General features: G+C 40.1%; 1 pseudogene across 1 annotated transcript; it reads left to right on the top strand.

The window, feature by feature from the left end:
- The first annotated feature begins 33,573 nt into the window (after positions 1 to 33,573).
- Positions 33,574 to 53,654, top strand: LOC146318498 (patatin-like phospholipase domain-containing protein 2; annotated as a pseudogene). Its single transcript, XR_014771587.1, has 7 exons — positions 33,574 to 33,648; positions 35,031 to 35,240; positions 43,751 to 43,861; positions 51,160 to 51,220; positions 51,339 to 51,515; positions 51,658 to 51,790; positions 53,169 to 53,654. The product of XR_014771587.1 is annotated as a patatin-like phospholipase domain-containing protein 2 (transcript).
- Positions 53,655 to 72,089: the final 18,435 nt, after the last annotated feature.

The raw sequence follows: 72,089 nt of genomic DNA, 5'->3' as shown, positions 1-72,089 counted from the left end.
TCTGTGGCAACATAAGTTCAATACAAATTATTACTTCAACTCAAAATGACTGACGCAAACACTAAAGCTTGTAAATATTCAAATAATTTACCTCTACAGCTAGTTGTTGCACCATCAGATCCTTTTACAGGTTGCCTTTTTGGTCTTTTGCTGCCATAATTACAGTTTATAGTTTAATGGCAAGGGTGTATATCAGTATGTTAAAATGAAATATTTAGTACTTATCAGAATCAAGTGGTATTATTTTTTCCATCTTACTGATAGTCAAGATAAATGGGAAAAGGGGGAGAGAGAGGGAAAGACATTAAGTGAATGACTTGAGGTCAGAATCAAACCCAAGCATCTACAGTAACATGGTACGCGTGACAGTTGTTCTAATACCAGTATCGGAAATACCTCCAATAATTCCAAAACTGCTGGTATTGGTATCGGCGAGTACACGAGTCTATGCACCAGTCTGATACCACATAATCTATTAGCCCTGAAACTGGACCCTTCACAGCAGCATCATGTACACCTGTATGCATCTTAACAGATTTTTGCTGCACAAGTGTCCAATATCAATAAACAATCAAGCAATCAATTTGTCTATACAGAGAAGTATGATCAATAATTGTAGTAACAACATTAGACAAAATAACAGATTAGCATTTCATATTATATGTATTATTATTATTATTATTATTATTATTATTATTATTATTATTATTATTACATTAAGTAATGCAAATAAAAAAACATATCTATGTGGATTACTTTTCTAAGTGGATTATTATCTTGACTTCTGAGACACATTAATTAGTTTAATTCTTAAAGATCATTCCCTATAGTTTTTTGATGAAGGGATCAAACCAGGTCAGAAGAATATTGGGAAGGTTTTACTTTTCATTATGACATGAATGATTTGTAAGAAAAAAGTTAATAAGTCTCCATAATGAGCATCTACCTGTTTTGAGTGTCTTTGATTCTCCTCTTCCACAGTCTCCATCCACCTGCTGTTGGGCTTTATCTTCCTCTTGATTGTTTTTTTCCAGATGTCTTCACCATTTATAAATTCCTCCCTCTTTTTGAGGTCAGTGTAGTTGTCTATGTGAAAAGAAAGTTTTGGTACAATGAGCAAATTATGAGTTCATAATAGGTCAGTTGGGAAAAGTTACACAATGCATGCTTCCATTCAAACATAACATTTGACATGCTAGAAAAGTCCGGCCATCTCCATAACCTTGATAAACAGACTGATAAGTTCTGCTGACACATAATGTTAAGTTAACTTAGGTCAGTCATTCCCAAAGTCTAGGTCAGAACCCACATATGGGTCACAGGAGATTTTATATGGGTCAATTATAAATTATTTAATGTGTGTATTGTTTCACTGATAAGAGGAAATAAACACAATGATATACCCTGTTAAAAGTATTTAACGTGTTTGCATATTCTCAATGACGTGCATAAACGTATATTTCTAGGAAATGTCTGCTCTACTTATTAAGGTAATATAGGCTAATGTGATGTGGAATAGGATTGTCAACGAATAAAAGAAACAACAGATTCAATTATGAAAAATAATACTAATTGTGGGAAAAAAGGTGAACTAATGGCACGTTAAACCTGCACCACTGTACCAAACACACTCCATGGAGGACAGAAGTCCCACATTTCTATGAATGAAAATGAAATGTCAAAAAGTGAATGATTTAGCACTCCTGTGGTTTATTACTGCAGAGCTGACAACTCATCACACCGCACAACCACGGTTCAGAGACAGGTAAAAAGAGAGAGCAACGTGCATGGTTGAGAGACGTAGACAGTGAATGCAGAGAGCAAGCAGCGGTGACAAAAAAAAGGCAGTAAATCAGCAAAATAAAAATAAAAATTGTTCTGATTGTTTCAGCGGTTACTTAACAACTAACATTGATTCCACATTAGTAATGTGACACATGAGGTCAGTGCTAGCTAACATGTAGTTAATGTCAGGCTGACTTACCACCAAGCATTAAAACCTTGGCAGGAAAAAACGCTGGTCCACCCTTTTTCTTTTTGCCTCTCCCACTTTACGTTGATCCAGCCATCTTTGTCTTCCAGACTGGGACACTGTGAGATATCTTTAGAAGACATTTCTTTCTGGTCTTTACCACTCATCCAGTTAATCTTACCAACTTCGACCGTATCATATGGTGGTGAGCCTTTCTCCTCTTCTATGCTCTGCCTTCATTGAAAGGCATACTCCCTGCCAGATTTTGGAATCATCTGTTCCTTTTGGTATTCAGCATATACACATTACTACAGGATAAGTTCAAGACTAGAAGCATCTTGATGGCAGAACTGGCTCATAAAAAATGTGTAATTGAGTTTCAAAGACTTTATAGGAAGGACAACATGACTTTCAACGTACATATAACATATAATACCTTCTAAAGGCCTCATTAATTTCAGTGGGATTATAAATTATAACCTTGGAGGGTCCTTCTATAGCATTAATTGTTCATTTGCTTTTCTTCAGTTTTAAGTTGCCACGCTAGCACTTTATGTGCTTTCCCCCCCAAGTTCATAGAATTGTTGTTTTGACCTAGTTATTGCCCTCTCTGCTTGATATGTGTTCATAGTGTTGTATTTTAATTTTAGATTCACCAATTCTCTGTAAATATCCATAGTTGGGGCATTTTGGTATGCTTTCTCAAGTGCATGAATTTGTAGTTCCAGAGTATTAAGCTCAGCACTGTGTTTCTTCTTTAGCCCGTTCGTATAAGATGGCCCCCGCAGAAATGCTTTTAATGTGTCCAGAAAATGAAAATAGTAGGAGCAGATGATCTATTTGTTAATGTGAAAAAGTCAACGTGTTCTCTGATGAAAGTACAGAATTCAGGTTGTTTTAAAAGTGTAGGGTTAAGCCTCCATCTGTAAGTTTCAGTTACCTTATCAGGAATGGATATGGACAGCACCAAAGGAGAACGATTGCTAATCAGTCTCGGAAGGTATTCAATATCTATCACTCTATGAAGTATTTGACTAGAGATCAGAAAATTATCTATACGGGTATGACAGTTGTGAGGGTGCAAATAAAATGAATAGTCTCTATCATGTGTATGCGTCTGCCTCCAGACATCAATCAAATTTAAGTCTCTCATAAAAGCTATTGTGGTTTTAGCTGATTTGGTGAGAGGGCAGGGTCTATCGGATGATCTCTCAAGCACTGTATCTAAACAAAAGTTTAAATCTCCTCCTACCAAATGAAACCCAGATGCTTGGGAAACCTGAAGAAAAACCTCCTGCATAAATACATGATCATCAAACTTAGGTGCATAAATATTCATCAAAGTCCAGGATTCTGAATACATCTGCCCTTGTACCATGATATATCTACCTGATGGGTCAGATAAAGTTTTAGTAGCAATAAAGGGGACATTTTTATGCAGCAAGATCACTGTTCCTCTCGACTTTGAACTGAATGACAAGAAAAAAACTTAACCTACCCAGTCTCTTTTCAGCTTTCTATGCTCGCTGTCTGTTAGGTGTGTTTCTTGTAGGTAAACAATATCTGGTTTTTATTTTTTAAGGTAAGTATAGACTCTCTTTCTTTTGATAGGGCTATTCAATCCTTTAATATTAAAAGTTACAAATTTCAATGGACTTAACATTGTAGTAACCAATCGATGCTATTATGGAGAAAAAATGTTCTGAAGCGTATGTCTCCCTGATAAGTAAGAAGTGAAGAAACATTAACAAAACACAAAAACAACAAAAAAAAAACATATAACATATACACCACTCTTCTCGCTTGCCAGTCAACCGTTCTGACAATCAAACATGAACCTAGTATGAAGAATCTAAGTTCACCTTCCCTTCTTCCTAAACTCAGATTTGAACTGAACCTGTGAGCTCTTATAACATTTCTAAAGATGTGAAAACAAATGCTATCATATCCCACCTGGAGAAGACATTTCAGCCCATTTAGATGCATTCCCTGACCGCCCAGATGGATGGATGACTATATATTATAATAAAATAATAAAACAAACTATAAGTAATAACATGCTCAGTTATTAACTAATCAATCACCCTTACACATTATAGTTGTACTCACTGGGACCCTGATACAAAATCAAAACAAAAGAGGCAAATAAAATATGAAAATTAAATTATAGTCAATATGAAGGACCAATCCGGGTTATACTAATCCTAGGGGATTAGAGGCTAACGTCCATCCAATTCACTTGTCCCAGGGGCAGTAACTCTGAGCAGGTAACATCAATAATTATGTCAGGCACAATCAGCTCTGCTCCAGTATAAACCATCAAAAGAGGCCAGTGTAGCGATCTCATAAGTATTATGGACAGGTCTTCATTCATCAGGACTCGATGGCGAATGTAAAGGCATCCCCTGCACTGTCAAAAAAGTGGTTCCTTTCGGCGTCTAGCTGGACCTTCAGGCATGCAGGATAGATGAGGTAGCAGGTGATTTTCCTCGCTTTAATCGCTTGTAGGGCAGGGATGAGCTGCTTACGGCATTTGGCCAATTCCGGGCCACCACTGTTGAGTCTAAGCTGTCTGCCCCCAGAACCTCCGGTATCCAGTCTGTGAAGAATTTCACAGGGTCCGTGCCCTCGGTACCTTCTTTTAGTCCCAATACGCGAACATTATTCCTTCTGCTGTGATTTTCGAGCTGGTCGACTTTTCTTTTGAGGAATTCGTTGTCTCATGTTAACTGCTTCGGCTGCTGTTTAATCTCATTCACTGCGTCCTCGGTGCCACTGATACGAGTCTCAGCCTCCATCACCCACATTAGCACGTTATCCAGAGTAGCCTTCACTCCGTTGATAGAAGTTTGGAGTTGTGCTGAATTCAAGTCAGATTTTTCAGAGAGACTTGTTTAACTCACGAATTTCCCTGAGCACAACGGGAAGCACCCCCATGGATTGAGAGTGCTCAGATTCACACAGTGTTGAATTCACATTGACCGCAGACACGCTTGTCTCGCTTCGGCTAGTGTTACTTTTAGCCACAACTTCTTTGCTAGCAGCAGTTTTGTTGTCTTTCTTATCTTTCTTTCGGTCTTTGTTTTTTGAAGTCAAGCATCCATTCCATACCATACATGTGGAGGATTGAGGCTTTTTTTTTAATTCAAGAGACTGACTGTTGCAGTGTGCATCAAAACATTAGTGTTTTCACATTTTCTGCCTGCATCAATCTTCCAATTTTTTTCCTGTGACAAGAGGATCTCACCCATGAGTGCGCCGGACAGGTCTGCAGTCCTCTCGAGTCGATCTTCAGAGTAGTTGGTGTGTTTCGAGATATATCTGTGTGTGATTTAAGACCCTCCAGGCGCTTTGTTATATCAGCTATCAGTGTGTAAAGATGAACATTAACACACACACCTACATGCTTTATGCTTGCAGCTACATTCACACAGTGGCGCAAAAAGTGGGTATGCACTATACGCGGTGCATAGGGGCTAGAGGGGGCGCCAAAGCGATGGGGGAAAAATTATTCAGAGTCGGCATTTTCTGTATTTAACAGCTGTTTATGCACGTGTAAATGATATGATCAATAACAGAGGGGCATGTCACTAATTAGGCGCCCCTCCGCTCCCCTCCTCTCGCCCCCTCCCACACACACTATAGGCGTTCCAGTGCGCGCCCTCTCGAGCACGCGCTGGAGCTGTTTTTTTTTTTTTTTCATTTGCTTCGTGTTGTCACATCAAATGACAGGGAGCTAAAGATGGAGCGGCAGAAAAGAAAGCTCTCGGGGACACAAAATAGAAAACGGAAGAGTGAGAAGAAGAAACTTTCGAAGGGATGAAAAAAAGTTTTTCAAAGTGGTTGAAAGACAGTGGGTAAGTTATGTCAGTGTATCAAGATGAGGCTTGTAAATATTCAGGTTAGCTAAAGCAACTACTAGTAAAACGACAGGTCTTGCGACTGTGGGAGGAAGGATCTGATACTTAAACGCGTTCTTCATTCTTTCAAAACGTCACTTAGTATTTAGATGTCAGGAATGTGATTTCATTTAGTGACGTTTTAGATTTGTTTCCAATGAGATATTATTGAGTTTATTTAAAAAATGATTTCTCCAAAGGATTTCCAAACTAATCCAATACGAATACAATTTAAAATTAAAATTTCATGTTTTTTATATGTGGTTTGACTGCTGTATTTTTTAAACCTCCTTAACACAAAGTTCATGTGATTCAGGTGTGAGAATGGAGAGAAGAGAAGAAAAGAGAGAGAGAATCAGGAGAGACAGGACAAGACGACAGGTTGGTCTAATATTAGGTGGAAGTGTAGGAACAGTCGCTTGATATCAAGTTATTAATTTTTAAATTATTAGAATTATTACTTAATTATTAATTAATTAATTATTAATTATTACTATATTATTTATATTGAAAAATTGCATTAGCAAGATGTGTAATTTATTCAAAGCTATTAAACAATGCTTTGACCATATGAATTAGCGGAGAAGAACACAGGCAAGGGGTGAAGGAGACAGATATGAGGTCAGTGACGGCATCTGCTATAGAGGAGACCAGTGATGACATCAGGTAGGAATAATTAAACTAGGGAGGCCACCCAGATAGCAAAATTCTTTTGGCCCATATCTGGCCCACACCTGACATGTTCAACTGGCCCACATACCGCATGGAATGATGGCAATTAGGAGGTCTGTGCCTGTTTGCCAAAAGTGGGCCACAACCAAGCCATCACAATGCCAGATGTCAACCAAAAACTGGCCAAATAAACCAACACTCAACCGAATGTGGGCCACTGTACACGTTTATTCTGGCCCAAGTACGACATGGGATGATGGCACATGGGTGGTCCACAGCTGTTTGCCAGAAGTGGGCCACAACCAAACCAACACAGTGCCAAATGTCAGCCAAAAATAGACCAAATAAACCAGCACTCACCCAAATTTGGGCCACTATGCATTTTTATTCTGGCCCATATACCACTTGGGATGACACGAGTGGTCCACAGTTGTTTCTCACATATGACCCACAGCCTAGTCATAATGCTACATATCAACCAAGAGCTGAATACATTAGAACTCACTCAAACGGGAGCCACAGTTAGCTCTCAGACTTACCCAGAACTGGTTTACAGTCTATGATCTTGTCTAGCCTGCACACTTTGGAGTCACAACCAAACCATGACAAAATTCTATGTCAAATATGAACACATCATATAAATAAACCAGAACTGGTCTGAATTTGTGGCTACATGTCATTATGGTACCTGCAGATACTGTGTTAAATGGTGGCATGCAGTGGTCCAGTCTTGTTGGGACTCATCTCAGGGTCAAAGATGAAGATACCTACTGAAGAATTGAAGAAATAACCAGACAGGAGAAACAACTTGTGAACAGTAGAGAACTATGATTCTTTATTTTTTTAACCTGTGCCACAAAACAGGCAAAACAAAACAAACATGAACAAAATTCAGACCAAATGCGGAACACTGTTGTTGACCTCCAACGCTCACTCAAAAAAAATCATGGCCCCAACATCGTCTCGTCTTCATCTGGCCCTTTAAGAAATGCACAAAAGAGCATATTTTGTTGACTTAGTAAAGCAGTACTGTGGTTACTGTATATGGTTGCAGTGAAGTGCAAAACACAAAACCTTATCAGGAGACCAAACAAAAAAGGCCCTGTAAAATGATATAAAGTTATACAATATTGTGTTGATGTCTTTCAATACTTAAATCCATAGTCTGTTTTTAATTAGAATTAATCTGAAGCTATAGTTGATATTGTGTCTGATCACTGACCCAATATCTGCTTGCTCAACCTCATTCTGTTCAGACAACAATGAAAGATGGTACTGATAACAAGCAAAGTGAACTGCAGTAAAGCAGCTTCATCAAACACTGACAAATTTCACATTTAACCTGAAGTTACAGTAATAAAACATAATGTATATTTGAGTTTGTCTTCATGTTAAAGGGGAATAGTGCACAGCCATTTGATTTTTTGCTATTTTGCTAACCTTTCCTCAGCATTTGTTGTTTCAACGAAGCCAGCCAGAATGCAATTAATGGAGCATATCATATACATGTTATAATGTGTGTATTTGTATGGTTCTATCTGTCATAAAAAGATAATGGATACAGGGTGTTTTGGTGTGTCATGGTGCTGCCAGCACAAGAGCTGGGACACTGGGTCAGAGGGTCTGATCTTACAAGTTTGGTTTTCAGCCAAGAGACGCTAGGTGGAAGGCAGAGAGCCTCCATTCTCCCTGGAACAAGCCAGCAACATTACTCTGAAGCTGTTTCATTAAGTAAAAAGTAGGTAAAAAATCTTGAATATTTCCTCTTTAAATGACTCTCCATGGGGACCCCCATGATAGCTGTCAGTCTGGTGGTGCATAATAGGTATCCACAAAACTGGACATTTACTGGACCAGAGGTGTGTGTGCTATGGCACGGTGCTCTGACGGAACACTGGGGCCATACTTGGATCTAAAAGCCCTCACAAGAGGAGAGAGTTGGGATAAAAGTAGAGGTGTGGTCTCTCTGTCCTGGTTCTGGAGGTGAGCATCAGGTACTGGGGAGCAGAGCACCAGTGGACATGCACAACCTGCGTGGCTTATAGGCCTTTTAACACATCTGAAAAACTGCTGCAGTAGCTAGCAGGTATTAAAGCAATTCTTACCTTTCTGGAACTTTTACACATTTTTTTTTGTTTAAGTTAAAATGCAATTAATAATCTAATGACTCACTAAAATGTAAGAGAAATTCATCAGGGATAAAAACTCATCATTATTGCATTTTCATATAATTCTGAGAAAAGTCTGACCAATCCAAAAATTCGGTCTGAATAATACAATCGGACGGGCGACCTGAACGTGCTTAATATGTAAGCAGCGCACTCCTCTCTACCCCGACCAGGAAGAAAAATTGTTTTTTAAACTTTATTGACACTAGTGACTCAGAGCAGTAGCAGGGAGCATCTATCATTTTTCCAACCCAGTTTAGCCCACTTCTGCAGTACGGAAGCTGAAACACGGTCGTTCATGCCCCCTGTGAAAAACCTTTTAAAACAGCAGCTAAAACTAAGATTTCTTCTCAGACATGTTACTTTGATTATGCACGGTGAAAAACAATAATCTAGATGTAGTGTTGGGCAAATTATTCTGGTTAAGTATTTTTAAAAGGAGTGATTACTCCTTTTAAAAATAGTCTAATCAGGTTACTGGTGTGTGTGTGTGAGAGAGGAGAGAATGGAGCATTCAGCTGCAGTTCGTAGCTGATCCCAGCCACAGCTGCCCGCTGCAGACTGGGCGTCTCGGTCTCACTTCCCTCCACGGTCCTGCTGCGCCATAGGTCAGGGAGACCAAGACACCCAGTCTGTCGGCCCTCCACCCTTCATGTTCAGCCACAAGCTGCAAAAACCCAGCAGAGCGGCTGGTTTACACTCCAGCCCAGTCTCTCGATCCTCACCCACTCTGGGCTACAGATCGGCTCGCAATGCCAGTCTGCTGTCCTGTTATTTTTAAAAGTAGCCTAATAAATACTGTTCTGATCATTCTAAAAAAAAAAAAAAAAAAAGGGCCGAGCTGAGCCGACAGCCCAGGATGGGTGCTGAAGCGTGAGGTGAGAGGAGTGGAAAGACTGGGCTGGAGCAACCAAGCACTCTGCTTGACTTGCAGGATTTTGGCCAAACAAGAGCAGCCTCTAGGTGTCTTGGTCTCGCTGCTCTCTGTGGTCCTGCTGTGGCACAGGTCAGTGAGAGGCAAGCCTGTCTACCTTGGCCAGCGGACGGTGTTTCCCAAGACCTGAAGATCAGGCAGTCTCCACTATTCTCACACTCACACACTAACTTGATTAGGCTACTGGAGTAATCAGTCATTTTAAAAAATACTTTTCCAGAATAATTTGCCCAACACTGCTTCTAGATTCCTGTTTTTCACCATGCGTTCACCATGTGTTTATACAGTAACCTCTGAATCAGAATCAGAAACGTCTTGTTCCAGTGTCACTCGCTTTCCCCTTCTGTTTACCGTTACCATGCCAACGCATGCACGGGTGAGGGAGGGGGGGCGTGGATGTGAGGCAGGAGGAAGAGGTGGGTGGGACTTGTGTGAAATGCCAGAAAGGTAAGAATAGCTTTAACTAACTCATTCATGTGAGTGGCTCCACATCAGCATTTACTTCATCCAGCAGCTCCAACATGGCCTGTTTTATAATGTCTAAATCTTTTTTTTTTCTTTTCTGTCGTTCCCAAAATATAAACACGAGTGAGGAACAGATTGTTTGTTCTACAGGGGGAGATGGTGTTTATTTTTTATATATTATGCCAAGGTAAGTATTATATTCCATTGCAACATGGCTGAGGCTCTCAGTTGGAAGCAACTCCATCCTACATATTAAACCTGCCACATATCAAGTCTGAGCTGACAGTGAGTCAGCTAGCCTCACTCACACAATTGGTGTGTAGTTACACCAGTCGACCACATGGTGGAGCTGAAGACCATGAATGCAGCAGTAAAGTTAAAAGTTTGAGGTTAGATAGACCGCATCTTAAGACATAAAACTTCATCCACTCATGTTAACATTAGAAGTATGTTTTTGTGTTTGATAGGGGGCTCTTTCATTCCAGCTCAATTTAGCAGGGAGATGGCATGTAATATTAATATATGTAAAAATGTATTTCAGCTGTTGCTTCATATTCATGAATTTATTTTGTTGATAGAATATTACACTAAAGCCAAATACAGTTTTCATTAAAGATGTGTTTCTAACTGAAATGTGATTTCCCTGCTTTTCAGACCCATGTACTGGCTTTTAAGAAAGGCAATGGGTGACAATTCCAGTTACAGTTTACATTACTGTCCCATCACTGCCAGAGAAGTCTTTACACCTACAGGAATATCTCTCTATGCTTGCTGCATGGTGACTGAACAAGCTTCTAATTCCTATCCTGAGTGACCATAGCGGAAAAAATGGCAAAAATCACAACACTACCTTTTTTGATTGTATTTGTTCATTTAGAATTGTGGAGATTTGTTCTGTACTTTGCCCTCATTTTTTTTGCATCTGCTGACAGCTTCATCTTGATTTCTGCTGTAGAACAGTATCACACATATATTGCAAAATAGGTATTGTAGCTGACTTACGTGTGAGCTGTCTGGCACGCCTTTTCTCCTCCCTCTCTATCCTCCCACCATCCCTGTCTCCGGCGAGATGAAGCCACCTTTTTATATAAGCCTCCACCTCCTGGTCTGTTGCAGTGGCCATCAACTGATTGTTTCTGACTGTTCCTAAAAATTGAGAAAACTGTAAAACTTTGGATAGATTGCACACAATGGTGAGAAATGGCTAGCTGCATGGCATGCTATATCCTGCCCAGAGTTGGGCAGCAATGAATGTAGTTTGAAAACAGTCTAGCCATGACCAGCCCATTACTAAAATTGTAGGAGGAAAACTCTCCCCTTCAGCTGACGAACTGATTGCAGACCGGTGCATCTTAGAGCAGGAGACAAATAAACAGCTGGAGAAGATGGTGGAGCACATAGTTTTAGAAATTTTTATTACAGTGCAGGTTGCTGATGTTTCGGCACAAAGTATGTCTTCTTCAGGGCAAACAGAGCATTTTAAGAATGACAGCTTTAAACTGGTGCCTCGTGAAATGTTTTCTGATTGATTGGGTGTATATATTGTTGTATTATAAGTGTTAATAACAAGTATTAGACTGTCATAATTTTTAATTAATTATATTACTTAAGTGTTGTGTCATGACATATGAGCTGTTTTATATGATGCAGCTTACCTGCTCCTCCAATCAGACATGCTTCACTGAGCAGCCACCCTAGTTAATATGCCCTGAAGAAGACTTACTCGTGCAGAAATGTCAGCAACCTGCACTGTAATAAAAACTTCTAAAACTGACCGTGTGCTCCAGTATCTTCTCCCTGCCAGCCATTACTAAAACTCATGTAGTCATGCACTTAAACAAATTTGAACACATGGAACATGATCAAACAGCCTTCACTAATTGCCTGTCACTGTGAGACTTGGTTTTGTAGCTGCAGCAAAAAAATCAACAAGCAATGGCATTCTATTAGAATAGAATAGAATATTGTCTGCTACCACACTGATGCATAATCATCCACATCTGCATCTTGATGAATTGATTATATGATTAATTTCAGCACCCCTATCTACTCACAAGCATGAAAGACAAGGAAAACCAATTCATAAGACACATCACTAAGAAATATGACCCACAATTAACACTTACCAGTAATTACATCTTTTACTGGAGGCTGTGGAATGCCGTTTTCCCATTCACGCCACGCCAGTTTAGTTGTTTGGCCAGGGAGTTGGTGAATATGTTCTTCATGATCCGCCACACGGTGTCCTTGATATCGACCCCACCGATGACACTCAAAGCAGTAATCTCGGCAAAAAAAGAACATACATGATCTATACGCAGTATTAAACCAGGCATAAAATGTACGAATGAACATCATTTCTGTCATCATCATCACAACTTAATCCACCATCTCCACTGTCTATGTCAGAGTTTGGTGGTGAATCAGCGATTGCTTCCGAGGTTGAAGCAATCGCTTCATCCTGAAAACTGCACTCCTCTTCAGTGTCAACCTCAAGCTCATGCTTGTCATTTAAAGAGTCAAAGAACTGGTTAACTCTTTTGACAGCTCTTTTCCTTAAATTACTGTGTGTGGTATTCCACTGTTCTTTATCCATGGCACTACAGTATCACTAACCTTTTTGGTGTTTGGCAACTTGTGCAGCTCAGCAGCAGACTGTTACTCTTAAGTAACATATTAATTTGTGCACAAATTAATATGTTACTTAAAATAAAAGTCTGTAATAAAAGTCTTATATTTTATAAGTCCATGAATAAATAAGATTTATACACGTAAACATTGAAGAAAAGGGGGGAAAAAAAAGGGGGGGGGGGGCGCCTGTAATGTCTCTGCATACCACTCAGAAAGTAGGCAGTTGCACCCCTGCATTCACATAAACTGTATGTATCATAGAGTCAGCCTGGAGTACAGAAGAAAAAATACGTGGAATATCTCCTAAAAGAAAACATAGATTATGTTCAATTGTTCTACATTATGAACCCCGTTATAAATAAAACATATGTGACCAAAAGAAGTATAAAGAATATTTAACATTTTAGTTTATTTGGAGTCCTGCTGTCACAACGGCTCCCTAAAGCATCAAATGTGGAGTTATCCACCACTGAAAATAGCCCTAATAATTGAACTATTCCTCCTGTTCTTGTAATTTTTCTTAAAAACTATGGTGACCATCTGATGAAGGAAATGTCCAAGCCTTTTTTAACTGTTTATAAGTGAGGTGTTTTAAAGATTTGCATCTTCAGTAGGGAGCAGCAGTTTTGGAGCTGAAAGCCACAGACAGAAGGCAGGAACATTTCCACAAAGCAAAACTGTATATTTTGATATTTCCACAGATGAAGTAACCCGAGATTACACATACGGAGAGACAGACCCCCTGGTGAGGTGATGCCATCTGTTACCATGGATACCCGCTGATCTAGAAGGGGTCAGCAGTGACACCGCTGAACCCTCAGACTTGTACTACGAGGTGAGGACTACCATTATGGTTTTGTTGTGACAGTAGTCTCAGAAAATAGGCCAGTATGGTCCGGGCTTAAGGCCACAACACTTTGTCAAAACTTTCAGAAAAGATCAATCAGTCAAAAATGATGGCAAAAGAAAGCTCACTGGAGATGGAGCAACTTCTGCTATATAGAGTTTATTAGCCTTTCTGGTGCAGCAAAACCAACAAACTCGAGCTGATCCTGGGATCAGATTGAAGAAAGAGACTCAACACACCCTCCTTTATACTGTTTGGAGACTTTGGAGAGCCTGGTTTCAATGCTGCATTTGCTGATGGGGATACATCTCTCAGGGGAGTGGTTTGCTGCAGACTCTCAGACAACGGTGTTGTGCATTGGGGAGATAATATGCCTCAGAACTCTGACATTTCAGCTGCAACATGCGCCATTGCATCTCTAACAATTCTTTCCACACTTCTGGGTGCCAATTTACATCGTTTGAGTACAATTACATCACTCTCTTCATCACTGGGTCTTCCCCTGGCACCAGTCTTTTGGCCTGTTACTCCACTAACCAATTCAGGGGTTCTGCTGTTGGCTGGGTCAGGATGTAGGCTGCTATGCAGTTATCTGGATTGTTTGACGCCAACTCTTTGAGGTAGGTCCCAGGTTGGGGTTGTTCCATGGTAGTCGTCTCCAGGGCAGTTGCAGTTGTAGCGGCCTGCTGTTCATCATGGTACTTGTATAAATCTGTGGGCATTGGGTCTCTGGTGGAGAGGTTGGCAGTTGGCCAGGTGTGTGTGTGTGTGTCTCTGGTGGGACGCTGGACAGTAGAATGCGCTTGCTATGGCGCCGCATGATTAAACCACTTCCCATCTGCATTCTTCTGCTCATGTCTGTGCTTTAGTTACCAGTTGTTCAGCTGATGTTGTAGCATCCGGGCTCCCCTTTCACCTTTACCACCGTGGGTGTGGTCAGGACGACTTTGTGGTTCATCCCACCTTCTCCTGTAGATGCATAGGTACACCCAGTACCCCAGGTGTATCAGGTTCTTCACTTCCTCCTCCTGCTGGTTCTTGTTGGTCTCTTTAACCTGCGCACATAAAACTTCATGTATGCAAGTTAATCTTTGTACAAAGCTGTGTAAATCTTTTATGAGCATGTCAAGTGGTTTTGTAAAGAGTAGAAAGTAGAGATATTTGTGTTTAAATGTAGGGAGTAAAAGTAAAAAGTTGTTTCAAAATAAATACTCAAGCATATCTTTCAGATTTCTGTACTTTACTTAAGTACAGTAACAAAGTATTTGTACTTAATTACTTCCTACCTCTCTGTATTTGGGATTGTAACCTGCATCAAACCAAAGTCACTCCCTTTCTCTTTTCTCTCCCTTTCCTCTTGGTTCTCATGAAAGCTTCAGCAGAATCCAGTGGTTATTTTAAAGAAAAGAGTTAATTAGTTAGTTAATATATTTAAAAACACAACAACAGACTGAAATCTACTTTTAGTCCTGTTAGGATGTATTTCTGTGACCGGTGTGGTATGTTTTACGCTCCTACATAACGTGTATGGTAACAGATATATGGCTGGCAAGGTGCCAGAAAGTCTGGTGGACAAGACTCTGTCCATCGTTGGCATATTTGCATGGTCCAAAAATAAACCGGTTATGTCTAGTCAGACAACCCTATATAAGCTGTAACTGTTGGAGTGTTCTTGGTTCATTCCTTCTTACTCTGCATGCTGTATGATGTTGAAGAACCCGAGCTCGTATTAAACATTGTTTTCAGGTACACCTGTGTCATCTCTTCTTTTGGGATCCCACAATAATCATCATCGTAACAAGTCCCCAAAATAAGATTCTTATATCATAAATAAGTCCTTTACTGGCCTAACATTGATCTAAAGTTTCATTCTAGTGTCATTTTATAAGAATATATTACACATTTCTTTGCACAAAAATGCAACCACACATGCACACATGAGACAGTGGTTTTGTTGTTGTTGCTGCTCTCTGCACAGCTTTCCTGTCACACTCATGCAGCTAGTTAGAGGAGCCTATATGCAGCCTGAGTGGCTGTGAGCACACTGTAAACATTCAGTGTGTCTGTTTTCTTTCTATTTCTACTCGCATTCCTCTTGAAAAACATCTGTATCCAATAAGAGTCCATTTGTAATTTGTAAATAATTACGCAAAGCAGATGATGATGTTGTTTTCTGTACCTAGATATACTAATTGATATTTTTTGACATTCTGAGTGGAACCAGTGTTTACCTCAAAAGAAAAGCGGAATTTAAAATGTGACATTCAACAGCATGCACTGCTCAACAGTCATCAGGAATATAAAATATAGATGAACATTGGTATGTTTATTTTAACATCAAAAACTACAACAAGAACAGATTGAAATATACTTTTAGTCCCCCAAATAAGATTCTTGTATCATAATCATGTCCTTTACTGCCCTAGCACTGATTTTAAGTTTCATGCTAGTGTCATTTTATAACACATAAATATTACACATTTCTTTGCACAAAAATGCAGCCACACATGAGACAGTGGTTTTGTTGTTGTTGCTGCTCTCTGCACAGCTTTCCTGTCACACTCATGCAGCTGGTTAGAGGAGCCTGTATGCAGCCTGAGAAGTTCCATGACAGGAGTTTGTCTTTTAGTGCTCATAATAAGAGAAATGGAGATAGTGTTTGTATGCTTTTAATTCACTGATTGACACAACTATAAATTCTTATTTTACAAATAGATAGATTAAAGAGATATGAAAATAAAGTTTCCAAGAAGAAATTTATATTTACATGACTTTAAAAGTCCAAATACTTACAAAAAATGACTTAAGTACAAGATAACGTTTAAGAAACTTTCTCAAGAAACAGTTAAAAAGTACCTGCTTAATAAATTACTCAAAGTAGAGCTGAAGTAGCTATAATGTTTACCATCTTCACCATCCTAGTTTAGTGTGTTATCATGCTAACATTTGCTAAGTAGCACTACCCTTAGCAAAAAGTAGTATACTTGAAGTTCATTTTATTAAGTATGCTTGAGTATAAGTATAAGTATAGCAAGTATACTACGGACCATGTACTTGTAGTGTACTAGAAAGTATACTAATTTAACACTTCTTTGGACTAAATTGGAACATTTTTAGTTTATAAAAGTATACTTTAAGTATACATTATAAGCTCATTTTAAGTTTCCAAAAGTATACTTTCAAGTATACCACAAGTACACTCTTCTATATACTGACATTGTACTAGTTATATACTTCTAGTCCACATTTTAGTTTATTGAAGAATACTTTAAGTATACTTTTATGAACTTAGAATTACTAAAACTAAAAAATACTATTTTTGCTATTTTACTAGTTTACTTGTTGTTATACTTTAAGTATACTTGTAAGTTTGCTTAGCATATTACTTGTAGCATACTATTTATATACTTGAAATATTTCCTAAAGTATTCTTAAAGTTAACACATACTGTATGTACACTAGACTGCAATGTATTTACAAAATCACAAGACAGAATGTTGAGAACAAGTCTGATATATTTATATTTATATTTATTTTAAAAACATACCAGATGTGCTTTTCAAAAACAAAGAACCTCTATGAAATCAAGTCCTTCTTTGCTGAAAAAATGAAAGGAAAAAGTGCACATTTGCATGTAAAAATGTAAACATAATAGTCTCTCCAAGATCAAGTCCTTCTTTGTCAAAAATGGCAAAGGAAAAAGTGTGCATTTGCTTGTAAATATGTAAACAAAATAGTGTCTCCAACTGAGAACTGAAGTCCTTCCTTGTCAAAAAAAAAGGCTAAAGAAAAGTGCACATCTTTGGAACCAAAAATAAATAACAAAACATAGAAACAAAAACGCTACTTTTATGACTTCTTTTCAGTTACTTGCTTGGCGTAGCTTATATTGTTGCATTTCTTTCTTATGATTCATCTCACATCTTGCATGGTGGTGTCGGGGAACTTTCCCTGGGCATGGACTGTGAGTGAAAAAACACACATACAAAACATTACTTCAATGTTATTTTTATTCACCATCCACTATTAACACACATGTCAAACAGGTATGAAGGATGGTTTATCAGGTACATTTCTGAACTTAAATGCAATTAGCAAAAACTGCTATAGAGGGATTGCACATACATCACACCCCAATCAGCTAGACTGAATACGACAGAGTGGCAACTGAGTGGCAAAACAATGGGCAGCATGCTGGCGGTGACATCACGTGCAAACCCTCTATAAGCATTAGTTTAGTAATTTGTTGTTTTTTAGAATTATTTTATTTGTAGTACTAATAGTGAGTGAGTGAGTGAGTGTCATTATAACTGTATGTCTTTCCATATTAAAAGTGACAGCAATTGAATCAATATCATCTCCAACATTACAGTACATGGAACATTACAAACTTGAATTGGAGAGTGTTTCTCTACCGTAGATGAGCACTGCAAGATCCCCAATGTACAATGCTGAACTTGCAGTCCGCAGAGACTTCAGCTTTCGTCTTGGGACTTTTACATCATAGTCTGGCACAAGAGGCACCTGGAAAACATTTGAATGTTACTCACCAAATAATGAATAAACAATTTCATACAGTATTGTTTGGAAATCTACTGTATCTATTCATCTGTGCAGTGAATATGCATAGGCCTACAGTCTATAGACTAACTCCATAACATGAGAAATCTGGGGGCATCATCATACAATTTCCTAATCCATCATTAACGGTAAATGTCCAGCACATGGTTGATGAATATGCTTTCTTTCTAGCTTGTGTTAGCCTGTGTACAATCAAAAGATGTAGAGGGAAATTGTATAGCAAACCTTTCCCGACATGGATAAATAACATACAGTATCCATGCATTTTGAGGTATTTACTGTATCATCAGGGTCAGACAACACTTGAGGAGAGGTAGGTGCAGAAACAGGTGGGTCTAAAGATGGTGTGGGTGTTGACCATGTGGATGCCAGAGTTGAGATCTGAACTGTGATTTTTTTCGATGACATCTTTCAGCTGGGTCACTACTGCTGGAAGCTCTGAAAAGGGAATGAAAACAAGGGGGAACAAAAGCTTTGTGTCATTACTGTGTTTTGAGACCATTTTAAAACATTACATTAGTCATTTGTGTTATGAAGAGCATGGCTGGAGGTGGAGCTGATTAAGGAGGAAGAGGAAGAAGGTGGTCATTTCTTTGTATTTGGGAAGATTTTTCAGTAATTATATTTATCTGTTTCTATTTAGATGAAACCAGCTTTGGTTGTTGTCAGCCTACCACCTTCTCACATTGACAAAGACAAAAAAACAAATAAATGTTCTGGATTTCTGGATCTCGTGCAGTTCATTGTGCCTGACCGCACACCCACAGTGTTTGTCTGACTTCAGGAATCAGTATAGACATACCACCACAGTATTTAAAAGCCGGTGTTTTATAGTTTGCTTTACTTGAATTTAATTAACAGAAATTACCTCTCATGGCATCTAGTATCGCTTTCACATGGTCTTCTTTCAGGCTCTTGATTTCTCTCTGAAGCGCTTTCAGTTTCTGCTGTGCCACACTCCAGTTTCTGGGCAGCTGCTCCTCATCTGGTGACTCCTCTTTTGAGTTAGTTAACTACACCAAAACACATGAAATCAAAGAATGAGCCTTCTCTGTGGCAGCAAAATTCACACTATAATTATTGCATCAACTAAAAGTACCACAATTAAAATATAGTCAAATATTTTACCTCTAAAGATGCTTTGTTTGCCAGCTGCTTCTTCAGCTCTTCTATCATTTGGTTTGCTGACTCTTTTTCTGAACAGGTTGCTCTTTTTCTCCTCTGTCAAAATTATAATTCAGTTTTGTATTTTTATACAGCCATATGTAATAACATCCATGTTAATGATGATTTAGTACTAGTTACAGAATCAACTGCACCACTGATGGATCATACCTAGATTCAGAAATGTGTAAAAAATCAAAACAAAACTCATTTAACTATGGACCTGGCCAATTATTAAATGCATTTAATTATCTGCTGATACTAATCAGGCTTAAAGAGACTCAGAGAGTCTTAGCATTTTGCCAAATTTATGTAAGTGATAACAAGACAATATTCTTTAATGAAGGATTTACAAAAAAAGGAATAACTAAGATTCACACATTTATCTAACAGTGGGTAAAACAGGAGAGGCACTACTGTTTTAAACAAGTGCATTTCTATACAAGTTTTATGCACATCAGAAATGATAAAGAAATGTCACTTCTGTTCTGAGTTACAATCGACCGGTGTCATACAGTGTTATTTATCCAGGCAACTACCTTTTTTGGTGGAACTTCATGATCCTCCTCTTCCACATCTTTCCACTTGCTGTTTGCCTTACTCTTCCTCTTGGGTGCTTCTTGCCAGATGTCTTCACCCTTTATGAATTCCTGTCTCTTCTTGCAGAGATAAAAGCCTATTAAAACATGGAAAAACCTGGAGAGAAACTACCACAGGCTAAGCATGTAGGTCAGCTATTATTGAAATGGGGTTTAAGAGTGCTAAATTAAATTTACACTTATATGCTGAATTACTTATCTATATTTATTCTGCCAATTTTACTACCTATTTTGCCTATTTTACTATCTATTTTGCCATGGACTAACCTCCTTTTGAATAAAGCAGACAGTCAAACTTGCAACAAAATTGCAATGTGTTGTGAGCTTGTAGATTAGCTATTTCAAATATATAGTGTATAGATGTATATCTCCAGGCCCCACTTTGAGAACAACTGGGCTATGACAAAGTGACAGATTAAATCAATGCTATCAAGGTAACTGGAAAGCAATAAAACTCAATAACTTACCACCAAACATTAAAACATTTGCTGGGAAAAAGGCTGGACCATCTGACTTTTTTCTGCCTTTAATGTCCCACTTTACCTCCATCCATCCATCTTCATCTTCCAGATTGGGGCACTGCGTAATTAATTTTGGACATTGTTGTTGGTCTTCAGTACTCATCCAGGAAATCTTCCCAACCTCCACAGTCTTGTCCTTGAAATAAGAAATGGCAAATGCCATTGTGGTATCTTAATGCTGAAAATTACGTTAAAGTATGTTTTTTTCTCCTCCTCCTTTCCACATTGAGAATAAACTGACGCGGTGGGCGCCAATTTCAAATATTTTCACACGTGCATCCATTAAGTGATATACGAAGTCTCGCGAGATCGCCTCCATGTTTACATGGTACCTGCTACATGCTACACTTGATATTTTGGCTAAAAACATGGTGTAAATGGCGTCTTTTCTGGTTAAACTTTAATGTCGCGACTCACGAACACTGAGATTACACCACACGAACAGGATGGAGACATTTTGTGTTTGTTTTGTGTTCTTTTTTTTTTTTTTTTTTTGAATTTATGTTTGATCTCCATTCACTGCCATTAGCTGCAACCCTGTTTTCTGCTGAAACTCCTAGATTGTTTTGTGAACTGAAGATCGTCACCCATCCTCACATCAGCATAGGGGTGAGTACATATTGAGTGGATTATGATTCTGGGTGTGGAGTGTCCTTTCACAATGAAGTAGAGCTTTATTTTCTATCCAGTTGGCAGAATATTACATTACATTACTTTCCGCAGGCTGCTGGAGATGTGAGGTTAGCGTTCCAAGATTTTCATGTGTCTAGCTTTACATTAAATGGCTGTTTCCAGTTGCATATTTATGTTGTGGACTGGTTTGATATCTTTACAAAAACAGTGGTTAAGATAAAATATCATTGGTTGAAAATGTCAGACTAAAATGCAATGTTTTATATTTTGTTTATTTGGGGACTATATGAATTAGTAGTGGCATTAATTTATAATACATTTAGTTGAGCAAGTTTGGCTTAATTCATCAAGTTGTAGCCTACTTTTAAATATATATAAATTGTCTGTAATTTGCTTTTACAAATATTTATTGTAAAATTTTGCAGTGTGCCACCAATTTAAGGAGAAATGTTGAATCTGGTTTTGTTTTCAAAGGCAGTTGCTACCCATGCACTACGTACAGTCTCATTTGGAGGCAACTTCCCAAAAAATGTTGTGATGATTTTATGTTATAAATGCACTCAGTACACCCATGAAATGACTTGAGTAATAATTGACATTTATATTTGAACACCCCACCTTTCCAGGACAGGGCAGAACTACAGGACATCACACAAGATCACATGACTCGGTCTATTGCTTCCCACAGAGAAGTTAGAGATGATGTCAACAGTAGGAGCTCCTCCACACCTAGGCTTTTGGATACTGCCTTTCAACAGGTAAATACGCAATGACACAGTTTTAGTCTAAGTGGAATTGTTTTATGTCCAAGTTATTACAGGCAATATCTTGAAATATGCAAGGACATCTGCCAGGATACATTCCCCCATGTATCTGGGTAACTTTCTTATCCTGCTTGATTCAGTTTTAAGAATCTTCCCTAAACTGTGCTGTCAGCTCCCCAAGTAGGTATAATCATTAGCACATGTCATATGCCACGTCACTGATTTATTTTTCTCCCATAACACTACAAGCAGTTGAGGTCTAAAGCACTTTTAAGTTGTCTGAAAATGAAAGTGTACACCTACTCTGTTTATAATTTGGTGATTGGACTTGACAGAAAGAGAGTTAATTCATTCAGTTGTTCATTGTTTTTCTCTTGTTAATCTGTAGAATACCAATCATGATGATGACATCAACACAGATGGTCACATGAGTAACACTTCAACCAATGCAGAGGAAGAACTCAACAATTACAGCAGTGAAGATGAACTCAATAATGAAAACTCTTCCACAACCAGCCTGTTGGATATGGACATTCAAGAGGTATACTTGTAATAACAGTTTTAGTCTCATTGGCATGTTTTGTTTTGGGTGGGGGGGTACACTAAGCCAACTTTGTTAGCATAGTAATACTTATCAGAGGGTTTCCAGTGACACCCTCAGCAAAATGTCAACAGTGCACACATTTTACAGTACATGTAGTTAGAGGTTTGCTGTAATAGTTGAGTGCATTCATACCACCTAACTACATTTTTCATTCTCTTTCCTTTGTTCACATGTAGAATGATAATAAAGATAACCAAATCAACACAGGAGAACACTGGAGTAACACTTCCAACAGTGAAGATGAATTCAACACTGAGAACCCTACCACAAGCCAATTGGATGTGGACATTTCAGAGGTAAATGCACCATTTTATGTGGTAGTTTATATACGTTTTGTTTGTATAAATGTCTACTCTTTTAATTAATTACTTCAAGTAATCTTTTTCCCTTGTCAACCTGTAGAATGAGGAAGCCCTGTCACATTATGAAGAGGACTAGATTGATGCTGCCAGTAATGAAGGTGAAAACCATGCTGACTATGAAGACGTGATGGAGGGGAATAGCACTAGAGAAAAGACACCTGAATTTCCAGTGGTATGTATACAGTGGTTCAATAACACATTGCTAGTAGTTACTGTAAGCCCATTACATAAAATTAGAGCATTTGGAGACAATACTACATACTAATGATAATAATAAGAATAAGAATAAGAATAAGAATAAGAATAATAATACATATTCTGTATGTGCTAACTGTAGCTGTTGTTCTCATCCAGTCAGCAGATATATTTCTACTGTGCCTAGATCACCTGGGGAAGCTGCAGTGTGTTGCCTAACAATGTTAGTTTATGTCAAGGCATGCCATTTTATAATTGCATGATGTGGAGTTGAGGAAGCACATAGTGAGGCAGCCTGAAGTCAGGCTGTTTCAAAATAACAGCATCTGTAGAAGTAAAAAATAGACAATCAAGCTATTTAGACCTGAAGCTGATTCTAAAAACGCTTTCTAGATCCTAATGCCTGGTTTATACTTAACTGTGCGACACATCTTATAGCAAGTCTGCAAGCTCACAGCACATCTCATTCGAAACATCCTGTGAGCTTGCAGATTTGCTGTTTTCACCATCCATCTCCATGATGGTGAAGTATAAATGGGGCACAAGATTTTCAGGAATGAACAGACACGTTCCAGGATTGAAAGGTAGAACAGCGTGTAGGTTACAAGTCTAAATGGGATAAACGTTACAAGTATCATGGATTAATAATAATAATAATAATAATAACTTTATTTGTATAGCACTTTTCATACAAAAGGAATTGTAGCACAAAGTGCTTTACAATCATAGCTAAGAGAATACCCCCCCACCCCCAACCCCGCCCACACACCCACACACAGGATCACACAAACCCATACGATCAGCACTCATGTTACATCATGATAATGAGGAAATTAGATAGAAATTAGATGAGGAAACACAGGAGATAAATTTGAAATATTAAAACAATGAAAGTATGAATAATAAAAACAGAAATAAATAAATAAATACATAAGATAAAAGAATATAAAATATTTGACAATTATTAAATGGAATAGAATGAATAAAATACCTACAAATTGATACAATTAGAAATTTAGTTAAAAGCCAGACTAAAAAGGTGGGTTTTAAGTTTGCCTTTAAAAATATCAATATTGCATGTCGCCCTCAGATCTTCAGGCAGGCTATTCCATAGATGGGGGGCATAGTAATAAAAAGATGCCTCACCGTATGTTTTAGTTTTAACTTTGGGCACTGTTAAAAGGCCACTTCCAGAAGACCTGAGGGCTCTGCTGGGTTCATAGGGTAAAAGCAAGTTCGATAAATAAGAAGGGGCAAGACCGTTAAGAGCTTTATAAACCAATAAAAGAATTTTAAAATCAATTCTAAAAGGTACAGGAAGCCAATGCAGAGACTTTAAAATCGGTGTAATGTGAGCTCTCTTTCTGGTCTTTGTCAGCATCCGAGCGGCTGAGTTTTGGAGTAATTGTAGTTGTAAAATATTCTTTTTAGGGAGACCAGAAAGAAGAGCATTGCAGTAATCAATCCTGCAAGTGATAAAAGCATGAATAAGTGTCTCTGCATTGGCCTGAGAGAGAAACTGTCTTATTTTGGCAATGTTCTTTAAATGATAAAATGCCTTTCTTGTGACATCTTTTATATGAGCCTCAAAATTCAGTTCTGCATCAAATATTACACCAAGATTTTTGACTTGCTGACACGGGCTAAAAGAGAGGGCCTGTAGCTTGCTAGCCAGCTTCTCTCTCTGGTCCCCTGTACCAATAACTAAAACCTGAGTTTTGTCCTGGTTGAGCTGAAGAAAGTTCTCTGCCATCCAGGATTTAATGTCTGAAATACATTTAAAAAGGACATCAAGTGGTCCTGTGTCATCGGACGTGTCATGACACGGCAATATAAAGTTGTATGTCATCTGCATAACTGTGAAAGTTGATATCGTGCCTCCTGATGACATTTCCAAGTGGTAACATGTATAGGTTAAAAAGAGCTGGACCTAAAATTGACCCCTGGGGAACACCATATTTCATTTGATAAAAACTAGATGTGTGTTCACCCATGCTGACAAAGAATTTCCTGTCTGTGAGATATGATTTGAACCAGTTAAAAACAGTGCCAGAGATGCCAATTAAATTATGGAGTCTGTTTAAAAGAATGGTATGATCTACTGTGTCAAATGCTGCACTCAGATCTAAAAGCACTAAGACAGACGGCATTTTTGTGTCCATGTTTGACCTTATGTCATTGACAATTTTCACTAATGCTGTCTCTGTGCTATGATATTTTCTAAAACCAGATTGATATATTTCAGCAGTGTTTGTCGATGTCATAAAATCATTTAACTGGTTAAAAACAAGTTTTTCTAAAATCTTACTTAAAAATGACAAATTGGAAACAGGTCGATAGTTCTCTGGTAATGATGTGTCCAAATTGTTCCTCTTCAAGAGTGGCTTAACTACGGCTGTCTTAAAAGCAGTGGGGAAAACGCCAGTCTCAAGTGAATGATTTATGATGGTCAGCAGATCATTTCTTAAAAAGCTATAAACGTCTTTAAAAAATGATGTTGGAATGGGGTCTAAAAGGCAGGTTGCTGAACTTAACTGGGAGATAACTTTCTCAAGCATTTCAGCGTCCACAGGACAAACCTCTCCAGTGTTTCCTCATTTAAGGGCGAACATTTTGAAACATTACAATGTGTAGACTGACAATGTAAAATATTAGTTCTAATAGTATCTATTTTGCTTCTGAAGTGGGCTGCAAGATCTTCACATGAAAAGTCTGGTTCAAGACTTCGGTTAAAAACAGGGTTAATTAAATGGTCAATGGTTGAAAAAAGGACTCTTGGATTTTTGTGGTTATAACTGATTAATTTTGAAAAATGTTCTCTTCTTGCATTTTTGACTGCTTTGTTGTAGATAGTCAGCTGTTCCTGAAACATTTGAAAATGAATTGTTAGTTTGTTTTTCCGCCATTTTCTTTCAGCTATTCTGCAATTTCTCTTCAGTTTTATTATGTTACTGTTTCTCCAGGGAGGTTTTGATTTTGTTTTAATCTTTCTAAGATTTACTGGTGCAACTATGTCCAGTGCTGACTTGAGTTTACTGTTAAAATTATCAACAATAAAATCACAAGAAGAAGGTAAAATCTCTGGAGGAATATCACGTAAAATATCAATACAACTTGCAGCCACATCAGATGTCAGATAGCGTTTCCTTACAGTATGTTCTGGAATTTCTTGTTGCTTAAAACTGTTCACTTTAAAAAAGACACAGAAATGATCTGATAGGCCCACATCCACAACAGAGGAAACCTGTATTGACAGGCCATAGGTTATGACCAGGTCTAATACATGTCCTCTGTTGTGGGTGGGCTGTGTAACATGTTGCATGAAATTCATACAGTTAATTAGGTTTAAAAAATCTAGACTAAAGGAGTCTGATTTATTGTCCACATGTATATTAAGATCACCTAAAATAATAATCCTGTTATATTTAGCGTGGATAATTGAGAGGAGTTCTGAGAATTCTGTGATAAAAGAGGTGCATCGTTTGGGTGGTCTGTATATTGTCAGACATAGTGTGGGAGGGCTGCTAAAAAGAAAAGAGTGATATTCAAAAGACATGTATTCACCAAATAAAATGTTTTTAAAACCATGTGCTGCTAAAAAAGATTGTGGCTGTCCCCCCTCCTCTTCTACCATTTCTAATAGAATATGAAAAGTCATAATGGGGGGGTGAGGCTTCAATGAGGGTTGCAGGTCCATCAGGGCCGAGCCATGTTTCAGTTAAAAACATACGGTCAAGATTGTTCTCTAAAATCAGGTCATTTATAAGGAAGGTCTTATTTGAAAGAGATCTCACATTTAAAAGTGCCATGTTTAGTGACCTCTGCGATGTTTGGGGAGGAACAGCAGGGGGGTCACGTATGTTTAGAAATTTCAAGTTATTGAGATTAGGGCCTGAGGATATTTCTTTGTTGTGGTATTTTAAATGTTCTCTGGTGGTAATAATGACAGGGATAGATGAACTGTTAGAGAAGTCTGAGTGTCCCAGTCCCGTAATGCAGCTCTCACCGTTAAAAGTGGAACTAAAATAATAGTGACTTGGACCCGGGGGACATCAATCACTGATGGGCTGGTCAGCAGGTGTGGACTTGTAGCAGGGAGAGGTGGACGATGTGTGTGCATGCTTGATACCGTACGCCAGATTAGCGGACAACAGACGGCTGCCGGATCTGTTCAGGTGCAGTCTATCTGCCCCGAAAAGGTGCCTCCTCTCCCAGAATGCATCAAAGTTGTTTATGAAGCCCATCTTGTGGTATCTACAGGCAGTGGACAGCCAGGTGTTCAGACTGAGCAGCCTGCTGAAACTGCCGATTCCTCGGCCACAGGTGGGGGTGGGGCCAGAGATAAAAACTCCTGACTGAAACTGTTTGACCACGTTGAAAAGGTGATTGAAGTCCCGCTTCAGGAGTTCGGACTGCTGTTTGCAGATATCATTTGTACCTGCATGAATAATGATTCTGTCGGCCTCCGGATAAGGTGGAGTGAAGCCAGCGGACGGACCAGTAGCAGCGGGCTGAGTGGAGCCGCGGGGCCGAAAAGGCCCTGTGGCCGGAGCAGCAGGGGCGTCAGGCAAATACGGAGCAGTGGCCTCCAGTTCCTCACTGTTGACTGAGCCTTGTGTGGGGCCGAAGAGGATAGTATCCAAGTGTCTCTCAGCTTCTTGGATTTTATACAGCGTGGATATCCTCTGCTCCAACTCAGCGACCTTTTTGCCGAGGTCGAAACAGCTCTTGCAGCTGGATGGCGAGGTAAGTGGGGCCATGGCCACTTAGCTTGTGTGTACAGCTTGATCCTCTGTTAGTTTAAGATCAATGTGCCCGATTGCTAAAAGCCTTACACCGATTTATAAATATAATTAAAAGCGTTCAGGGCATTAAAAGTGTAACGTGAAATATGGCTGAAACTACACATAAAAGTCAGTTTATGATAGACCCGTTCAGCGGAGGGACAAAACGCTCATTGAAAATTGCATTTTTAGTAAATTACAATATTTGGTGTAACCCTTAGGAAAGTTATTTTCTAGGGTATGAACCAGTTGTTGTGAATTTTGTTATAAGGGTAAAAATACTTTATGCTAGACTGATATTACTGCTTAAAGTTTGCTGCTACTCATTCTCATTTATACATGCTTTTTCTATCTTTTTTCCTATATCTATAGGGCAGTGAAGACCAAGCAGATGGTGACAAGCCCCTGTATCCTGGTGCACCTGTTTCAAAGGGAGAAAGTTTATTGATGCTGATGTCCTATGTGCTGCGGAACAATTTAACAGGCAAAGCACTTACTCATTTACTGGAACTGTTCAACCTAATGTTTCCAGGTCTGATTCCACCCTCACATTACCTTTTCCACAAAGAATTTGGAAGTTCATCACAGTCTGAAGTTCGCTTTTATTGTGAAAAAAGTGCAACTTTGTGCAAAAAAGTATTAAACTGTCGTGTAGGCTTGCCATTGCAAATTTGTGTGGAAATGTAAGCAACTGTTTCTGGTCTTACAACCGTTTTTTGGTCAACCGTTTTTTGGTCAACTGTATCACAGTCAAAACTATGACAGACTAAAGAAGAGATACAGCAGTGCTGTATGCTTGAAAGATGGTACATTTTGTTTAATTAATGACTTGGTTATTTGTAAACAAACGTGTTCACATCAAATTTCTGCTTTTTGTTCATGTGCCAAACTATGTTGTGTTTTAGTTGAGGTACTTACTAAATCAGACATGATACATGACATTATGTAAAGATTCACAGATCAGTGTACAAAGTACTTTCATATATGAGGTTAAAAGAACTGAAACTGTTAATGCTGTCTGGCCTGACATGATTAAAACAAATTGTGTTCTTGTTGAAACAGATGACGCTGTGTACATAACACCATTGCCAAACCCTTATGAAAGGGACTAGAACTTGATCAATAAAGTCAAGTCAAATGTTTCTCTGTTTTTGTGTGTTTTTAAGGTACATAAAGATAATGCAGTTGAGCACACATACTATTTACTGTAAACTTTTAAACTCCAGCACTATATAACCTTGAACATGTAAGTTTATAATAGGGGTAATACCTCAAAGCAAAAGTGTGTAGTGAAAAACATTTTTGTTCTGCTAAATTAAATGTAAGCATGAGTCAATGACTTGATCTTATTCTGTACTTGGATCAAGATATACTAAGTATTAGTAATTTGTGGCAGAAAAGAGTAAAAAGTATACTAAACTACATGTATAAGTTTTAGTATTAAAGTATAAGTGTAAGTATTAATGTACTTAGTCTTAGACTTTTCTTTATACTTATCAGTATTAGTCAAGTATACTTCACTATACTATTCTTAAGTACATAAAATATAGTATATAAAAAGTAAACTTCAAGTATACTGCCTCAGTTTTAGTATAAAATAAGTATACTTGTAGTACACTTGAATAAACTACTTTTTGCTAAGGGTAAACACAAAGTAAAAATGTCTTGCAGGTATTTGGTCATAGACAAAAGTATTAGACTAACTGTAATTTCAATTTATAATTTAAATTTCATTTTATATGTTATTTTGTCACAGTGTGTCAAATAAAACAAGTTGGAGATTTTGGTCCCAAAAATGCAGACAGCAGCAGAGTATAAGAAGTTCAAAAGTATTTTAGTAACAGACTTACACACGGGACTGCATTTTCTAAACTAAAGATGAATCCAAAAAGGCAAACAAGTCCAATGTAGGCAAAGAGTGGAGCACAACAATCCATAAAGCAAATGCAAAGTCCAAAAATGAAGCACAAATCTAAAGCACGGATGATTGACACATAAGGGTGACAGAGAACTGACACCGAAACAGAGAAAAATGTGGATTGAGACGAGGAGCTAATCCAGTGCTAATCCAACAACAGGTGAAAGTGTCAGAATACATACTTTATACTCAATGTCCACACTGAATGATACTGACCTCCTTTTCCACAGTGATCTACATTCTGTCAGGCAGGCAGATCCTAGCACAGAGGCTAATTTTTTTGCCCGGTTAGTTGTCTGCAGCTTCTCTGCCAAGATGGATTTTACAACTGGCACCTCAAATAAGGTTAATTCCTTCTCCATGACATTTACACAAGCTCTTAATGAGCGAGTCCTCCTTTCACTTTCCAGAGGCTGAATCTGAAAGGGTACCAGAGCTTTTCATTAAATAAATAAATAAATAAATGGGTAAAGTCACCAAAAATTGTGTCACTCGTGTACAAAGATGTCAGTGTTGAAGAGATGTGGGTGTTGTTTTGGTACAGAGTATGTCTGCTGATGAGCAGTCACAGGCTGTGTTCAAATTATGTGACTAAAATTTATCATAAGCATAAATAAGCCTTTGTCTGGAGTCTGGCCCCGTTGTCATGGAGCAGCAGCCAAGATCAGTATCCCATATGTTTCAGTGAGACCTGGTCTGTCAGGGATGATGCAGTTTGGCATGTGGAGTGGGTTACTTGGCTACTTGCCAACAAAGTTCAAACTACACTCTTAGAATTAAAGGTCATAACTAGAACCGTTAAGGGTTCTTCTGCTTGTCCCCATAGGAGAACTCTCTTTGGTTCCTGTTAGAACCATTAGTAAGATTCTACTTGGAGCCCTTTTACAGGACTCCATGTGGGACCCTATAGTTTATACCTAGAGCTATCTGTAATGTATTCATCAAGAACCTCCTGTGAGGAGTTAAAGTTAAAGGAGAACCCCTCTGTGGTTTACTGGTTCCACACAGAACCCCATCTGGATGTTCAATCCATAATCTTTCCACCTTCTTAAGGTGCTTGCAAGAACCCACCCAGAGAGTTCTACCAAGAATGCTTTTAAATTCTAAGGGTTTTATCTCACACCCACCCAGGGAGTTCTACAAAGAAAGCTTTTATAATCAAAGGGTTTTGTCTAGAACTCACCTACAGTGTAATGGTTCCACACAGAACCCTCTCTGGGGTTCTATTCACATTCTTTTCACCTTCTTCAGGTGCTAAAAAGAACCCACCCAAGGAGCCCTACCAAGAATGCTGTTAAATTCCAAAGGTTTTATCTAGAACCAACCCAGGGGGCCCTATCTTACGCCTGGCGCAAAGCCAATGCGCCGCCAGCGCAAGTGATTTTGCTATCTTACGCCAGCGCAAGTGCCATTTTTGCCATGTGGGTAAGATAGCAAACGCACTTGCGCTGGGTCTGTACCGCTGTGGGCGGGAGGTCTAAACATGAAGGCAAAACGAAGGCGTGGCCGGGCGCGTTTGCTATCTTGTGCTCAGCGCATTGGGGTAAAATGTGCTTGTGGCTTAGGGTCATGTATTAGGCTGATCGAAAGCAAGCAGGAGGCGCAATGGATTTAATTTATTCAAGGCGTGTCCAAATCCATCTTTGCCGTCTTGTGCCAGGGGCAGGAGTGATATTTTGCCCTGCCCCGCCCTTTGCGCCACCAGCGCAAAGCAGGATACACCTATCAGATGTGCCCAAGTGCCTTCATTAATTCACAGGCGAGTTTAGGCCGAATTTGCAATAAACCAATCAGAAAGTCAGCTCTCATCACCTCTTAAAAGGCAGGTGCCCAGCAGCACAAGCAGAGGCAGCATGACGGCGGATTTACCAGGAGGAAACAAAGAGAAAAGATTTGAGGAAGTGAGGAGACAGATCTCCTGGTACGAGAAGTGAAAACGCAATATATGGAGACAGCAGGACGTCTCCAAAACAGCTTCACGCTGAAATAGTTTACAGTAACGCCTGCAAAAACCAATACAATAAATATGAACTGCAAATGTCATGCAGATATGTAACTGGTAATGTTTTACACCGAATCACCTTGAAATTGTGTTGTATTTTATAATTAATTATTAGCATCATCATCATTATTAATTTTACTGGCTGAGGAGCGGGGAGAGAGATGGTGCAGTAGAGAGGAGAGGCGAACAGATCCAGTCCAGCCGCGAAGCTTCCCGGTTCCGCTGACCCACCTGAGCCAGGTGGAGGAGCAGTTAAGCGGAGGTCTGTGCTCCTCCTTCTTCTCCTCTCCCACCTAATCCTCATCTCCTCCTCTCATCCTCCCTCCTCTGTCCCGCTGCGAAACAAGTTGTTCTGTTCTGAAGTTTGGAGTGTGCAAAATTACGCACGGATCTATCCAACCAGCTCTGGTAGAAGCACACATAACTTTTTTCTCTGTTGGGCTGGAGTCCTGTGGTCAAATATAGTGTCTTGTATATTTTGTATGTTATAGATCACAACTGTTCAATCCTTGTTTTCTGGATCATAACAAACAGGCAGACACAAACTCTACAGCTGCTCCAGCTGTCATGCTGACTCATCCAATAAAGACGATCAGACAGGTGTGATCGCGGCCGTGCTCCCTTCGCAGGTCTATTTAGATTTATTAGGCTTTAAAATTAAAATTATTTTCCTCTTTAGTGAGTTTATCTTTAATGACACACACGGCTGTTTAACATTGATGAAAAGTGTTCTGTGATTGTGGAGACGTGTGTGCGCCTTAGCCAAGCGCGAGACACGCGAACGCTTTTAATTTCAATATTTACATTTTATTGCTGATAAAAAAAAAATATGTTCGAATAACACTGAACTAATCCACACTCACGTGGGAGGAAGAGAATGACCATAAATGACTGTGTTTTGTGATTGTAAAGACCTGTGTGTGTTTCGGTCAAGCCCGCCGGGTGCTATCTTGTGCTGAAAGACCACAGACTTTGCGCTTCGACCGGGTTTTGGCTGGTCTAAAGCGCAAGCGCGTTTTACTCCAATGCGCTGAGCACAAGATAGCAAACGCGCCCGGCCACGCCTTTGTTTTGCCTTCATGTTTAGACCTCCCGCCCACAGCGGCACAGACCCAGCGCAAACGCGTTTGCTATCTTACCCACATGGCAAAAATGGTACTTGCGCTGGCGTAAGATAGCAAAATCACTTGCGCTGGCGGCGCAATGGCTCTACAATCACCAAACACCTTAATTTACATGAGTCTTTATTCTCCACAGGAGTGTCGATTAGTGAAGTGTCCTTTGAACATATCCACCAGCAATAAAGTGTAAATATTGAAGTTAATAGTGCAGGTATGTGTGTGTCTTGCCCTTGGCTGAGGTGCGCACACTCATCTCTACAATCACCAAACACCTTTCATTTATGTTTAAAAGTTGTGCACGCGCGTGTGTCTTTGAAGTTAATCTCACTAATAACTACAACAGTACTATTATTATAATTATAAAGCCCAATAAATCTCAGCAGACCTGCAAACAGGATCACAGCTGATCGTCTTTATCAGATGAGTCAGCATGACAGGTGGAGCAGCTGTAGTGTTTATGTCTGCGTGTTTGTTATGATCCAGAAAAACAATGTTTAAACAATTATGATCTCTAACATATAAAATATACAAGACACTATATTTGACCGCACGAGTCCGGCCCAACCTGAGAGAAAAAGCTCTGTGTGCTTCTATCAGAGCTGGTTGGATATATCTGTGCGTAATTTTGCGCACTTCAAACTTAAGAAACTCTCTCTGATTATTTCGCAGCGGGTCAGAGGAGCGAGGATGGGAGGAGAGAGATGAGGATTAGGTGGGAGAGGAGAAGAAGGAGGAATATGGACAGCTGCGTATCTGCTCCTCCACCTGGCTCAGGAGGGCCAGCGAAAACCGGGAAGCTTCGCGGCTGGACTGTTCGCCTCCCTTCTCTGCTGCACCATCTCTCTCCCCGCTCCTCAGCCAGCAGAGTTAATGATGATCATGATGAAAATAATTAATTATAAAATACAACATACTTTCAACGTGCTTCAAGGTTAAAATATAAGTAGTTACATATCTGCATGACATTTGCGGTTCATTTATTGTATTGTTTTTTGCTGGCGTTAATGTAAAATAAATTATTTAAGCTGTTTTGGAGACGTCCTGCTGTCTCCATATATCACGTTTTCACTCCTCGAACTAGGAGATCTGTCTCCTGGCTTTGAAAATCTTTTCTCTTTGTTTCTTCCTGGTAAATCTGCCGTCATGCTGCCCCTGCTTGCGCTGCTGGCGCACCTCCCTCTCAAAGGTGATGAGAGCTGACTTTCTGATTGGTTTATTGCATGTTCGGCCTAAACTCGCCTGTGAATTAATGAGGGCACTTGGGCACACTGATAGGTGTATTCCGCTTTGCGCTGTAGGCGCAAAGGGCGGGGCAGGGCGAAATATCACTCCCGCCCCTGGCAAAGGTGGATTTGGACACGCCTTGAATAAATTAAATCCATTGCGCCTTGCGCTTTCCACTTGCGCTTTCGATCAGCGTAAGATAGGGCCCTGGGAGTTCTACCAAGAACCCTTTTATATTCAAAGGGTTTTATTTAGAACTCACCTACAATGTAATGGTTCCACACAGAACCCTCCCTGGGGGTTCTATCCAGAATCTTTCCACCTTCTCAAGGTGCTAACAAGAACCCACTCAGGGACTTCTACCGAGAAGCCTTTTATATTCAAAGGTTTTTTTTCTAGAACTCACCTACAGTATAATGGTTCCACACAGTAACCTCTTTGGGGGTTCTGTCCAGAATCTTTCCACCTTCTTAGAGCGCTAACAAGATCCACCAAAAACACTTTGATATGCGACTGCTTTAACCTAGAACTCACCCAGGGAGTTCTACTGAGAACAGTTTTATATTATGAGGGTTTTATCCAGAGCCCACCGATAGTGTGCTGGTTCCACATAGAGCTCTCTCTGGGGGTTCTAACCAAATGTTTTCCACATTCTTAAGGTGCTAACAAGAACCCACCCAGGATATTCTACGAGAACTGTTCTATAATCCAATGGTTTCATCTAGAACCCATCTACGGGTTTCTACCAAGGCTGCTATATTCCAAGGGTATTATTTAGAACCCACCAGGGGCGTTCTACCGAGAGCCCGTTTGTATTCTAATAGTTTCATCTAGAACCCACCCAGGGTTTGTAGAGAGAACCATATTATGCTGCAAAGAACCCTTTTCCCTTTGTGTACTTTGAACAACCTTTGAATGAAAGTAGGTACTTTAATACATTACTTCTGTCTGCATGTTTCTGTGTTGTCAGCATTATGTGGATGGTGGGATCAGCGACAACCTGCCACAGTCGGAGCTAAAGAACACCATCACCATCTCGCCCTTCTCCTGACAGAGCAACATCTGTCCCCATGACAACTCCACCAGCTTCCACGAGCTGCGCTTCACCAACACCAGCATCCAGATGAACCTGGGCAACATGTCCCGCCTCAGCAGGGTGCTATTTCCACCAGAGCCCAAGGTAGGTCACGCTTCAGCTATAGCAGAGGGACGTTCTGCTGCTTCAGACGGTGGAGAAGCTGTAGAGGAGAACACAAAAATCTAAATTCTGCACGTTGCTGTGCCCCAAAAGGCAAGTGAGGAAAAATATTCTGGCATTACCAGTTTCATTTGTTTGAGTTACTTTTTTCACCTGTGAAAACAAATGTACTTTAATCTGAGCTAATCTGCTGTTAGCATTTCCAGCCAAACGAGCTTGTCCTCATAGGAGATGGGGTTTCTGTCCAGAATCTTTCCACCCTCTTAGGGTACTAACAAGAACCTATCCAGACAGTTCTACAAAGAACACTTTGATATGCCACTGGTTTTATCTAGAACCCACCCAGTGGGATCTACTGAGAACAAGGATGTCATCTAGACACCACCCAGGGGGTTTTATCTAAAACCCTTTTATATTCCAAGGGTTTTAGCTTGAACTCACTCAGGGGGTTCCACTAAAACCCTTTTTTATATTTCCAGGGGTTTAACTAGAATCCGTCAAGGGCTTCCACCAAGAACCTTTTTATATCATGGCACAAAGAACCTTTGAAAACCCTTGACAAAAGAGTTCTTCAATGATTTCAACAATCTTCAAAGAACTTTTTTTCTTTGGATGAAAAGGGTTCTTAATGGAGCCTTTAGCCTTACAAAGAATCCTTGACAAACCCTGCTTCAAAAATGGTTGCAAATTCAGAAATATATTGTATTGGGTAGAACCTCAGTCCTTCAGGAAGAACCCTTTTGGAACCCTTATTTCAAGAGTGCAGTTCTGTGACATACTTTATGTTTAGAGTGAAATAAGAAATTAAAACTGGAAGAAAACAGGAAAGCTTTTTGTTCTATTTAGAACATGGGATAGAAGTGCACTCCAGCATTACAACAACAAACACCTGAAAAAAAAAAAAAATCACTTGTCAAAACTTTTTTCCAACCTGTTTCACAGTTGAAAAAAATCAAGGTACTGTTGTTTCTCAACATTGCTGATGTGTGGATGATGAAAAAACGTCCACTGACACCGACTTGATTATATTATAAAAAGTTTATTGCAAAAAAGTTCAGCATCATCAGGCACCATGGTTTGCCTGTGAGAGGATTCGAAGCCAATATGAATCTCTGTACCCACAGGTCATGTAACTTGGCTTATATACATTTGGATGTCCACTAGTTCACAAAAACAACCCCACACATATAGTATTCATCAAGGGGATCTCCCACATAAGTTATGTCATAAGGGAGAACATCACTTCCTCAAACGTACAGAGGGCCTCCCAAAACTGAGAGGTACCACATTCTTAACACTCCCTTAAGAGTTGAACTAGAGACCTTTTTCACCTTAACAAAACAGAATCATATGAAGTAGAACTTCAGATACTACAGTACTTAGAAAGATTATCCTGGCAAAACCGTTTTTCACTTGTTCCTAATTCATGAAAACTATTAGATCAAAATGGATCACCAGAACCTTTTTTCTTCTCTTGCCACTCAGGATGTGTAACACATAGCTGCTAAATAGCCAGATAATATAGAACTTCATAAAATGACATTTTTTAACCTTTGTGTGCAGCGTTAAATGCAGCATTTAATGCAGCATTAAAGTGAAACAATGGAACACTTAAGAGAAGAAATAATATTTATTTATGATTACTCTGCATTACAACTTGTTGCCACAGTGGTCATTGTTCTTCAAAAGTAGGGCTGCCCCGTGTGGTGTATGAAAGCAGTGTGGAAGAGGTTTAAGTGCCAGTTCTAGTGCTATCACTTCATTCAGTGTGGTTCTGGCTGACAACAGTAAATCATTTTCTTGTCAGGAATAAACTTGCCTCCTGTCTGTACCTTACGCTACTATATTTTAACGTTGGTCATAATTGAGGTACTCCGAGAGCCTCATATATTCAGAAGTGGCATATGGTGTAAAAAGTTTGAGAAACCCTGCCATAGAACATGACTTTACCATCATGGGAAAATACTGCTGCTGGGAAGTATCAGGGTTTAAATTGTGTGGTATCAGATCAGTGCAGAGACGCGTACTCAGTGAAACTGATACAAGTATTTTGGGTAGCGCCTGAGGCACTTTCCAATACTGGTACTGGAACAAACCTAATATATATTTTATTGTTTTTAACTCACCGGTAACACACATCAGCTATCAGTATCAGCTGATATATAAAGTTAGGTATTGGAATCAGTATCAGGATGAAAATAATGGGTATTAGAACATCTTTAGTTTCTACTGTCTAATGAAATGCTGTCCCAGACTGCGCAATAGGGACTTGTATAGTCACTTTTTAATTTATTCCTAACTTTGACCTACAAACATCTGCTTAAGTAACATCATCCGAAGCACAGACCCAAATTCTCAGAGGCTGGCAGATGAGGTGAGCTTTGACTCTGTAGGGGAGCTGTTTGCCATGTTGTTGTTACACAGTCTGACTCCTCGTCGTTCCTCTCACGTGTGCATGCGTGTTTGTCATCTGGATCTCATGATTATGTAATTGTGTTCCTAGAGAGAGGAATTACCTCTCTGTGTCACGCCACACCAAGAACAAGTCTACCCATACATATTTATTGTGCAAAGAAACCGAATTTGAATGCCAAGTAAGACAGAGAACTCCGGGTATTTTGACCCATGATCTTGTGGTCTGACTGGATTAGCTGCTGATGTCAGAGCTCTCTTTTACTGTAGAAGTCGCTGTTATGTAATAAAACTGACCATAGTGATGTGGCTGTATCAAGGTAAGAATCATTTATCTGTCACACAACACAAGGTTACACAACAAAATGAAAGTTGTAGTCCCTTCATGATACACACACACGTATAGGTGATTAAAATCAGAATACAGGTAGTATAGGTTGAAATAAAACCATATATACGGCTACAGATATGCATATACACAGGAAATAATTCTGCAGTGCATTTAACACGTGATGGGTCAGATATGTGCATGTGTGGTTGTCCGCTGCTCATCTCTCATACTCGTAGACTCATAAGCCTAATATTCTTTGTGAACACTTATGACTGTATGCTCAAGGTCCTCTTGTGGTTGTGGTTATTCACATTTTTTGAAGAATCTTGAAAAACCTATTTTATTGACTCCTCACTCCTCTTAACCTGCAGATAGTGGCTGCAGCTGAACAACTGATAGGCTAAAAACATGGCTTACCTAGTCATTGCAGTCCACTGGTCCACTAGTAGACAAATGAGAGATGCAGCCTTCACTACAAAATCAACTGTAATTCACTTAATTCTGAACCAATTTTCATGAAATTTGGTTTGTCTAAACATTAAATATTAGACATGATAGTGGTTACTTGTTAGAGTTTCAGTATAGATTCTATATCTATTATATTGTTATAAAGCCACCTGGTTGCTTGTAATGTTCTAAAGAAATAACAGCATGTACTAAATAAATAACACAATTAAAGTTTATACTGTTAGGGACGATATTAGGGAGTAAAAAGATTTTGATAATGTTTAATTGGCCGATATTGCAATGAATCTTCAACACTTGTGACAAAGATATGGAATGGATAAAGGATATTTTACAGTTGAACAATAAACTTTATTGTTCACAATGACATGACACACTGGTATTTTAAAATATAATAAATATATTAAACATATATATATATATATATATATATATATATATATATATATACTATTTTTTTTTTTACCTATGCATATCATACAAAATATATGCTGATACAGATGTAGGCCGATATAGCTGTGATCAGCCAATATCAGGCTGATAATACAGTCTGGCTCTACAATTAATTGATCATTAATGCTATCAATGATCAAATAAGGAACAACTTGCAACACTAGTTGCTATTTATGAGTTTTCCTTTCTACACTGTTAACCTGGATTTCATTTCTACTCAAAACAATCAAGTTCAACGTACATAGATAATTTAAGTTTGATTGTATAACTATTAAATTTAAGTGCAGTCTACTAATTCAAATATAATAAACTTACATTCGAAAGTAATGTCATGAATGAGTAACTCTAAGTTAAATGAGATGGAATTTTTAAGTTTTGGTCATGACCACGCCTCTTTCTCACATTTCCGCTGCATTCTTGTAGTGTAGGAAGGTTCAGTTTTCCCAAGGTCATTTTTCAACTTAGTGGATGCTACAAAGAAGATTTTTTATATTTTAATACTGAAAACATTTAAAAAGACATGGTTAGCCATTTCTGGTGATATTTAATGTTGTTATCAACTATGCAGAAACACTTTTTAAGCTTTATATCAGTGATTTTATCCCAGACTTGCTGTTGTGTTCTACTAGTAGACTCTACAATGCCTAAAATCACAAAAAAATTGACTTGGTATCATTGATATTATAGTTTATGCAAATAAATAACTCACTAATCTATTTTACTCTACACGGGCAGATATTTACTGTAGCCTATCAGTGTTTGTGTGATCTTTGTCAGTCGGTCGACATCATTTGAATGCAGCATAGGCCACCTGCCTGAAGGCATAATGCAGCACGTCACTTCTTCTGCGTATTTTCAACTGTTCGCTGCTGTTGTGTCCGACAGACATTTTACAACTTATTCGTTTTTTATCTACAACGAGGAGTAATTTGTAAGCAGTGGAAACTTTTATTTTATTACTAAACAAGCCGTCGGCCATGGAGTAACAGACGAAAAAGGAGGGCAAGAGGACGACTGAATCTGGTGAGTGAGCAGTTTTACTCTGTGGTAGCTTTTGATTCAAAGTTAGCACTAGCTTCAAAGACTGTTAGAGCAGTGAAAAAATGTTTTCATCAGCTAAACTGACGTGGCAATGTTAAGACACATTTGGCTAGCGGTGTAAAACATTTTAATGGACATTTTCTCTTCAAAGACACACAGTAAACAAGCTGTTGGCGCCGCGGCTGCCCTGCCAGATGACTTGTGCTTCGAGTAAAGTAGAGACGGAAAAATAGAAGGTGACGGGACGACTGAATCTGGTGAGTGAGCGACCGCGTTTTACTCTGGTGGCTTTTGATTTAAAGTTAGCACTAACGTTAGCTCCAATGACTGTTAGAGCAGTGGGGGGGGGGGGGGGGGGGGGGGCGTTTTCATTAGCTAAACTGAAGTGGTAACCTTAAGTTAATGTTAGGACACATTTGGCTGGCAGTGTAACTTTAAAGCATTTTAACAGACATTTTTCTCTAAGACACACATCGCTTTTGTAGCTGTTTGTGAGCAGTGAAAACAACATTTTAGTTTTTAATACCCAGATAGCACGCATACGTCTCGCCAACGTCGGCCTCAGATCGTGCGTCGACATTCTCCTCCTGACGATTGGCCCATAGCAGGGACATGGTTTGCCAGAGGGCGGGATTATGTGCGCCATTTCAAAGTCGGCGAGAGGTCGGCTGTGGATCGATACATTGCACGTTATCCAATTGGTGCCACTGTCAACGGAACTGAGAGCAGGCTTTGGAGACGGAGAGGCTACTTCACTTCATGTCAGCCAGGACTAGTCTTCAGGTAAGCTCACTTAACGTAAATATATAAAAAATAGCTGTCTTATAAATATGACATACAGGGTTAGCAAGATAAATCGGGATTTAGCAACATAAGTTGTTAAGCCCTGGCTGGGTATGTTAGCACAGGTGAAGAGCCCAGATGCCGACTCCTAACAGGCTAGCTAGTTAGCTTAACAAACGTTAGTTGCTTAGACCTGACCAGCAAATGTATCAACTAGTTATCAACTACTTATGGCTACCTAGCAATGGCTAAATGAAGTTAGTCATTTAGCCATTGCTAGGTAGCCATAAGTCTTTCCAGCACGTGAACAGTCTCCATCTAGACAACAAATCAGTTTTGAATTTGGGAAAGGGTCAGGTAACGTTAGTAAGTGTTAGCTGTTAGCTAGTAGCTGGTGGGCTTCGGTGTTTTTAAGGCTGCGGAGTTAACTTTAGCAGTTAACTAGCAGCTAATGAAGGGAGGCTCTGCTCTGCTCCATTTGTAAATAAGACTCGGTGCAACATTTTCTCATAGTTCGGTACTGGTTATGGACTTTTGTTGGTGTGTTTGTACTGTAAGTGAAGTTAGTATCCACTTCACGTAGGTGTGTGGAAAACACAACAGACTCCAGTTGTTTCTGTCATGTCCCTCCAGTCCCGCCCCCCCTCCCGCCTCTCCTGTAGAGCTGGCCGGAGTTCAGCAGCTATCCGTGGTCAAGCTGGGGCTGTCGGACCGCACCGCAAAATAATACACGCGAACTTTTTGTGGTTCATATTTTCAAGTCATGCTTTCTGCTGGTGCTTCATACAGTGTTGTCTGTGACACTGTATGAAGCATGGGTTATTTGGAGGTCTTATTGTGGTGCTTTTTAACACGTTTAATAGCTAAAGAGCATAGGGCTAATACTATTAGCTACAGGTCTCTTATCAACTACGGTGGCTCTCCAAGGTCAGACAGCGGCCGGGAAAAAAGGCACAGCTACGTTTTCCTTCCTTGGTGTGTCTATTTGTACGTGTTTATTTGTGAAGTATGGGTATAATATTGTATAGTATAAGTTAATTGAACAACATGGGCTCATGTGTTTGTCTTTTTCTCCCCTTTGCAGGCTCATAAGTCTGCCAGCAGTCCAGACCATGCTGTCCATGTGTCCATGTATGATCATTAACTTGAATCGTTCGTGTCTCTTTATTTTATTACCACACTAAATTAGGAAGCTATTTTGATGGTCAAGCATATTGTTTTTTTATTGTCATATTACCATATTCCTATTACATGTAAGATGAGATATTATGATACATATTATGAAATATGAGATATTTGCTGATAGAATGATTCGACCTGAATAAATAAAGGTCATAGAAGCTGTAGAGAGGCTACGCTGTGCAGCTTTGATACATCAGCCAAACGTTGTCTGGAGAGCATTTTCGACCAAATGCCGACGTCTCGGCGACGTCTTCCCAATGAGCAAACGCTCCCCATACGATGTCGCAGCGATGTAACTTTATTCATCGTGCCGACGTCGGCAAGACGTAGGCGTGCTGTCTGGGTACTGATGTTTTCACTTGTTAGAGTTAGCAGTGAAGACCCTCCACACCCCCCACACCCCACCTCCACACGCGCGCTCAAAATCGACATTTTGAATCTTCTCCTAAACCTAATCTCCAGTGCTGTGGCCGGTTGAAAAGGTTGCTGAAAAGGATATTAAGCTCCTGTTTCTTAGCATTGGAAATTTTTGCTACATCACCTGTCAAATGTTTTTTCTTTGTCATTGTGTTGCAGGTCTCCAGAAGAGATGTTGTGGAAGTGTAAGTACTGCCCTTTCATCTGTGACAAGAGAGCACAGCTTTATAGACTAAAACATGGGAGCTATGCATGAACAGAACCATTCCCATGTTTACACCAGGAATGTCTATGTACATTCAAATCACTCAATGCACTAAAAGTACACTTATCCTGCCTTCACACCAAACCTTCAGAACAGCAACCGACTGTAGATGTACCAGTAAAGTTTTGTTGTCTGTCATGTAGGTTTTCTGAGTCTTGTACTGAAACTGACTATTTTAGTCACCTGCATAATGTACACTTAAAAGTCAAGTCAAATGTCTTTCATTTGACCATGAACCTATACATTATATTTTCAGGTGTGTTACGAGTTCACCCGAGTGGTGGGGAAAATCTCAAAGAAAACTTCTTTGAGGCACTTGACCGTTTCTCGCCAAACTTGATGGACCTCTTCTGGAAGAAGAGGGGCCTCAGTGGACAGCTTTTAACTGACCTTTTACATCAGACAAAGGTAGGCTTGTCTACCTAAACTGACTGCCTGTCTTGCCTCTCTATTATTCCTCCTTTCTTCTCATCTCATTACTTTTCACTGCTCTCCCGTTTCCATTTCCTCCTCATTTCTCCAACTCTTTATACTTTGCTCGTTTTCTTATTTTTATCTCTCCTCTTCTGTCCTTCAATCCACTCTCTGTCCAGGAAGTTTGTAATAAAGTAATTAAATTGTGGATTTTCTGGTATCTCTTTAACCATATACAGTATGAGTGTACTTAGTTATGTCCACTATCTTCCAGACCACTGAGCCAACAGACATCAGGTGCCTTTGTCTTCGGGGACTGCCAGTCATCTTGGGGGATGACCCCTTGCGTTCTTCAAAACCTGCTCGGTAAGTAACTGAATTTGTTTTGAATATCTGCATTATTGATTCACAACGCGAAAACCCTTACATAAGTTCTTTCTTTTTGAGATTAAAGAACAATACTGGTCTTAAATTTGTATCAACTGCAACAATTGCATCTGTATTGGAAATAGTTTTTACACAACTTTTCAGCCTGACTGGGACTGAAAAAGCTCTCCATCTCTGCTGAGCTACAAAACCATTTCAGCATACGTTTTCAAACGGCTCTTGTATTGCACAGATCAAATTATGGTGATGTAAAATTGTCGTTGTCCTTTGTTAATTTCTGAGGTCAATACAGCATTATTGACATTACAATGTCCTCTCTTTGTCTGTTTCTTTTTCTGTTAGGATGCAACTGACAAGGACTTGTACAGTGAAACTCCAGTGGGAATCCTCTGCATTGACGAACATCCTCAACTCGACCCATCCAGAGTGAGCATCGTCTTGGAAGGGAGTGTGGTAATGGAGGAGCTGGCCAACCTGCCACAGGCTTTCTGTGTCCTTTTTGAACTGATTTATGCATTGCACTTGGATTACCCCAAGTGCATGAAAAGCACCTTTCACTTTATTCAACAGGCCATGCTAAACCTGGGCAGAGGTGAGCTGAAACACAAAATTCAATCTTTGAAGAATCAACTATCTGTGTAAAACGGGTCTGAATACTTATAGCACTGCTCTGAATCTGAGTGCTGTAATGTTGCACTTTAAAAAGTACCATGTTTACTGTAGGCACTGTTTGATATGCAATTTTTTTTTATGTATTGCCACTGATTTTGCTGTTTGATTCCATCCTAATTGGTGTATGATTCATGTTATCAGCACTGATCTAGCAATTTGGTTCCATTCCTATTTCAAGCTACAGTATGTTTTATGCCATTGACACTGATTTTGTAGTGTAATTCCATGTTGATTGGTGTATGTTTGTGTTAATAGCACTGATCTACTTTCATTCCTATTGCATTGGCATTGATTTTGTAGTTTTAATGCCATCCTGATTCACAACAGTGCATGAAAAGCACCTTCCACTTTCTTCAGAAGGTCAGGCTCAACTTGGGCAGAGGTGAGGTGAAACCTAAAATTCAAAAATTAACTATGTGTTTAAAACAGGGGTCTAAATACTTTTACCACTGTTCTGGATCTGAGTGCTTGGTTATTTGTAGTGTTGTACTTTAAAAATACCATTACCGTAGGCACTGTTTGATATGCAAGTTTTTTATGCATTGCCACTGATTTTGCAATTTGATTCCATGCTGATTGGTGTGTGATTTGTGTTATAAGCACAGATCTAGTTTAATTCCTGTTGCTACCTATGTTTAATAGCCATGTTGTTGATTTTGTAGATTAATGCCATCCTGACTTTGATTGCAAACCCGTTTTGATAACATGATATAGAGACATTTATTTTTTTTTTTTGTAATTATCTTTTTATTTGGAAAAGACAACAATTCAATATACAAATATTTTACAATTTTTATAGCTCTCTTTTCCAGTTTTCCTTTTTACAGTCCTCTGCATATGTACAAGAAAACAAAAATAAGAAAAAAGAACCTGAAAGTCGCAGTCCTCCTGAGCTGAAACTCAATCCTTATTAACTTTTCAGTCCTTCATTTCTAGAGATGAGAATTCGTGGGAATTACATGAACTATTCATCTTTATAACATCGAACATGCTCATCTGCATTCTACCACCTAACAACAAGTAGACCTAAAAACTTACGAGCTTCTACAATACCTTATCAGCCACCGGGAGATCCATTTTCGTACATATGCCCAACTCCTATTACAAAGAATGGTAACTATATACAACCAAACAGAAGGGAGCTTACATTCTTACATTTTTCTCAACCAAAGGAGGGAAGGAGTTCGAAACATAAATGGAGTCATACAAAGTCTGTTCTCCTTGGGGTTATAAATTCAATCCATTTGTACCAAATTTGGTAGAATTTGTCTTTTTGAGCCTTCAAAGAGTAAGTCAATTTTTCCATCTTAAATATTTCCAAAATTACACCCTGCCAGTCTTCCACTGTAGGTGGTGTTGTATTTAGCCACTTCCTGGTGATTGATTTTTTACTTGCAGCCAAAAGGGCCTGCAGCAGCTTTGTATCCCTCCTCTGTTTCAGACACACAACATGGCCCAAGTAAAGCGTCTCTATGTTCATGGGTAAATGAATTTTGAATATCGTGCACAGTATTTTATGGATACCCTTCCAGTATGACCTCAGTTTAGGACATTCCCAGAATATGTGGGAATGGTTTGCCTCCATTGACCCACATAGTCTCCAACACATAGAACTTTTAGTATTATATTTTTCCTGGTGTGGGGTCTTAAAAAATCTTGCTATGTTTTTCCAGCAGTGCTCCCTCCACTCCATAGAATTAGTTGAGGACCACTGGAAGCTGCACATCTCCCCCCAAGCCTCCTCTGAAATCCCTACTCCTGCCTCTTTTTCCCATTTTTCCTTAATATACAGAGTGTTTTCATTTTTAGCCAGAAATAGAGCATTGTACAGCTTAGAAATTGGTATGGAGGGAATCGAAACAAGAGCCGACTTTAAAATCTTGAAGAACTCAGATTCTGCTTTTGAAAAATCAGCAGGTCTGCACTTCTGGTTAAAATGATGCCGCAATTGGAGATATCTAAAGAAATCCCTCTGCTCTAGGCCATGTTTATTCTGTAAATATTGGAAACTCTGTAGTGTGTTTTTGTGTGTAAATGAAGGATAAGTTGTAAGTCCTTTCTGTATCCAGGATTCAAATCTTTTGTCTCCTCTATTAGGAATAAATTCTGTATCGTAAGCACACCATCTAAAGAGTCTGAGCATATTATGAATTTCATATGATTTAACCACCTTTTGCCATATCCTCAACATAGAATTGATCCAGGGGTTGTTCCTCTCTTCCATTTGAGCCATCAAACCTCTATCTGCAATTACGGCCTGTAGAGGGAAATCTAAACTGATTTCAGATTCTAGTTCCTTCCATCTGGCTTTATATTCACTGTTGCACCAATACAGCAAAGGGGTTAACTGTGAGGCATAAAAATATTTTTTTAAACAAGGAAGTGCCACCCCTCCTCTTTCTTTTCTCAACTGTAGAATATTAAATCGAATTCTAGGTTTCTTTCCTTGCCAGATAAACCTGGAAATCCATTTATCCCACTCTTTGAATTGTTTGTCATTTATTTCCACTGGTAAAGTCTGAAAAATATATAATAGCTTTGGGAGAGTGTTCATTTTGATTGCGCTAATCCTTGAGCTTAGACTTAGAAAGGGGATGAGATTCCATCGGTGCAGGTCTGATTTTATCTTCAATGATAAGGGCCCATAATTTGCTTGTGACAATTTTGAAAGGTCTTTTGTTAGTGTTATTCCTAGGTATTTTAATGTTTCAGCTCCCCAGTCAAGTTTATATTTGTCTTGCATGCTCTTTGGTGCAGTGAAGTTTAAAGTCATCACCTGTGTCTTTGATATATTGAGCTTGTACCCTGATAGGTTTCCATAATCGGCTAACAGTGTCATCAAACCTGAGAAGGATTTCTCTGGCTCCCCCAGAATAACCAAAACATCATCCGCAAAAAGCATTGCCCTCTGTTCGATCCCCTCCACCTCGACACCCCCAATAGCATCACTCTGTCTCATTAATTGTCCTAGGGGCTCAATAAATAAAGCAAAAAGGAGGGGGGATAATGGGCAGCCCTGCCTCGTTCCCCTCTCCAAAATAAAAGGGTCGGAAAGGTCCCCGTTAACTTTAATCCTTGCCGTAGGCTTATCATTAAGGGTTTGAATAACTCTTATAAACTTATCCTGAAAGCCGAATTGTCTCATAACCTTATATAAAAATATCCATCTAACGGAGTCAAAGGCTTTCTCTGCGTCTAAACCTACCATCACAGCTTTTATCTTGTCCTTCTTTATTTGTTCTAGTATATGTAAAGCTCTTCTTATATTATCTAGAGTCTGTCTGTGTCGGATAAATCCTGTTTGGTCTAAATGGATGATATTGGGTAAGAGTGTTTCTAGTCTGCGGGCTAGGATAGACGTAAACAACTTGTAATCTACATTAAGAACACTGACAGGCCGATAGTTACCACATTCTTGTTTGTCTTTTTGCTCTTTGGGAATGACCGATATAATTGCTTCCCTCCAAGAGGGTGGAAGTTCTCCTTTCTGTAAAACCCAATTAAACGTGTTAAGTAGTAATGGTGATAGTTGTGACTTCAAGACCCTATACCACTCTGAAGTGAAGCCGTCCGAACCTGGGGACTTACCAGCCTTCAATTTAGAAATGGCTAAATCCAATTCTTTTACAGAAATTGGTTGTATAAGACTCTCGTTCTGTGAACTGCTGAGTGTGGGTAATACTAATGAACTCAGAAATGAATCTATTTGGATTTCATCAGAGGCCCGAGGTTGAGAATACAGCTCCCTGTAAAACATTTCAAAGCTCTCTTGAATTTTTCCTATCATATTTTCGACAATTTTTGTTTTTGGATTCCTTATTTTGTGAATTGTATTTTCCATTTGTTGTTTCCGTAGCCTATATGCTAGCAGTTTTGCTGATTTGCCTCCAGCCTCATAATTTCTTTGTTTCAAAAAGACACACTTTTTTTGGGCTTCCAGTGTAAATATATCATCAATTTCGCTTTGCAATTTTTTAATTTCCTGTTTCAAATTAGACTTTATTTTACTACTATCAGCCAATTGTAACTTTTTTAATTTCCCCTGTAGGTCTGCTAATTCCTGTCCTTTAAGTTTCTTCATATACGAAGTGATGGAGATAATTTTCCCCCTCATTACGGCCTTTAGTGTGTCCCATAGGATTACTGGTGAAACTTCTCCCGTGTCATTAAGGTCAAGATAATCTCTAATGTCCTCCTTTAGCTTCTCCAATAATTTTGAGTCATTGAGTATGGTCGAATTCAGCTTCCATACAGTTTTCCTCATTTTTCTTCCTAGAGCTAATGACATAGAAATAGGGCTATGGTCTGACAGGTCAATTGTTCCAATATTACAATCCCTAATCCTATATTTCTCAGAGCTGAAGATAAAAAAATAATCCAACCTTGAGTAAACTGAATGTGGGAAGGAATAGTGTGTATAATCTCTACTAGTGGGGTGTAATTCTCTCCATACATCTATGATGCCCAACTCTCTCATCAGTGCCTTCAATTTCCTAGTCAAAGACCAATTCTGTATAGTTGCTCTTGAAGAATCTAGTGCTGGGTTCAGTCTGATGTTAAAATCCCCCCCGCATATTATCACTCCCTGAGAGCTAACCATTAAATCAAAGACATGTCTATACAGTAACCAGTCACTTCCCGGTGGAACATAGACATTTAGTAAAGTTATTATAGACCCCTCTATTCTCCCAGTGATCTTAATAAATCTTCCCTCTTCATCTAGAGTCTCTGATATGTGTTCATAAGCAATTGCATTTGATATAAGGATAGCAACCCCTCTCTTGTGGCCTGACTTAAATGAAGAAGAGAATACCTGTCTAAAACCTAACTTTTGTAGTTTTGCATGTTCGGATTGACTCATGTGTGTCTCCTGAAGAAAGGCTATCTGTGCTTTTTCTTTTCTCAGTTTTGACAAAATCTTACTTCTCTTAATTGGATTCAAAACCCCATTCACATTAAAAGAAATTATTTTCACAAGTCCACTTTGCATTCTGTCATGAAGAAAATAAAATACTCACTCTTCCCCCCTATATAAATAATAAGTAATCCCTTCTCAACAGAATAACAGTAACACAAATCAGAACAAATACCTTGAACGTTTTTAACGAGGAACATTTTAAATTTCGTCCATACTTCCAACCTTGAGGCTTTTTCACTCACCAGCCTCCGTTTTGAGGGATAACCTTTCTTCCCTAACTGGGTTAAAGGGCCCTCCGCTGTCTCAACAGCCACACAGAAACCTCTTCAGTGCCTCGACTCTGTTCATAATGAATTAAATTGTTTCGTCTGAATTATAACGTCTTTTTAGTATTCAACTTTTACCTGCTTCGGGGTCGATCTATCATACCAGATATTTTTACTTCAAATTAGTCTTTATCCTCTGGTTGATCACGTCTGAATGCTTGCAGCTTTTCTTTGTAGCTTGGTGCTCCACTGGTCCGCGTCACGCGTTGTGCCCTCGCTGGTAGCCATGACCTCCGCCGGATCCTTTCAAGAAGGGATACCGGCTCTGTGATGACTTTTACCGGTAATCCCCGGGCTGCCAAATCCGACGTCGCCTCCTCCACCGTGTTGTAGGTCTTTGTCCCGTCCTCATAGTAGACTCTCAATCGGGCTGGGTACAAAGTCTGGAACTTAATATCTTTTTCTTTCAGAGCCCTCCGTGCCTCCGCGTACTCCCTTCGTTTAGTCAGGATAAATGGTGCATAATCATGGTCGAGGTTGATTTTGCAATTTCTCCACATGAACCCTTTCTTTTGCCATGCTAGTTTAAGCACCTCTTCTTTCGTTCTGAAACTAAGGAATTTAACGAGGATCGACCTGGGTTTGGCGCCTGCCGGGGGCTGCGGTGCCAATGCTCGGTGGGCTCTCTCTATCTGTAGATCCTTCGAATCAGGTATGCCAAGGTTCTCTTTAAGCAGCTTATCCACGAAGGAGATTATTGCTCTGGGCCCGTCTTCCACACCTTCGGGTACTCCGTATATCCTCACATTTTCCCTCCGTGCGCGCCCCTCCTGATCCGCTAGCTTCAACTGAAGCTGCTCCTGTAGCGTTAGCATCTCTGCTAGTACCTCTTCCGTGTTTTGCAGTCTCTCTTCATTCTCCATAATCCTTGCTTCGGCTTCGTCCAACCTCGAGTTAGTCTTTGTGATTTCCCCTTTGATATCTTCAAACTGTTTTTTGTTGTCTTGTCTGAAGTCACGTATCTCTCTGAGGATCAGGGTCAAATTCACCGACTCCTCTCCTCCTCCCATGTTGTCGTTGCCATGGCCGACCGGGCGGGAGCTATCGTTAGCATCTCCGTGTTGCTGTCCTTTGTTGCTTTTTTCTGAGTCTAGAGCAGGTTTTTTACTCTTAACCTTAGACGTCATCCTCGCCCCTCTACTTCGTATAATGACCGTGATCTAATTAATGTATAACTTCAACTTTGGGGCTAATTTCTACTACTTTTGTCGAGAGCGCTTTCCCTACGCAGCCATCTCGTTGGTGACCCGGAAGTCCCTCTCGATATAGAGACATTTAATTAAACATGTGGTTTTGCTTTTTATTTTCTTAATTTAATCTGTATAGTTTTTTTTATTATTATTATTAAACAGATTTTATTTGTAGTGGAGTAATTGGGCAAAGGAATTTTTAAGGTAAATCAACTTGGAGGTTACTGTATTCAGCTTAAAGTTATAAGTGGAATAAATATGTAAAGCAATTGATCTTACTGATGTTTTTAAGTTTAATCAACTTGGAGGTTAGTGCACTTAACTTTAAATTAACAGTGGAATAACGGGCAAAGCAATTAATATTACTAATGATTTTAAGTTGAACAAACTTGGTATTAAGTGTATTGAACTCAAAATAACAGTGCCATCCACTAATTTTTTAAAGTTAAATCCACTTAAGTTTTCATCAAACATTACTTAATTTTTTTAGGGCAACCGGTTTCCTAAAAAATTTTTAAGTAAACTCAACTTATCCGGGTTTACAGTGTAAGTGAAGTTTAAAAAATAGCTTACTGTGCAGCAGTTAAGCATGACAGAGAAAAATGTGTTTGTTATATATAAGTTGTACTGTCTTTCTGTCCACAGGTGCTGGCTGAGATGTGTCAGAATGGTTATAAGGACGCTCTACGCTTCCTTGAAGACAACAGTGAGTCTTGTGTTACCATAGTGACTCTCAAATAAGCTTACCTAGCTATGATCCATCCCTGTCAGCTGGTAGCCTAACCTTTGGACTGTGTCGCCGATGCCACGTTTTATGGTTCCAGATCTGCTGATGCTGCAGCATTCGACCGCGGGCCTCTCCCTGCCAGAGGGCCCACCGAACTGCTGCTGTAAGGACACGGAGACTACCAAAGAGTGGGTGCTCAGGAGGCTTCACCTGCTGCATAAATGCCACTGGTGGCTGGACGAGCAGATCGTTCTGCCCACACATATCAAGAAAGGTGTGCTGACTCTGTTGGCTTTTAGTTATGAAGATATGATTGAGGTTACAGATGTTGTAATGCCTCTTTAAAGGGCATGTTAATAATGTCATAAACAAGTGGCCATGTGATTGACTGGTTGTGTTCCTTGTGTGTTTGTCAGTGTTCTGTGAGGCCTGCCAAGACAAATCTGGCCTGTATGCCAAGGTGTCTGGGATGCTGCCTGTGACGGTGGCCTCCTACATGCTCATGCCATACACACTCCTTGTGCAGTCGGCCTACTCAGTGGCCCAGAGGTGAGTATAGGTCCAGCTGTGTCTGTGGCACCCTTACAAACTTACAAAAATACATCATGAATTGCCACAACATTTGCATTTATAAACTATCGATAAAGACCACAACAAACTATGGATTTAAAATGTAAATTAAATGTATTTATTTAATCATAAAAGTTCATTAATCAGATTTGGTGAGTGTAATGTTACATTTCTCACCACCTCTTAATGACGTTACACTGGCCAAGTTAATGTTAGAGGGCTTTTAGTTTGAAAGGTAACAGAGTTTGTATTAACAGTGTAGGACAGAAACTTGACTGAGTCAAAATGAGTATGAGTACACTAGAATATTGTAGTAATATTATAGTGATGGCCCACATTTCCCATCATGCATAGTGTTGGACTGAACAGTTGCTGTTTTATGTTCCAAAATGCAAATGTTACTTTTAGGGATGGATTTTGGAGGCAGATAATGATACCAATATTAGGGAGTAAAACAATTATGATATCAATATATCAACCAATATTTTTTATGCAGAATACAATACATAGAATATGGTTTAAATAAATGTAAAACCTGAATTAAGAAAAAAGATAAAATACTCTTAAATGCTGCCTGTAAAGCTAACAAATAAAAATGATCTGCATGATGTTTTGTTAAAGCAAAAATATATATCAGAGCATATTGGACATGGACTGATATAACTGTGATAGGCCAATATCAGACTGATAATATCCCCTGTGTTGATGTCACTAAAGGGTTAATGTCACTCAAAGCTGCTTTTTGTCTTTCAATCCACCCTACCTGCCACAATATGACCAATCACACCAATTTATTTATATGGATATGCATATATTTAATATGGTGGTAATTACAGACAGACGAAGATCAAAGACAAGTGCATTTTTAAAATAATTTAACCCTAATCCCACCACTTTTTTCTTTTTTGCTGAGCCGAAAAATGTTCCAATCCATGACTCAAAACTGATATGATCCGAACCGTGAGTTTTTTGATCCGTTGCACCCCTAGTTAATACTGCAGGTAACTAACTAACTAACACTGCCTATCATGTTAGCGCCATTTGCCTCATTGTAAAACCTGCTATTATTAACTGTTAACTGTTGACATTAAATGAATGCCTTCTCATGCATTACATTTAGATGACCATGACGAGAGACAGAGTCTGACTGGCTCAGAGGCTGGCAGTACTTGCTCCAGTTCATGTCTAGCTTCCTGTTTGTTCTCCTTTTTTCCAAATAAGAATCGATAAGAGGATCGATAAAGAACCGAATCGTTAAGCAGAATCGAAAATGGAATCGGAATCACAAAAATCTTATCAATTCCCATCCCTACTCATGAGGCAAGAGCCAGGTCAAATCTTTTCTGCTCTGCCCCAGGTTTGTGGAGTGGATCCCAGAGGTGCCGGCTGATGTGAGCTGGCTGTTCGGGGTGGTGGGTGACGTGTACCAGCAGGCCTGGAAAGGAGCACCAACCAACTCCATGAGGTGACAAATGATTTTATGTACAGTGCATACAACATTTATTGATCGAACCATGTGAGAATAACCAACAGGAATGGAGCACGGCTATATTCTTTGTGCTCATTTATAGCAGTATGCTCACTGACCTCTTGTAGTTGCAGTGATCACATTTTTTTTCAAAACCTTGAAAAACCTATTTTATTGGCTGCTCTGTTTTATAATGACTACTGACTCCTCACTCCTCTTAACTGGCCTGTGAGGGTCTCAAGTCATCAACAGCTGCTTGGCTAAAAACACAAGCAACATTTTGGCCTTTGTTAAGACTCAAAAAATTACATCCATAGAAAAGTTTTGTTTCATCTTAAACCAAAACATCTGCAGATAATTTCATACCCAATATGTTATGATCCACAAAGGTTTAATAAATCTCCACTGGTTGCATCTGTTTGTTGTGGTGGCATTGCAGCAGGTGCTTTGCCAACTGTTGCCTGGTGAAGATCTGCACTCTACTAAGTGACATCTTCTAGGGTCCATTGTTGTCCTGTTTTGGGGACATAGGAGGTCATGAAAGTCCGCCAATGGGCTGCTAGCAGCTACAGAACATACATCATTTTATTTGAAAAGAAAGATCAATCACAATACAGTGTATAATGATACTAACCCAAAAACATTATAATATACAGTTCTGATAAAATTCTGTACTCCACTCTTAGAAATAAAGTTGGTAACTATAACCATAACAGGTTCCACCGCTTGTCTGCATAAGAGGACCCTTTCTGGGTCCTCTTGGAACCTTTTCAGAGAATTCTATCTAGAACCCAGCTTAAAAGCTTATACTTATAAGAGTTTTTTTTTTTTTATCTAAAACGCACTCAGGGGAAGGTTTCTTTGGATGAAAAAGGCTCTTAATGGAACCCTTACTTTTAGAAAGAACCCTCGAGAAACTTCTTCATACAGGAGTTCTTCAGAAGCAGTGGTTTCTGCGTAGAACCTTAGCTCTTCAGGAAGAACCCTTTCAGACCAATTGGTGTGGTCCCAAATTCCTCAATTGGAAAAACATGTTGAGCAACATCCTAATAAATACTTGATCACAAATCACATAAACAGTACACAATAGAACTGAAGCAATCCATCCAACCCTAACAATATACAGCACAGAAAGTGCTATACACAGAACAACAATCTAATGACTGTTCCATGCTGCTAATTTAGCAGGACAGATGGCCACTCAGCTAACTACAGAGTTAATCATCTTAATGCTTATAGGTAGCTCATTCACAGAACGGCAGCTGTTTTCTGTCTTATTGTTCCTCAACCTGACGAATCAAGAAGGAGTCCTCTTGTGGTGTAATTATGGTACATCGTACATGAACATCGTCATAAACCTGTGAGTTAGACACATTTTAAATCTTCCACTCTCTGAGCTGGAGAAAGATGTGTCCTAGATGGAAGTTTAAGGATCAACTGCACTAGTTTATTTTGCAATGTCTGTAACTTATTTTTAAGGAAATTAAGGGGTGCTACTATACCAGGAAAAGTATCCATTGTCAAAATGAAACTGTACTGTTTTGTGATCACTGTTTTACATGGGCTATACTAAAATAAGGCAGGGCAACATATCAATATAATACTGACAGTGTGATATGAGTATATGACCAGATATTATCCTATCATTAGATATCATGATATGACAGAGGAGATGCCCTTTCATAGTTTTAAAGGCTGCATTACAGTAAAGTGATGTAATTTACTGAACTTACTAGACTGTTCTAGCTGTTCCATTATTTAGCTTTTCTGACTTAGTCATTAAAGCCACATTACTGATGATCTTATTATTATCTTTGTCCCTCAGTTATTGGGATAACTGAGGCACAATGCCTCAGTTATTCTTAAGAAACTGGGACAAAACTGGATTTTGAGAGGGTTTTGATTTTTACCCCTACATTATGCTGAGAAAAATATTTTAAAATAAAATATTTTGAACCTTGTAAACAGGCCAACCTCCTAGTAATTACATTTTTACAAAGTGTAGACATCAGCTGCATCAGATGGAAAATCTGATCTTACTGATCAACCTGCCAGTTATTTTCTCAATTAATTTGTTGTTTTGTTCATAAAATGTCAGAAAGCAATGAAAATGTTTTCAAATCTCTTGGGTTTTTTTGTTCATAACCCAAAGATATTCAGCTTTGTGTCATAAAGGAATAAAGAAACCAGAAATTATTCACATATGAGAAACCAAAATCCAAAAAGTGTGTATTGACTATTAATATATTCATTTATTTATTTATCATTTATTTACTGTCCATAACCGCTTATCCTTGAAGGGTCACGGGGAGCTGGAGTCTATCCCAGCTGACACTGGGCGAGAGGCAGGGTTCACCCTGGACAACTCTCCAGTTCATCACAGGGCTGACACATAGAGACAGACAGCAATTCACTCTCACATTCACACCTACAGGCAATTTAGAGTCACTAATTAACCTATTATGCTGCATGTCGTTTGCCTTTTGATTGTATGGGAAAGCCGGAGCACCCGGAGAGAACCCACGCGGACAAGAGGAGGAGTCTGCACAGAGAGGCCCTGCCCCAGCCAGAAACTCCCTAACACCACAGCCGGCTGGGGGATTCAAACTCAGGACCTTCTTCCTGTGATTATCAAAATAGCAATAATTAATTTAGTAGTCCATTAATCATTGATAAATTGTCACAGCTCTACATGAATGCTTTTTTGGACAAGCATGTGTGCTAAGGATGTAACAATAAATAGAATATATATTATGCTGCACAGTACCAGGTAGGATATAGTGGGTATTCACACTATTCCAACCCCAACGACATAAGTCTGCACGCCCACATACACCACCCATCTTCATGTGCCTCACTATCATTGACACACATTTTTTCATTTTCGTGTTTGTCTATTGTGGGCCTTTCTTTAAGCTGCTGTTCTTGTACCATTTCAAACATTTTTGTTAGCTCTTGAATTTCATGTTGGAGAAATTTATTGTTTTGGCCCAAAGCCTCTTTCTCTTTGGAAAATGCAGTCTCCATTTCACACGCTTTGAGATGAATCTCTTCTTTTTGCTTCTGTTCTGATTCAAGGATTTTCTTCAGATCTTGAATTTCATGCTTCTCAAAGGCTTTCAAACAGATCTCCTCTTTCTGCTCCTGTTCTGTTTTGAGCCTTTTCTTTAGCTCTTGAATTTCATTTTGGAGGGATTCCTTGTTTTGCCCCAAAGCCGTCTCCTCCCAGAACATCTCATATTTTTTCAAATGAAACTCCTCTTTCTGCTCTTGTTTTGTTTGGAGCCTTTTCTTTAGCTCTTGAATTTCATTTTGGAGGGATTCATTGTTTTGCCCCAATGCCTCCTTCTCCTGGGACAGTGCACTGTCTGTCTCAAAGGCTTTCAAACAGATCTCCTCTTTCTGCTCCTGTTCTGTTTGGAGCCTTTTCTTTAGCTCTTGAATTTCATTTTGGAGGGATTCATTGGTTTGCCCCAAAGCCTCCTTCTCCTGGGACAGTGCACTCTCCATCTCAAAGGCTTTCAAATAGATCTCGTCTTTCTGCTCCTGTTCTGTTTGGAGCATTTCCTTTAGCTCCTGAATTTCACATTGGAGAGATTCATTGTTTTGCTCCAAAGCCTCCTTCTCCTGGGACATCTCACAGGTTTTCAAATGAATCTCCTCTTTCTGCTCCTGTTCTGTTTTGAGCCTTTTCTTTAGCTCTTGAATTTCATTTTGGAGGGATTCCTTGTTTTGCCCCAAAGCCTCCTTCTCCCAGAACATGTCATATTTTTTCAAATGAAACTCCTCTTTCTGCTCCTGTTCTGTTTTGAGCCTTTTCTTTAGCTCTTGAATTTCATTTTGGAGGGATTCATTGTTTTGCCCCAAAGCCTCCTTGTAGCACCCAATAATGTAATAATTTACTGAAAATGTAATAATGCCTGAAAATGTAATAAAATTTGCACTTAACTCAATCGAAAATGTAATAACTTGACCAATAATCTAATAAAATATTCTGACTGATATTGTAATAACATTTTTACCGATAATGTAATACCTTATTACATTATTGGAGATTTATTACATTTTCAGGTGGGTCTTTTTTTAAAAAAAAAAATGATAATGTAAAACTTGACAGATAATGTAATATAGAGTTCTACATTTTGTGTTTTGAGAATTTAAGACTGTTATATAGCCTACACTGGATTTGAAACAACAGAATGACTGAATTGCAGACCTATACCATACAGCTATATGCACATGCAGATCCTGCTGAGTGTGTGATGGACTTAACCTCCTTTGGTGACCAGAATTCCAGTATAGTTTTTGAGCAGCACTGGAGACCCCAGGTAACTTCCCTAAACGTACCTCTTCACTTAACAGTTTTCCAACATATCATTACCTCATGAAAACAAGTCAGTGACACTTCATTTGTAAAGATATAACATAAGCATTCTTAACACCCACATACACATTACGTGACACCTGACATAAATATAGGCCTCACTCATTAATGGTCTCATGAATGGTCTCACTTTTAATCAGTAGGATGTCAAGTGACAAAGTGGTCAGTCATAAAGTATATTATGAGATTTACCTGTAGGCTTTAAATAAAGATTAAAATTATCTTGAAAACTGAGCGGGCACTGCTATATTAAGTGTAAAGTCAACAGGTGATTGCACAGGACAAACAATTCTAGAAATAGTCTATTAACATACTGAGGTGAACAGATTTCTTAAGTGCCCTGCTCACAGACTCATAGTATACAATTCAAAAAATCAAACCAAGATATCTTTTTTCAGGCAATCTCCATTTATTAACAAACATGTTAATGATGTAAACAACAGTGAATATAATAGCCTATAGCATATAACATATAACCAATCCTGAAACAGTCATTTAACAGGGTGTTTCCATCAAAGGACCCAAGAAAAGATGAAAGTGCAGCTTCACAAAAAAAAAAAAAAAAAAAACTGACCAGAGACAGAGAAAGAGACGGACGAAACATCACAACAGTCAAACATTCCAACATCTTAACGGCTTCAGTGGGTTGCCATTGTCCTGACCACAGAGAGTATCTGACACAACAAGCCACAGGACAAATGATAGACTGGAGCAAGACCCATATTAATAGTCCTTTTGTGAACATTTAGTGTCCTTCTGTGTTTATTTTGTGTCCCTCTCTGGTCATTTGATGTCCATTTTTGCTGCTTTTGTGTCCTTCTGGTCATATAGTTTTAATAATGTTGCCTTCATGGTTGTTTCATGGTCCTCTGTGTCACCTTTATGAACTTTTTGTGTCTCATTATAATGACTTTTGTCCCTCTCATTCTTGTTTTTGTCCCCTATATGCTGATAATTTGTTCTTTAAGTAATTTTGTGTCCCTTTTTGCTAGGTTTATGTCCCTCTTCAGCCATTTTCTGTCCCTTTGTGCATTTTTCCACAATCCATGTAAAAATCAACCTTATAGAGTCATCGTGGTTGTTTGGTACCCAATTCATCTTTTATGAAATTGTGTCATCATCTTTAGGCCTACTGTGAATACAGTGCAAATCCTATGGCGGCTGTTAAAAAAAAAAGCCAACCCGCTCATCACTAATAGGCCTATATGTTTGATGTAGGAAGATGGACTTAAAAATCAATATCTGAGTTTCGGAGCAGCGGGGTGTCGGAATGGGGGGGGGGGGGCGGCGGCGTTTGGAATAGATGGGCGTCCCCATGGCGGTTCAACTTAAGCACTGGAGCTCGGTGGAAAAGGGGCGCTACAGCCTCGTCTCCCTATTTGTCTCAGCGGAGCCAAATTAATGATTAAATAAACAAAGAACCCCCCCAGGTCCGTGCACCTGTAAACCACCTGTGAACAGACCACAGTGACAAAAAGGTTGGGAACCCCTGTCTTAAGCTAGTGTGAAAGTAGCCAAGTAGCCAAGCCTTGGCTAAAGTGTCAAGAAGTTAGCATCAAGAACTAGGCTAATATGCAGTCACATGGTCAATAAAATTTAAATTTTTAAATTTTATTTCAATTGAAATAAAATATATATATATATCAAACATTATCACAGAAATCTGAAGGTATTGATGCTGAGACATTGCATACTCACTTACCAAGTGGTCACATAAAGGGAGAAATGTCTCTCTTGGCTAGCCACCACCTGAAAGAGACCCTAATATATACATTTATATATACATACGTATATATGTATATATGTATATATATATGTAAACCCCAAAAGCTAAAAAATAACCAAGTCAGTTGTCATTATGTTTTGTGATTTGTATGCTGACATTTTTATTAAACCTGTACTTATAGAGGTAAATCTCATGGTATGTCAGCTGACCACTGATCACTTGACATAGGCTAGAGGAAGATGGTAAATGGTCCGTATTTATATAGTGCCTGATACCTGAAACGATACCCAAAAGCGCTTTACATTATACATCACATTCACCCAGTCACACACTGATGGCGGAAGAGCTGCCATGCAAGACGTTAATCACGACCCATCAGGAGCGGTTAGGGGTTCGGTGTCTTGCTCAGGGACACCTCAACATGAGCTCTGCAGGCCAGGATCGAACCAGCAACAGTTACAAGACGGCCACTCTACCCACTGAGCCATTCCGCCCCATCATTCAAAGTGATATAATAACCATTTATGAGAGGATATATTTATGTCAAATTTTAAATAAATTGTTGGTGTTATGAATCATTATGCATACCCTCGTCAAATGAAGTGTTACTTAAATTTGTTTTGTTGGTTTGTGGTTGTTTTCACGAGGTAGTGATTCGTTGGAAAACTGTGGAGAGCGAAGTATGTTTAGGGAAGCAATAGTTATTCTCTTGTTTCAAAGTCAGTGTATTTAACAGTCTTAGATTCTCAAAACACAAAATATAGACCTCTATATTACATTATCTGTCAAGTTTTACATTATCTTTTTTTTTTAAAAAGACCCACCTGAAAATGTAATAAATCTCCAATAATGTAATAAGGTATTTCATTATCGGTAAAAATGTTATTACAATATCAGTCAGAATATTTTATTACATTATTGGTCAAGTTATTGCATTATTGGGTTTTATTACATTTTCGATTGAGTTAAGTGCAAATTTTATTACATTTTCAGGTGTTATTACATTTTCAGTAAATTATTACATTATTGGGTGCTACAGGTCCACAGCAGTCATTTCATTATAATGGCTTTCATGAATTGGCAGAAATGGGCTTGTATACTTTTTTGTTAGTGATACTGTAAAGTGATGGTTCAGATGGTGGAAGAGGGCTCCACGCTCCTTCGCAGAATGGAGATCTGTGTCGCTGAGGCGGAGAAAAGGAGCGGCAAAAATGCAGTGAACATGCAGGAGACGTTCACTGTATACCTCATTGAAACATGGTGAGAATAGCGCTGCCTCTGTCAGTCATTTGAAATGAAGTGGTGTTGGTTGAACTGAGATGTTCTGATATGCATTTATCTGCACTTCCTTGTTTTAACTCTGTTGCATGAATGTACTTCTGCTTTTGTCGTTGTGCAAAAATAACTTAAATAAAATTGTTAACTTGCACTGTGGCTTCATCTTTAAAGGCCAATGGATGCAGTCGCTGACGGCTGTAACCCAGCCCCTGACTCCTGTGGAGGAGATACAGTGAATTTGAACTGCTGCGGAATTACTTAATAGTCACCTCTCCCTACATTGTGGTCCCCCCTCTGCCTGAGAAGAGGGTGAGTGCAGTGTCTCTGCTTTCCAAACCCTCATACTCAAAGGATGCAGTGTAATGTCTAATACAATATCACAGCACAGGCCACCAAATGAATTCAACGATGCACTTGAATCTAAATTCGTTGTTTAGAAAAACAGATAATTGATTACTCTATTAATCGTTGCAGCTCTAATCTGAATTCTGTGTTGTAAGACATTTGTGCCAGGTTACACACACTTAACCTACACATAGCTGCTACAACAGCCTGGTGATGTCTGACAGTAAAATCAAAATTATATGAGAGCTGCAGCAATTAATTGATTATCAATCCATTGTTAAATTAATTGGTTTGTGTAATTATTTAAGAAAAAGAAGGCAAAATTCTTCTTAAATGTGTTCTTAAATTATCTTTCTGTTTGGTTCGTTTGCTTTCACATCACAAATGAACCGCACCACAGTTACCTTGGAACCGCACAGAGACCCACCTTTTCAAATGGACTCGGTCCAGTTCTTTGCTCCGCACCAGGTTTCGACTGACAGCTTTTACACCAACCCAAACGAACCGCACCAAACAGGCAAATGGACCACGGTCTGTTTTAACCCGACCAAACAAGACTGGTGTGAAAACGCCTTAAATAATCGGTGCAGCTCTAGTTGTACTTGATTGCCCATTTGAAAAGCAACCAAACCCAAAAACACACTCACAAATCAACAAATGTTTGATATTTTTACTTGAAAAGATAAAGATAGAATAGTCAACAAGTTGTTGCAGTTTTAGAAGTTAAAAGAAATTGATGAATGAATAAATACATGTACTCTTTCATAAAACTAGGTAGGCAAATTACATTTTAGTCACTGTCTTCTGTGTCTTTATTTTCCCTCACTCAGACACTTCATGGACATGAAACACTACAGTGATGAGCTGCAGTCTCACACATCTCAGCTGATCCAAGCACGAGCAGTAAGTCTCTCTCTCTCTCTCACTCACACACACACACACACACACACACAAACTGAAGTCATGTTTTGTCGAAATCTTTTTAAAAATCGCTACTGAAAATATTTGAAATAATACTTTGCCTGATCTCAGGTAGATTAATTCTCATTTCACCAATTTAATTGTATTAATTCAGCTAGGGCTGGGCGATATGACCCAAAATTCATATCACGGTATAAATTGAATCCCTTCACGGTAACGGTATTTATCGCGGTATAAATGTCACAGTAGTCCCTTAGCAAAACTATGCTATTATATAACTATTTTCGGAGCTGCACACCTTTTTCAGTCGTGTCTAGAAGGTAACTCTTTATTTGCACAACTCTTGCGAGATTTGTTTCCGTTATTTCTACTAAAATAAACTAGTGCAATCTTTTGCAGGTCTAGGGTTCCCTTCTACCCCTCCTTGAACCGCCACCTTATCGTGGTGGAGGGGTTTGAGAACCTAAATGATCTTAGGAGCTTTGCCCCTGGTAGGGTCTCCCAAGGCAAACAGGTCCTAGGTGATGGGTCAGACTAAGAGCGGTTCCAAAGCCCCCTATGGAAAGTTCAACACCAGGGTCAGTTACGTCGCCCAGATTGGCGTTACCGGGGCCCCACCCTGGAGCCAGGCCTGGGGCTGGGGCTGGCAGGCGAGCGCCTGGTGGCTGGGTCTTTGCCCACGGGACCCGGCCGGGCCCAGCCCGAAGGAGCGACGTGGGCCCGCCCTCCCGTAGGCCCATCACCCGCGAGAGGGTTCAGAAGGGGCTGATGCGTTGTGATTTGGGTGGCAGTCGTGGGCGGGGGCCCCGACAACCCAATCCCAGGACATGGAATCTCACAGTGGGGACATGGAATGTCACCTCGCTGGGGGGGAAGGAGCCTGAGCTAGTGCGGGAGGTTGAGCGGTACTGGCTAGAGATAGTCGGGCTCACCTCCACGCACAGTCGGGGCTCTGGAACCCAACTCCTTGAGAGAGGCTGGACTCTTTTCTACTCTGGAGTTGCCCACAATGAGAGGCGGCGGGCTGGTGTGGGCTTGCTAATAGCCCCCCAGCCGAGCCGCCATGTGTTGGAGTTTTCCCCGGTGAACGAGAGGGTCGCCGCCCTGCGCCTTCGGGTCAGGGATAGGTGCTTCACTGTCGTTTCGGCCTATGGGCCAAACGGCAGCGCAGAGTACCCGGCCTTCTTGGAGACCTTGGGAGGGGTGCTGGAAAGTGCTCCGACTGGGGACCCCATCATCCTGCTGGGGGACTTCAATGCTCACGTGGGTGGTGATAGTGTTACCTGGAGGGGCGTGATTGGGAGGAATGGCCCCCCCGATCTGAACGCGAGTGGTGTTCTATTATTGGACTTCTGTGCTAGTCACAGTCTGTCCATAACGAACACCATGTTCAAGCATAAAGGTGCCCATCAGTACACGTGGCACGGGGACGCCCTAGGTCGGAGGTCAGTGATCGACTTTGTGGTCGTGTCAACTGACCTCCGGCCGTGTGTCTTGGACACTCGGGTGAAGAGAGGGGCTGAGCTGTCAACTGATCACCACCTGGTGGTGAGTTGGATCCGCTGGCAGGGGAGGAAGCTGGACAGACTTGGCAGGCCCAAACGTACTGTGAGGGTCTGTTGGGAACGTCTGGTGGAACCATCTGTCAGAGAGGTCTTCAACTCTCACCTCCGGGAGAGCTTTGACCAGATCCCGAGGGAGGCTGGAGACATCGAGTCCGAATGGACCATGTTCTCTGCCTCCATTGTGGACGCGGCTATTCGGAGCTGTTGCCGCAAGGCCTCTGGTGCCTGTCGCGGCGGCAATCCCCGAACCCGGTGGTGGACACCGGAGGTAAGGGATGCCGTCAGGCTGAAGAAGGAGTCTTATCGAGCTTGGCTGGCTCGTGGGACTCCTGAGGCAGCCGACGGGTACCGGCAGGCCAAGCGTGCTGCGGCCCGGGTGGTTGTGGAAGCAAAAACTCGGACATGGGAAAGGTTCGGGGAGGCCATGGAGGAGGACTACCGGTCGGCCTCGAGGAGATTCTGGCAAACCATCCGGCGCCTCGGAGGGGGAAGCAGTACCCTGCCAACACTGTTTACAGTGGTGGTGGGGAGCTGTTGACTTCGACTGGGGATATTGTTGGACGGTGGAAGGAATACTTCGAGGACCTCCTCAATCCCACTGACACATCTTCCGTAGAAGAAGCAGAGGCTGGGGACCCAGATGCTGACTCATTCATCACCCAAGCTGAAGTCACTGAGGTAGTTCGGAAGCTCCTCAGTGGCAAGGCACCGGGAGTGGATGAGATCCGCCCTGAGTACCTCCAGTCTTTGGATTTTGTAGGGCTGTCTTGGCTGACACGCCTCTGCAACATCGCGTGGCAGTTGGGGACAGTGCCTCTGGACTGGCAGACCGGGGTGGTGGTCCCTCTATTTAAAAAGGGGGACCGGAGGGTGTGCTCCAACTACAGGGGGATCACACTCCTCAGCCTCCCTGGTAAAGTCTATTCCAGGGTACTGGAGAGGAGAATTCGGCCGATAGTCGAACCTCGGATCCAGGAGGAACAATGCGGTTTTCGTCCTGGTTGTGGAACACTGGACCAGCTCTACACCCTCCGCAGGGTGCTTGAGGGCTCATGGGAGTTTGCCCAACCAGTCCACATGTGCTTTGTGGACTTGGAGAAGGCATTCGACCGTGTCCCTCGTGGCATTCTGTGGGAGGTGCTTCAGGAGTATGGAGTTCGGGGCCCTCTGCTAAGGGCCGTACGGTCTCTGTATGATCGGAGCAGGAGCTTGGTTCGCATTGCCGGCAGTAAGTCAGACCTGTTCCCGGTGCATGTTGGACTCAGGCAGGGCTGTCCTTTGTCACCGGTTCTGTTCATTATTTTTATGGACAGAATTTCTAGGCGCAGCGGGGGGCCAGAGGGAGTCCGATTCGGGAACCACAGGATCTCATCTCTGCTTTTTGCAGATGATGTTGTCCTGTTGGCTCCTTCAAACCAGGACCTTCAGCTTGTACTGGGGCGGTTTGCAGCCGAGTGTGAAGCGGCTGGGATGAGAATCAGCACCTCCAAGTCTGAGGCCATGGTTCTCGACCGGAAAAAGATGGCTTGTTCCCTCCGGGTCGGAGAAGAGTCCCTGCCTTAAGTGGAGGAGTTTAAGTATCTTGGGGTTTTGTTTACGAGTGAGGGGAGGATGGAACGCGAGATCGACAGATGGATTGGTGCGGCGGCAGCAGTAATGCGGTCGTTGCGCCGGTCTGTCGTGGGGAAGAAGGAGCTGAGCCGAAAGGCGAAGCTCTCGATTTTCCGGTCAATCTACGTTCCTACCCTCACCTATGGTCATGAACTCTGGGTCATGACCAAAAGAACAAGATCTTGGATACAAGCGGCTGAAATGAGTTTCCTCCGCAGGGTGGCGGGGCGCTCCCTTAGAGATAGGGTGAGGAGCTCTGTCACCCGGGAGGAGCTCGGAGTAGAGCCGCTGCTCCTCCACGTCGAGAGGAGTCAGCTGAGGTGGCTTGGGCATCTATATCAGATGCCTCCTGGGCGCCTCCCTAGGGAGGTGTTCCGGGCATGCCCCACTGGGAGGAGGCCCCGGGGAAGACCCGGGACACGCTGGAGTGACTACGTCGCTCGGCTGGCCTGGGAACGCCTTGGGGTCCCTCTGGAACACCTGGAAGAAGTGTCCAGGGAGAGGGAAGTCTGGGTGTACCTGCTCAGACTGCTGCCCCCGCGACCCGGCCCCGGATAAGCGGAAGATAATGAATGAATGAATGAATGAATGAATGAATGGGTTCCCTTCTAGACACGACCCTCTCTGTCTCTCTGTCAAACTACAGACAGCAGACTGTCTGTAAACAGCATGATGTTGAACTCTGCAGTGTTTAACACAAAGACTTTATTTGTGTGGACACCCAGGTTTGGTTTGTCACCAATTTTGGCATTTTTATTTTTTAATCAGTCCGAGATGACGACGGTATCAGTGATTGATTAGTGATCAGTCTGCCCTCCTCCCCTCCCTCACCTGTTCACTCTGCTGTGAGAAGGTCTGAGAGTGTCTCACAGAGAAACACAGACTCTCCTGTTTTATGTTTAGGCCTCCTTATACAGTTGTTTAATTTTATAAGTGCATCTGGTTGGTGTCGATGTCATTAACCATCACGTTAGTTTCTGTTGTAATAAACTCTGTCATTAAGTACAGTCTATTCCACACGCAGCTTCTCTGCAATTGGTCTGTGCATTTCCTGATCAGCTAAACCAGCGGCAGAAAGACTAGAAAAGTTGCGCCAGTTAAAATAGAAGCGTCCCGTAAAAAAGATAAAATCCATTAACAATTTATTGGTTATAGGCCCAGGTCCATATAGGACGGCGTCTGGGTCCGGACTCGGACTGCAGTCCGCATGTTAGGGACCCCTGTCGTAGACTGAGCCAGTGTTTGAGCCGAGCGCAGGCTCTGGCTCTCTGCATACTCGAGCACGTTTTGATTTCAAATGGGAATATAAATTGCTCGTGTTAGCTTTGTTGGCAGTCACAGTTACTCCACACATCTTGCAGATGACATTTTTCTACTCAACATCTGACTTTTTAGACCCAAACCATGTCCAAATCATGGATGTGTAACACTGTTTTTTTTTTTTTTTTTTTTCTTTTTTCTTTACCAGCTCCTCCTTCTCCGCCATTACTGTGCTTGCGGCCATTTTCACAGAGACAGGTGCGATGACGTCATCGACGGTATCACGGCAGAGCACAAATCTCTACCGTGGCCAAATTTATATCGTTTCTACCGTCATACCGTGTATACTGTGCAGCCCTAAATTCAGCCTTATTTTACTGTTTACTCACAAACTAGCTTTATCTGTTCACCTGGCTTTTTTCCTTCAGTTCTCTTTTTCTCTCACACATGCACACATACAGTACCATACAGACTGTACCTGCAGCTCGGTCTTTTACTGCACGCACACACACACACACACACACACACACACACACACACACACAGACACACACACACACACACCTGAGCTGATCTGTTGACTTTCTTTGTCAGCAGCATGTTTTATCGTCACCCAAAAAATAGAACTTTGGATTTTCTTTTTCATCTGTGATTCCCTTTTCACCCCAGTTCCTGCTTTTAAAGTAACTTGACCCCTCTAGATAGAAATAAAAAAATCTGCTGGGCTCCTTAGAGTGAATTTTTAAAATCTGCAGTTTTTATTGGTTGAAAACTTAGTGCCACGTATTTTCTGTGTGTCTTCTAGAGGGTTGCAGATCGACTTTACGGTGTTTACAAGGTCCATGGGAACTACGGAAGAGTCTTCAGGTTTGACAACAAGCATGACAAAGTTTTTGTGCATGACTGAAAATGGACCTGAATAGTTGATGAATGTGTTTTGTTTCCATTTTCTCTCATTTTTAAAACCACAAATCTGTGGTGTGTACTGTAAAGGGCTGCTCAATCTGTATCGAATACACTGTACAAGGTTAATTTATTGATCATTTAACAGCACTGATTTGTATAACAAGATGTTAGTTGTAGTTCCCTTTATACTATTCACAAAAACATAAAAATATTTACAATTTTATATACAAGACCAATTTAATATTTTGTATCTTATAATATGTATTGTGCCGAAAATGTGCTTCTGGGACTGGAAGGTAGGCTGAGAGAAGGATAGTTAGTTTCAACTTGGTCTATTTGTATGCTGCTGTGTGCAAGTAAACCTCCTGTGAATTGAACTGCACTCTGCTTCTGTTAAATCAGTCTCATCAACATTAACCCCTAATGAGGTTTGTGGTGCCTCACAGAGTAGTTGTTATTTTAGTTATTAATGAACTGTACAGCATAGTTAAATGTAACGGTAATACAGGCGAGGAAAAACCCACAACATTATTCAGTCCCAAAATTCAGCAGTATTTAAATGTGACCATCATTTTGTTAGTACAACAAACACTGCATATCCAGCATTGGAAAAGAAACCTCTGACATTTTCCATCCATCTTCAACTGCTTATCCAAAATGGGGTTGCGGAACCTCTGACATTTTCCAAGATAATATTTCCTCAAAAGTAGCAGGGTGTGTGTGGCAGACTCTCCTTGCTCATTTGTAAGTCTGTGTCTGTGTGTCTGTGTATTTGTCCATGTGGTGACTGCAGTGAGTGGAGCGCCATAGAGAAAGAGATGGGAGATGGACTGCAGAGTGCTGGTCATTATATGGATGCGTGGGTGCGTATGTTCAAGTGTGACTCATGTTTCATCTCTTCTGTGTGCAGGTCAGAATGACCTTCAGTGTGCAGAACTAAAAGTATCCTCCATCCTGTTAGCTTTGGTCTTTTTGCTCTTACACACATAAATTAGAAAAAACTCTTATCTGTGGAGGAAGGGACATAGATAAAACACCCAGGTGCAGCTTTGTAATGAGTGCTTTTTTGGATTAAGCAGACAGAGTTGAAAGCATGTTTGCCACAGCAGCTTTTCACTCTTGAGAGTGTGGTGAGAGATGGCTCTATCCATTAAGACTGGATGTAACTTCACTTTTTGTTCTTTTGTTTTACGAAGGCATGAGCCTTGTTTGCAACAAAACAGCTGCTTCTTTTGAATTCACTTTGTTTCATACATTTCCCCAGCATTGTATGTTAAGACAAGTTTTTTGTCACACCTGTAGATACGCTGCCTCAATAGATGATATTTTAGAAGAAGAGGAACATTATGCAGACCAAATCAAAGAATATCTCTTCTATGCTGAAACTCTGAGGTAAGACCCAGTTTTAGCTATATGCATACATATATATATTTCAATCAGGAGGGACTAAGAGTAAAAGAGAAATGGTTTATTGGCACATGCATGATATATGAAACATGAACAGTCTTAGACCCCATTGAGGTGAACAATATGTATATACAATATATATATATATATGTATACATATATATATATATATACATACATATATATATATAAATGGGGGTGATGAAGCTGTAGAGAAGAGAACCCCTTGGGGTCTAGACACTGGTGGTGGTGGTGAAGAGGTGCGAAGCGGAGACTGGTGAGGTGAAGTGGCTCTGGACTCCTGCTGCCTGGACCTGAAGATTGGAGGAGAGGGTGTCGGGGAGGATCGAGGTGAACATCTTGTGGCTCTAGACTCCTGCTGCCTGGACCTGAAGACTGGAGGAGAGGGCGTCAGGGAGGATCGAGGTGAACATCTTGTGGCTCTAGACTCCTGCTGCCTGGACCTGAAGACTGGAGGAGAGGGCTTCAGGGAGGATCGAGGTGAACATCTTGTGGCTACCTGGGTCAAATGACTGGAGGAGAGAGGGGTGGAGGAGGGTCGCGCGACTGACTGAATGACAACTGATGGAGCAAAGACGGAGGCGATTTAAAGTTTGGCAGCAGCAAATTGACTGGCTATCACGACCGTGGCAAAATCTGATTGGATAGTAAAGATGAAGGTGAACGCCCACAAACAGCTGATTAGAGGGAATAGGAGGCGAGAGCTGGAGTAAAGGAAAGTTATCAATGAAGGCAGTGTAATAGAAGGTCTTCCTGATTGAACTTACGCTGAGCTTCATATGTAGGGGACAGTTCACCCCAAAATCAAAAGTACATATTTTTCCACTGACCTGTAGATTTATAAATCCATCTAGATTTTTTGGGTGTGAGTTGCAGATTTTTTTGGCCATAGAGATGTCTGACATCTCTCCAATATAATGGGACTAAATGGAAATCTTATTTTATCTTTATTTTTGCTTAAAAGCACCAAAAAATATGTCTGAAAAATTCAAAACCAGTTTCTCTCCAAAAGAATATGACCTGGTCACCGAAAATAATCCACAGAGTTGTAGGAACTACTTTATTTCTTCAATACAGTCTACCAGAACTACTTTAGAATGTGGAATCCTTTTAGTATAAAGAAAGTAAGGAAGAAGTATGGAAGTATGGTAGATTTTACATGAATCTGCTCACAACAAGGTCTGTGGATTACCTTGTGTAACTTGGTCATGATTTTTTAAAAGAGACACTGGTTTTGAAATTTTCAAATGTATATTTTGGCTCTTTAGGCACCACAAACCAAGTGCCATTTAGTTCCATTATATCGGAGAGAAGGCAGACATCTCTACAGCTGATAACTCCAAAACGCTGCAACTCACACCAAAACTATCTGGATTGATAAACAACACTACAGTAAGGGAGGTAAAAAATGTATTTTTGATTGTGATGTGAGCTGTCTCGTTGAAAGCTAACTGATTAGTTTTAAGTCTTTTATCAGTTTTGTCAAACCAACTTAGCTAATTGAACTTGAGAGAACATGTTTAACTTTAAAATTCTAAGTTGAACTACAAAACTGTTCACACTGATAAACATGAGAAGTCTGTCCAAACTTTTGATGCGTTCTGTATGTCAGTGTCACAAGGGATGTGTCTGGTGAACATTTTGTTTTTATGTCATTTTGACGGTCCTTGACCTTTGTGTGGACTCTTTACTGAAATTTTGTGTCATGGATGAATTGCAGTTTACATGAACATTATAATGTTTCTTACCGTATTTTCCAGACTATAAGTCGCACTTTTTTTCATAGTTTGGCTTAGGGGTGGGATGTATATATATATATATATATATATATATATATATATATATATATATATATATATATATGTATATGTATATACATGTATATGTATGTATGTATGTATGTATATATATATATATATATATCTATATATATCTACTCGATATATATCTACTCGATATATCGCGGCTTGCTCCACATGAGATGTATGAAATTACTATATCGCGACCATCGAGTACAAATTTTCACGTAAATGTTTTAAGACGTCGGTATGTAATTCTCTTTGGAGTTTCGCTTCTTTCACTCTCTCCTGGCGCTCCTCTCACAGCAAGCAGCACATGCCCCCGCCCATCCTGAAAACTCTCCTGCGCGCATGCGTGTTTTTGTATCAGGAGAGCAGGGAAGAGAAAAAAGTGAAGAGTCCAGGCGAGTTTACGAGTTACGAGAGACGTTAATTGAAGATGGAGACGGACGACTTTGTTCCAAAGAAACACAGCACTGGCTCTGTCATCTGGCAGTGGTTCGGGTTTCGCAAGGAAGACGTTGAACAAAATACGGTTATCTGCAAAATATGCCGCAAAACCGTTGCTACCAAAGGTAGCAGTACCACGAATTTATTTCACCACCAAATGCCATCCACTACAAAATGAAGAATGCCTCAAACTCCGCATGGCCACATCTCCTCCTACACCACATAAAACGTCAAAGGAACCAGCACCGAAGCAAATGACTCTGGCTTCTTCGTTTGCCAATTCAGTCCCATATGACAAAAAAAGTCCCAAATGGAAAGAGATCACGACCGCAGTGACAAAATACATCGCCAAAGACATGGCCCCGGTTAGTGTTGTGGAAAAGCCAGGATTCAAAAATCTCATGAAGACACTTGACCCAAAGTATAATTTGCCTGGTCGCAATTTTTTTGCAGAAAAAGCGCTACCAGACTTGTACATTTTAGTAGGAGAAAAGGTGGCCCACCAGCTAACAAATGTGACCCACTTCTCCTCAACTACGGATCTGTGGTCCAGCAGAACCTGTGAGCCTTATCTCAGCTTAACAGTACATTACATCGACAACTGGGAGTTGAAAAGTTCGTGCCTTCAAACAAGCTTTTTTCCTGATGATCATACAGGAGAGCTCATTGCACAAGGGCTGCAAGGGCTGTCATGGAACTTGTCAGAAACTCGTCGAGTGTGCATCACCACAGATAACGGGACAAATATAATCAAAGCTGTAAGCCTGAATAAGTGGACAAGACTACAGTGTTTTGGCCATCGGCTGCACCTTGCAGTTGGTGAGTATTTGTGTAGGTTTGCCTCCCTCTAATGGGAAAATAGCAATCACTTTTATTATCAACAATGGTAAATATAACTAAGACAGCATTTCATGATTTGTCACGTGTAATTAAAAACTACGTCAAAGTATTTCATGTTTTTTTTTTTCATTAAGTTTTAAACTGAGTATTTTTAATGATTTTTCAGCAGTTACAGTATAACTGAGCATGTTTTTAGTCATTTTTTTCATGTAGTTAAAAACTGAGTATTTCATGATTTTTTTCATGCAGTTAAAAACTATGAGAGTATTTCATTATTTTTATCATGTAGTTAAAAAC

Source organism: Lutjanus erythropterus, chromosome 11 (assembly GCF_056507025.1).
Source record: "Lutjanus erythropterus isolate fLutEry1 chromosome 11, fLutEry1.hap2, whole genome shotgun sequence".
In the NCBI taxonomy this organism is placed as follows: domain Eukaryota; kingdom Metazoa; phylum Chordata; class Actinopteri; order Lutjaniformes; family Lutjanidae; genus Lutjanus; species Lutjanus erythropterus.
This window is presented reverse-complemented; position numbering and strand designations above follow the sequence as displayed.